This window comes from Nicotiana sylvestris, chromosome 8 (assembly GCF_000393655.2).
Source record: "Nicotiana sylvestris chromosome 8, ASM39365v2, whole genome shotgun sequence".
Lineage (NCBI taxonomy): Eukaryota > Viridiplantae > Streptophyta > Magnoliopsida > Solanales > Solanaceae > Nicotiana > Nicotiana sylvestris.
The window spans coordinates 43,606,345-43,669,582 of NC_091064.1; the positions used below are offsets into that span (position 1 = coordinate 43,606,345).

The 63,238-nt window shown below is 38.9% G+C and overlaps 2 protein-coding genes and 1 non-coding gene across 13 annotated transcripts; 1 reads left to right on the forward strand and 2 right to left on the reverse strand.

Moving 5' to 3' along the window:
• Positions 1-22,490: 22,490 nt before the first annotated feature.
• Positions 22,491-30,532, reverse strand: LOC138874961 (nucleolar protein 12-like). Its single transcript, XM_070153761.1, has 4 exons — positions 30,450-30,532; positions 25,034-25,112; positions 22,677-22,868; positions 22,491-22,601 (listed from the first exon to the last, which is right to left on the reverse strand). The coding sequence occupies exons 1-4, from the start codon at positions 30,530-30,532 to the stop codon at positions 22,491-22,493; spliced, it is 465 nt and encodes a 154-aa protein (XP_070009862.1).
• A 598-nt stretch (positions 30,533-31,130) lies between these two features.
• LOC104238634 (transcription termination factor MTERF4, chloroplastic-like) lies at positions 31,131-37,024 on the forward strand. Of its 11 annotated transcripts, none has more exons than XR_011401533.1 (4): positions 31,131-32,964; positions 33,231-34,752; positions 34,871-34,930; positions 36,655-37,024. XR_011401533.1 is itself a non-coding variant. In XM_009793050.2 (2 exons), exon 1 carries the CDS (start codon positions 31,479-31,481, stop codon positions 32,955-32,957), a length of 1,479 nt encoding a protein of 492 aa, XP_009791352.1. In that variant the 5' UTR covers positions 31,131-31,478; the 3' UTR covers positions 32,958-32,964; positions 33,231-35,103. The 11 variants fall into 11 exon arrangements, 1 of the variants encoding a protein (XP_009791352.1); XR_011401534.1 differs by having other exon boundaries at positions 36,658-37,024; XR_713932.2 differs by having other exon boundaries at positions 33,231-33,317; positions 34,226-34,930.
• A 10,088-nt stretch (positions 37,025-47,112) lies between these two features.
• On the reverse strand, positions 47,113-58,264 carry LOC104238633 (uncharacterized). The gene is made up of 2 exons (XR_011401553.1): positions 57,833-58,264; positions 47,113-47,832 (listed from the first exon to the last, which is right to left on the reverse strand). It is a non-coding gene; the product is annotated as an uncharacterized protein (transcript).
• Positions 58,265-63,238: the final 4,974 nt, after the last annotated feature.

A 63,238-nucleotide genomic window follows, 5' to 3' on the forward strand; every position in this document is an offset into this window, starting at 1 on the left:
ACTAAACCATTATAGATTTGTACCAATAGCATTTCCTCATTATTATTAGACATGTACTATATTGGAATATATAGTCCCTATATAAATGGTACCCATGTCATTTTGTAAAGGGACATGATGAATACTGAATATAATAGAATATTCTCTACTTTTCTTACCAAAACGTGCTCAACAATTACTCTATAGATTTATTGCTTGTTCATTTATTGTTCTTCATTTATTGCCCATTATTAACTACAAAAGGCTACCTTTGAGGCCTTCATTGTCATTGTTTCTTCATCGGTTGTTTATTGCTAACTACCTTAACTAAACCTGGAAGTCCATGTTCCAGCCAGCTCGAGGCTCAGTCTTGCGATAGCATTGGTTTGCATATCTTATTCTGGTTACTTATACTTAGCATTTATTGCCTAACAACTAGTATTGAAATAAATCACCTATTTTTAGAACCACAAAATCAAATATAATTGTTAACACCATTTTCAAGGTAAACAGTTTGGCGTCCACCGTGGGGCTAAAAATAACAGTGATTGTTTTGGTGCTAGTTGATAAGTAGGATTTTAACATGTTTTATACCCATACTTGCCTGCGCTTTGAGTGTAATTTGCTACAAAATAGTCCCAAAATGCTTACAGATTGCGCTTGATTGCAGGTTTGAGCTATAAAGTGACAAATCGTCAAAGATCGGCTCAAATCGGAGTGAAACCTGCTCAAGTGTCAAAGATCATTAAAGTAAGGACATTCAGAACTTCATGCGATCCGCACCATCATGTCATGCGGTCGCACCATAGGAGTTCAGAGACTGTGAAACTACAAGTCAAGCTCATGCGGCCGCGTCCCACTTCATGCGGCCCGCGTCTCACTCATGCGGCCGCACAATCTTGCTATGCGGTCGCGTCAAAAAAAGTTCAGAGAGTGTCATATTCTAGAAGCAAACCATGCCGCCACATCCCACTTCATGCGGCCCGCGTCCCTCTCCATGCAGCCGCACTCTATGGTCACGTGGTCCGCGTCCAAGAAGTTCATAGAAGCTGCCAAACTATTCATGCGGCCGCACAACAACTTTGTACGGTCCGCGTCAGTCTTCATGCGGCCGCATTCCATCTTTGTGCGGTCCGCATCACCATCTTCAGAGAGCAAGATTCAGAGGTCAAGCAACCCAGTGCGACCGCGTGCCAACTTTGTGCGGTCCGCACTAACCCCGCAGGGGCATTTTTGTCCAGTTTTTCCAGCCCACTATAAATAGAACATTTTACCATTTTTAGGGGAGTTTTTGTACATGTGATAGCTGCTGCACTCGTGAGACTTATGTTTTGGCCTATCTTGGGCATTTTTTAGCTTAGTTTCATCATAGATTATTGTAGTTTAACATTAGCAATTAATTAATATGGTTGTTTCATCTTCTAATTCTTCAGTTTCTTCTTTAATTATGTCTAGCTAAATCCATTAGCTAGGGTTGTGGCTCAACCCTAGTGTGGGTAATTAATGGGTGTTGCTTCTTAATGATATATTGATATTGGGTGTTTGTTATTTGGGTTAATTTTATGGTTTAATTAAGGATTGATGGTTGCAAACATTGATTCTAGCTTAGTGGGTCTTGACTCTTCTTGAGAAAGAGAGTCTATGATCCCAAAGTTGACCCAACAAGGAATTGGGGTGGACCCATGAGAAATGGTAGTCCCAATTAACGGGTTAAACCTCGAGAGAGTAATCACCCTACTTGAACCCTAGTTGCTTGGTCTAATTGGCCTACCCAATTGGTCTCGAGAGAGTCAATTGGGCAAAATCTCTCTCACTACCGAGAGGTGTGAGAGTGGGTATAGTTGTGAAACGGTTATAACAATGATCCCAACTCTGTCAATCGATTATTAGTAGTCTCTACCCGTTAGTTAACCACCTAGGTGATGCCACGGCCCTAGTGCCTTCCTCTATATTAATCACAACTTAGAACATACCCCTTTAGCATAAAATAGCCTAAATTTGTAGTTGATAATAGTAGTTATTAAACAAAAAACCCAAAAACTTTTAGAAGTACAATTAGGAGCAAGCGCGCATTCCTAGTCTGAACAAATACGCAACTCCATTCCAAGCTTCCTGTGGAAATTGACCCCGATACCACTATTCGGGTAAAAGTCTTGGCGCCCGCTCTTCCTACCGTTGTGTGAGGTTAAGTTTGATGCGATCATTTTTTGGCGTCGTTGCCGAGGAGCTTACGGTGTTGACTATTTGTGTAGCTAGTTTTGTGTTTTGCTTCTCTTTCCTTCTTGATTACTAATTTTGCTTGTGTCGATCAATCAGGTACAATGGCTCTTAATGCAAATGACCCTCTCGACAATGTGATAGCGGGGGAGTAGGTAGAGGATATAGAACAAGATGAGGTCTTACCTCAACTTCCACAGAGGGGCCGACATGTCAATATAAATGCAAATGAGAACAACAATATTCCAGACCCTCCTCGAGCACCATCGAGAGTAGCTCCCAGAGTTTTACCAAATCAAAGATACGCCAGTGTTATTGTTCCTCCCCGCATCCGGGCGGGGAACTTTCAAATCACAAATGTTATGCTGACCTTGCTCGAGCAGAGAGGTTATTTCACGGGTGCCTCTGATCAAAATGCCTACAAGCACTTGAAGGGGTTCGTGGATACATGTTGGGGTAGCAAGTAGACAAACGTGTCCGAGGATGCGTTGAGATTGAGGCTTTTCCCGTTTTCTCTTCGGGGTAAAGCATTGGATTGGTTAGAAAGGCTCCCCAATCATTCTATTACAACATGGGATGAATTAGCGGACAAATTTATTACCAAGTTCTTCTCTCCAAGTCATATGGCAGCTCTTTGGGATGAAATTCTAGCTTTCAAGCAAGAGCCGACGGAACCTTTGCATAAGATATGGGAAAGATATAGAACAATGGTGAAAGTGTGCCCTAATAACGATATTACCGAGGCTATGATTCAACAAACCTTTTATCGGGGCATCAACACCACAAATCAATGCATCGTGAACCAATTGGCCGAAGGGAACTTTATGAAACTTTCTTACCAAGAGGCATGTGATGTACTGGATGAAATGGCCGACACCTCTTCGGCATGGAAAAGCCGAGCAAACGTGCCCCAAGGTGACCCCACGGTCATCCATTTGTACAAGGAATTGCACGATCATGTCCAAGCTATTGCTGAGCTTACAACAACTATGAATCAATTGGCAAAGGCGCAATTGCAACAAGTCCAAAACCCGCGCCAAGTCAACGCAATGGAAGGTGTTTCTATGTTGAAAATAAGGCAAATAGGACAACAACCTCAAGGTAATTGTGAACAATATGACAACAACAATGATGGTGGTGGTTATTCAAATGAGTGTTATGATGATCAAAGCGAAGAAGTCCAATATGTCAACAACTATCAAGGGAATAGAGGTAACTCTTCAAATCAACAATGGCGTTTTCAAGGTAATTGGGGAAGTCAACAACAAGGCGGAGGCAATTGGAATAACAACAACCAAAACAACAATTGGGGTAATCAAGGCAACCAAGGAAATTGGCATGGTAGTAACAATAATTGGGGCAACAACAACAATCAAGGAGGGTGGAACAATAACGGGAACCAAGGCAACCGGGGGCAAGGTTTTCAAAGGCCCCCCATGTACCAACAACCGAACAATCCACCCCCTTTCCTTCTCAAGGTCCGAGTTCGTCCGAAAGCGAGATGGGGAGAATTGAAAGCATGTTCGAGCAAATGATGAAAAAGAACCAAGATTTCGAGGCCCAATTAGCTTCGTGTAACAAATCTATCCGGAACTTGGAAGTGCAATTAGGTCAAATCTCTCAGTCTTTAAATACTCGCCCAAAGGGTGCTCTACCAAGTGATACGGTAGTAAACCCCAAGGGTGGGCACAATAATCATGTGATGGCGGTGACAACGCGAAGTGGAAGAGGCGGTGATATGCATGCCTCAAGAGGAAACCAAGTTATGGTGGATGAAGATGAGTTACGAGAAAATGAAATTCCTTTGGTGGTTGAAGATGTAGTTGAACCAAGTGTGAGAGATGATGTGCGGATTGATGTTCATGAGGTTAAGGAGGAAACACAAGAGGCCGTGAACCCGTCTAGGGAACACGTGATTGATATGCCCGAGTCGGCGGTGCCCAAAGCCCAAGCACCCTTACCTCGACCTCCTCCGCCCTATCCTCAACGGTTGGCCAAGCAAAAGGGTGACAACCAATTTAAGAAATTCATTGAGATGATGAAGAGTTTGACTATCAACGTGCCTTTGGTGGAGGCACTCGAGCAAATGTCGGGGTACGCAAAGTTCATGAAAGAGTTGGTTACAAAAAAGAGATCAATGGAGTGTGAGACAATCAAGATGACCCATCAAGTGAGCGCAATTGTGCATTCTATGGCTCCGAAACTTGAGGACCCCGGTGCATTCACTATCCCATGTACCATTGGAAGTGCCGACTTTGCAAAAGCCCTTTGTGACTTGGGGGCAAGTATCAATTTAATGCCATATTCGGTCTTCAAGACCTTGGGAATCGGACAACCTCGTCCAACTTCTATGAGGCTTCAAATGGCGGACCGGTCAATGAAGCGGCCTTTGGGGATTTTTGATGATGTCCTTGTTCGTGTTGATAAGTTCATATTGCCGGCCGATTTCGTTATTTTGGATTGTGAGGTGGATTTTGAGGTGCCAATTATCCTTGGAAGACCTTTCCTAGCTACTGGGAAGGCTTTGGTAGATGTCGAGGTGGGAGAGTTGACCTTCCGAGTTGGTGATGAAAAAGTGGTGTTCCATGTGTGCAAATCTATGAGGCAACCGAATAGCACCGAGGTGTGCTCGTTTGTTGAAATTGTCACGGCGGTGATAGTGGATGACACAAGCACAATGGTGAATGTTGAGGACTCACTTGAAGCCGTGCTCTTGAACATGGATGTTGATGATGATGTTGGGAGAGTTGAATGTGTAAACGCTTTGCATGGTATGGGCTCGTATTCTTATGAGCCTAGGAAGTTTTCCTTGGATCTTGAGAATCGCAAAACTCCCCCAACCAAGCCATCTATTGAGGAGTCGCCAGTGTTGAAGTTGAAACCACTTCCTCCTCACCTCAGGTATGAATACTTGGGCCCTAATTTCACTTTGCGTGTTATTCTTTCGTCTTGCTTGACTAACGTGCAGGTTGACGCCACTTTGGCGGTTCTACAAAAGTGCAAGAGGGCGATCGGATGGACATTGGCGGATATTTGGGGCTTTTGCATGCTTAAGATCATATTGGAGGAGGATGCGAGGCCCTCACTTGAACACCAAAGGCGACTCAATGAAGCTATGCAAGAAGTGGTCAATAAGGAAGTTATCAAGTGGCTTGACGCCGGTGTGGTGTATCCTATTTCTGACAGCTCATGGACTTCTCCGATGCAATGCGTACTGAAGAAGGGCAGGATGACTGTGGTAACCAATGATAACAATGAGTTGATTCCTACTCGGACGGTGATGGGATGGAGAGTTTGTATGGACTATAGAAAGCTTAACAAGGTGACTCGAAAGTATCATTTCCCGTTGCCGTTCCTCGACCAAATGCTTGATCATCTTGCGGGTTGGTCATTCTATTGCTTTTTAGATGGGTATTCGGGGTACAATCAGATTCTCATCGCCCCAGAAAAACAGAAAAAGACGACCTTTACTTGTCCCTATGGCACAATCGCATTTTCGAGGATGCCGTTTGGATTGTGTAATGCCCCAGCGACCTTTCAACGATGTATGATGGCAATTTTCACCGACATGGTGGAAGATATATTGGAGGTCTTTATGGATGATTTTAGCATGGTGGGGAACTCCTTTGAAGAATTCTTGACAAATTTGGATCGTGTGTTGGCCCGATGTGAAGATACAAACCTAGTTCTCAATTGGGAAAAATGTCATTTTATGGTAGAAGAGGGTATTGTATTGGGTCATAAGATTTCGAAGAGAGGTATTGAAGTTGACAAAGCCAAGATTGAAGTCATTTCAAGGTTACCTCCCCTACTTCTGTCAAAGGGGTGAGGAGCTTTTTAGGGCACGCGGGTTTCTACCGAAGGTTCATCAAAGATTTCTCTAAGGTAGTTAACCCGTTGTGCAAGTTGTTAGAGAAGGAGGCCAAGTTTTTCTTTGATGAGAAATGCATGGAGGCGTTCGAGCTTCTAAAACACAAGTTGATAACTACCCCTATCATTACCGCACCCAATTGGAGCTTGCCATTTGAGCTCATGTGCGACGCTAGTGATGTTGCGGTAGGGGCAGTCTTGGGCCAAAGGATCAACAAGATGTTCCATCCGGTGTACTACTCAAGCAAGACGATGAATGAAGCTCAAAGAAACTATACAGTCACCGAGAAGGAGTTGCTAGCTATTGTGTTTTCCATGGAAAAGTTCCGACCATACCTTATGGGGGCCAAAGTGATTATCCATACCGATCATGCTGCCCTTAGGTATTTGATGACCAAGAAAGATTCAAAAGCAAGGTTGATGAGATGGGTGCTACTTCTTCAAGAGTTTGATCTAGAAATTGTGGACCGGAAAGGAAGTGAAAATCAAGTGGTGGACCACTTGTCCCGCTTGGAGGAAGAGGGGAGGCCTTCTGACGGCCTTGAGATCAATGATGCGTTCCCGGATAAACAACTCCTTGCGGTATCTATGCATGATATGTCGTGGTTTGCCGACGTGGCAAATTATCTTGTGACCGGTATAATCCCGTATGAGATCCCTTCTAACCAAAGGAAGAAGCTCAAGCGGGATAGTTTGGATTATTATTGGGATGAGCCATATTTGTTCAAGATTTGCACCGATGGTGTGATTCGCCGATGTGTCCCGGAAAAAGAACAATTAAGTATTTTGGAGGCTTGTCATTCCTCTCCCTATGGTGGCCATCATGGCGGGGTGAGGATGGCTTCTAAGGTGCTTAGTTGCGGTTTCTATTGGCCCTCCTTGTTTAAAGATGTCGGTGATTTTGTCAAGAGATGTGATGAATGCCAACGAGCCGGTGGGATTTCTAAAAAGGATGAGATGCCTCTCAACACAATTCTAGAGGTGGACATTTTTGATGTGTGGGGTATCGACTTTATGGGGGCGTTCGTGAGTTCTTGTGGGAACACCTATATCTTGGTAGCGGTTGATTATGTGTTGAAATGGGTCGAAGTCGTCGCTTTGCCCAACAATGAAGCTCGAAGTGTGGTGGTGTTCTTGAAAAAGAGTATCTTCACAAGGTTTGGCACTCCACGTGCTATCATTAGTGATGGTGGTTCTCATTTTTGCAACCGGGCTTTTGATTCATTGCTTGCCAAGTATGGCGTAAATCACAAGGTGACCACTCCTTATCATCCTCAAGCGAGTGTCCAAGTTGAGGTTTCCAACCGAGAGATCAAGAGTATTTTGTCCAAAACTGTCAATGCCAATAGGACTGATTGGTCAAAGAAACTAGATGATGCTCTTTGGGCCTATCGGACAGCTTACATGACCCCGATTGGTATGTATCCGTACCGGTTGGTGTTTGGAAAAGCTTGTCATCTTCCGGTAGAATTGGAGCATAAGGCAATGTGGTCCTTGAGAAAATTGAACTTAGAATGGGATATCGCTGCGAATCTTCGGTTGAGCAACTCAATGAGCTAGACTAGTTTAGATTTCATGCCTACTCCAGTGCATCCTTGTACAAGGACAAGAAGAAGTACCTTCACGATAAGTATGCCCGAGGGAAGGAATTCAAAGTTGGTGACATGGTTCTTCTTTTCAACTCCCGGTTGAGGTTATTCCCGGGAAAGCTTAAGTCTAAGTGGAGTGGTCCATTTAAAGTTGTTGGTGTAACCCCATTTGGAGATATTGATCTGAAAAACAAAAATGGTAAAGTTTTCCGGGTCAATGGGCATCATATCAAGCATTACTTGGGAAAGTTTGATGACACCCCCATGGTGGCACTCGTTCATTTGAAGTGACTTTGATGGTAACATGCGTCGTGCCGTGACGTTAAATCAGGCGCTTCTTGGGAGGCAACCCATGTCTTTTTTTTTCTTATTCTTTCTTTTTTGATTTCTGTTGTAGATTAGGATTTTTGAGCTAATGGTTTGTGAGATGTTGTAGGAATATTGATTGAACCAGTGCAAAACAACTGTGCAAAAAGTGCATAGTCTCTTAACAGTGACCGTGCGGCCGCAATCCCACTTTGTGCGGTCCGCACCAGCCAAAGAAAATATTGCCAAGTCTCTGAACTGTGTTCATGCGGCCACGTCCCACTTTGTGCGGCCCGCGTGGTTCTCATGCGGTGCAGCCCGTCTCATGCGGTCCGTGCGCCTTTGCTGCAGCTACATGTAAATGGTAAAGTCCCAGTGCGGCCCGCACCCCCTAATTATGCGGCCGCACTGGACGGTAAGTGATGGGCCCCACTATGTTTCCTATAAATAGACCATTAGGATCTTCATTAGAACTTTTCGCCAAAATTAACCCCTGAGCCCTAAAAGTTACTGTTCACATTCAGAGACCCCTCTTAGTGTTAATATCAAGAGCATTTCTTCGCTTTCCTGGTAACATATCTCTCACATTAGTCTTTACTTAGTATTAATTTAAACTTTACACATGTTCTCCTAGTCATAACTTCTTCGTTTTTCTTTTTTGTTCTTCGTTGTTTCATGATTAGGATAGTTTTATATTGTTCTTGTTGTTCTTTGAAATGATGGGCATGTTATAAATGAGTAGGGACAAAGTAGGATGCTAAAATGTGAAAGATTTGAGTTTTTTGTAACACCCTAATTGCCCTTGTAATTAAAGCCCAGTGCGGCCGCACCCCCTAATTATGCGGTCCGCATGCCTTTTATGCGGTCGCATCATTCTGCTACACGGTTCGCGTAAACCTTGAACCTAAAGGTTGATTATCCCAGCGCGGCCGCATGCCCAGTTTGTGCGGTCCGCGCCATGCCCCACGCGGCCGCATCCCATGTTTGCGCGGTCCGCGTGGGTGAGGTTCAGAAGGCACCAGTTTTTAATAGTATGGCCAATGCGGCCGCATGACCAGTTTGTGCGGACCGCGTTGGCCCCCGCGTGGTTGCACCCCCTGTTCATGCGGTCCGCATAGTTCCTAATCAGAGAGGGTTAATTTCCTAACTTGGTCAGTGCGGTCCGTATGCCTTGTTTGTGCGGTCCGCACTGCTATCATCTGTTCCCTATCTGTGTTTCTACTCTGTACTGAAACTCTGCAATTGCCTGAACTATCAATGTTAGAATTATTTGTGTGCAGAAAATGGTTAAACAACGAGGGCGTGGATCTAAACAACCCGGACGAGAAGGTGACCCCTCCCGGGGAGGTAAAGCAAAATTAAAGAAACTCACTCCCCAATCAAAACTAAAAACAAGAAAGCAGGTGGTGTGTGATGAGGAGCAGTCGGGGAGTAAGTACCTCCCCTCCCAGGATGTCTCAATTGATTCGGGGAAAGCCCCCGCAGGACCAGCTAAAGCTCCAACTGTTATACAACCTGAGTCGTCTGAGGGCTCAGAAGCAGGCAGTGCCAAATACTCCACCTCCCCCACAGCTTCAGAATCCGGGGAGGGTGCAAAAGGTAAAAACAAGAGTCATGAGGAGGTCCCGGACAGTGGGGTACTTAGAGTTGGGGGAATTGAAAGAACTAGAAACCCAGTTGTATGGCAGGATAGATTTGTCAGCGAGGTGGCCTTTCATAAATTCCGGTAAGTGTGGCCCAAGAAGAAGGTGATTCCAGAAAGAAGAGTAGTCACCCGGGATTTGTTACCCTACCTTCCCCGAGTCCATGAACAATTTCTTACTAGAGTGGGGTGGGATTTCTTTAAAGATGAGTTGGTCGATGCAAATGAACATATGGTGAAGGAATTCTACAACAATGTGGCCCACACAAAAGAAGGGTCAATTGCAACAAAAGTGCGGGATAAGAAGATAGTGTTCTCGGGGAAGGCATTGAACGAGTATTTGGGTTTCAATGACGAGGATGACTCTCTGTACAGAGAGAAGTTAGCGTTGAAAGAGGAAGCTCATCCTTGGGTGGCACAGTTCTTAGCTCAGTCGGGTATTGTTCCGGAGTGGATTCAGGTGGGGAAGAAAATACTGCGAAAGGACCTCAATTTTGAGGCGAGAGGATGGTTAACTTTTGTAAACAACAGGTTGGACCCTTCGTCCCATGACAAGACCATTCCAATCGCCCGAGCGGTTCTCATTGCATCCATCATGGCAGGTTTCCCCATCAATGTGGGGAATGTTATGTACAGTGTGATCACATCCATTGGCATTGATGCGGACAGAAACTACCCCTACCCGAACACCCTAACAATGTACTTTAAAGATGCAAAAGTGAAAAAATACCCTTTCGATGTTGGAGTCCGGCCAGTGTCCCCATTCTCATGGTTTAATATTTAGGGGCCGAACAACCCGAAGGGGGATAAGAAGGGAAAAGCATCCACCTCTGTCCCGACTGGCCAGTCTGAGGAGCCAGTTGTGGTAGAGGCTTCTATTGAGCCACCTACTCCTGCTGCCACTACTGTTCCAGACATCCCATCCTCCTCTACAGGTCCCAGTTTTTCAAGTGGCCCAGTGGTTCCCACATCCAAATCCAACCCTCTCATGGCCCAGCAATTAGCAAAGACATTGGCCAGTTTGAACAACTGGATGTCAGTCTCGACATCCAAGTTGTCCAATTTGGCTACCACAGTTGCAGCCCAATCTATTCCAGCCACCGTTGAGATTCCTCAGTCCATTGAGTAGACATTGAAGACACTCCTGGCCAACCAGAAGAAGATTTTGGCTACTCAGGCTGCCTTGACAAAGGCAGTTGATGCACAGGGCAAAGCTCTAAAGGAGCTTGCTAGAGAACACAAGAAGATGAGAAAATCTCGGGCATCTAAGGAAGAGGTGAAGGAGCTCTGAGCTGAGGTTGACAAGCTAAAGGCAGACCAGCTGCCTTTAGACTTGTTCTTTGATGAGTCAGCACCTCCACCAGCAGTAGTTGTACCGGAGCCACAGTAGGAAGAGGAGCCTAGGTACCCAAGGAAGAAGAGGAAGCTTCCTAGCACTGAGGGTGTTGTGATAGAGGTAGCACAGGTTCAGGAGGACACTTTCAGTGCCCCACCAGATGTTTGGCCGGTCCATGACCCGGCCCCTATCCCAGTAGCAGAGCAGCAGCAGGCCGGGGACCAGTCTGAGGTTCCCGCCAGTATAGAGGACCAGGGGACCACTGATCAGCCCATGACGACGGATCAGGCTTGAGGAGCTACTCTATATCTTTTCTCTGTTTATATGCTTATTTTGGTAGTTGGCATTGGGGACAATGCCAGCTTTTATTCGTGAGGGTGCGCCCTACTATTTTGTATTTTGATGGTTGATACATTTGAGATGACTGTACATATTTATTTGACTCTTAGCTTATGTTGCGAGTTGATAGTTGGCCTGTACATAACTTTTCATTCTAGTTACTTTTCTACTTTATGTACATATTCATTCCCCCCCCCCCGGTTGTATATTCTACTCCCCTATTGTACATATTCATTCGGTTTTTCTATTTTCGTTAAAATATTTTGTTTTTAGTTTCATAGCAGGATCGTAACCTTTTTGTTTTGTGTTGGCGTTTGCAATAAGCCCTTGGTTTTCTTAATGCCATGGTTCTTTCCAAGGGTAGAGTGTTGTGCGAACCGGGTGGCTCTTCCCAATGAGAGATAGCATGACAACCTTCTTAAGGGTTTGAGTCCGTTTTTTTTTTTTTGATTTTCAAGTTTTACAGTCGAAGGTACCTCAGGAAAAGCTTCACTTGGGCCTAACACATTTGCCTTTGATCCCATGGTCAAAGACATAATGTTGTGCTTAGGATGGTGAAAGTCGTGGCCTTGAGACTCTTGTGTTGACCAAACAGTCATCATGTGGTCGTATTGGACCATTGTGCGCTTGAATCATAACTAAGGTCGTTGTGGGCCTTCGACTCGATATCTTTAGCAATCTTTGAGAGTGTGTGGTAAAAATTCGATTTGCGAGTCCAAGTCCCGAGCCGATGGTCTAGAACTTGCCCCGATTGTTTGTTGAGGCGAAATCTTAGGTGAAATTTGACTTGAGAAGTGATTGTAGGCTCTCCTTGATCCAAAATGCTAAGATTGAACAATTCCATGACCTACCAATGAAATGATCCCTAGTTAACCCTTTTGAGCCTTGAACCTTCTTCTTTCAAGAACCAATGCTACAAGCCTATACCCGTTCTTAATGATACCCTCTCTTGGCACCCAAATCTTCCCTTGAGTAGATGGCAAATATCTAAGTTTGGGGGGAAACAAGAAAGGAAATAATGCGGTAAAAGGTACAAAAGCAAAAAGAAAAGAAAGGTAATAAGGTAAGAAAAAAAGAAAGAAAGAAAAGATAAGACAAAAAGAAAGACCTAATTGAATAAGGTCAAAAAGGGGATTCAAAGAAAACAAAAGTGAAAAAGAGTGTGGAAAAAGTAGAAAAAGGAGAAATGTGTTGAATTGCATAAGAAAGGGTGATAATGTGTCTCTCTAACCCCTTGAAAAAGAAGTGAATACTCAAATGAGTCAAGAAAGTGTGCCAAAATGAATCAAAGGAAGTGCTTAAGGGAAGATTGAACCCACTTGAATAAAAATATTTCATACCCTTACCCCAAAAGCCTTCACAATGACTCCACAAAAGACCTACATGATTTTGAGTTGAAGGGAACCTACATTAGTGGATACTTACATAAGGGGCAAGCATATGGTACTTAGAGCCGGACTTGTGGCCTCTTCCTTGAGAGAGATGAGTGAAAATCCATCAACCTCGGTTTGTGTGTCAATACTTTAAAAGGTGAGGTTCACTTAGGGAGAGTTGAGGATGTGTGAGTTTGGGTTCCACAATGGCCAAAGTAATTGAGAAAAGTTCTTTGATGAAATGTGTCAACTCTTGATGCTCTTGTGTCACACTCGATCCACAAGTTTTCAAAGTTTAAATGTGTCAATGATGCATTCGCATTAAGAACAATTGTTAGTTACAATTGATGCTTGTTGAGGTTACTTTAGGATAAGCTGAAATTGCTTGGATGTTGCCTTTGAGGGGTGGGTCTTGTTTTGTTTCCTTGAGGACAAGCAAAGGTTTAAGTTTGGGGTAGTTGATAAGTAGGATTTTAACATGTTTTATACCCATACTTGCCTGCGCTTTGAGTGTAATTTGCTACAAAATAGTCCCAAAATGCTTACAGATTACGCTTGATTGCAAGTTTGAGCTATAAAGTGACAAATCGTCAAAGATCGGCTCAAATCAGAGTGAAACCTGCTCAAGTGTCAAAGATCATTAAAGTATGGACATTCAGAACTTCATGCGGACCGCACCATCATGTCATGCGGCCGCACCATAGGAGTTCAGAGACTGTGAAACTACAAGTCAATCTCATGCGGTCGCGTCCTACTTCATGCGGCCCGCGTCTCACTCATGCGACCGCACAATCTTGCTATGCGGTCGCGTCAAAAAAAGTTCAGAGAGTGTCATATTCCAGAAGCAAACCACACAGCCGCATCCCACTTCATGCAGCCTGCGTCCCTCTCCATGCAGCCGCACTCTATGGTCACGCGGTCCGCGTCCAAGAAGTTCAGAGAAGCTGCCAAACTATTCATGCGGCCGCACAACAACTTTGTGCGGTCCACGTCAGTCTTCATGCAGCTGCATTCCATCTTTGTGCAGTCCGCATCACCATCTTCAGAGAGCAAGATTCAGAGGTCAAGCAACCCAGTGCGACCGCGTGCCAACTTTGTGCAGTTCGCACTAACCCCGCAGGGGCATTTTTGTCCAGTTTTTACAACCCACTATAAATAGAACATTTTACCATTTTTAGGGGAGTTTTTGTACATCTGATAGCTGCTGCACTCGTGAGACTTATGTTTTGGCCTATATTGGGCATTTTTAGCTTAGTTTCATCATAGATTACTGTAGTTTAACATTAGCAATTAATTAATATGGTTGTTTCATCTTCTATTTCTTCAGTTTCTTCTTTAATTAGGTCTAGCTAAATCCATTAGCTAGGGTTGTGGCTCAACCCTAGTGTGGGTAATTAATAGGGGTTGCTTCTTAATGATAGATTGATATTGGGTGTTTGTTATTTGGGTTAATTTTATGGTTTAATTAAGGATTGATGGTTGCAAACATTGATTCTAGCTTAGTGGGTCTTGACTCTTCTTGAGAAAAAGAGTCTATGATCCCAAAGTCAACCCAACAAGGAATTAGGGTGGACCCATGAGAAATGGTAGTCCCAATTAACGGGTTAAACCTCGAGAGAGTAATCACCCTACTTGAACCCTAGTTGCTTGGTCTAATTGGCCTACCCAATTGGTCTCGAGAGAGTCAATTGGGCAAAAATCGCTCTCACTACCGAGAGATGTGAGAGGGGGTATATTTGTGCAACGATTATAACATTGATCCCAACTCTGTCAATCTATTATTAGTAGTCTCTACCCGTTAGTTAACCACCTAGGTAATGCCACGACCCTAGTGCCTTCCTCTATATTAATCACAACTTAGAACATACCCCATTAGCATAAAATAACCTAAATTTGTAGTTGATAATAGTAGTTATTAAACAAAAATCCCAAAAACTTTTAGAAGTACAATTAGGATCAAGCACGCATTCCTAGTCTGAACAAATACGCAACTCCATTCCAAGCTCCCTGTGGAAATTGACCCCGATACCACTATTCGGGTAAAAGTCTTAGCACCCTCTCTCCCTACCGCTGTGTGAGGTTGAGTTTGCTGCGAGCACTAGTTCTCTGAAAACACAATTACACTTTTTCTTGCCCAAGAATCTCTGATTTCCGGTCAAAAAATGTCTAACTTAGCAAATGCACACAAAACAACGGTATTGGGCTTCATGGAGAGAACGGTGCGGACGTCGGTGTACCACCGCAAAACACAAGGGTGATGCCAGCACAAATACCCATCGACGTGAACTCACACAATGTTGTGCATGTCGATGTAAGCTCTCATACCAACGAAAGTGTGCGCGGGGAGGAAAGAGATGCTTTCAAGTCATTTTCGAGATGTTGCAAGAATAGCAAGTGACTATTGCTCAGCTGCAAAGTCAACAAAAACCTCCAAGCACAGCAGCACCGAAAACGGCTCCTCGAGTCGAGCAGGCACCAGAGAGATCGAGTAATAACGGGTCAGCAACGGACCCCGCTATTGTGAAGATGCTCGAGGACCTTACTAAAAGGATTGAATCAGGAGAAAAGAAGAAAGAGGCTAACGATAAAAAGGTGAAGACTTATAACTCAAGAGTCGATCAAATCCCAGGCGCACCCATGATTCTGAGGGCGTAGATTCAAAGAAGTTCATACAAAAACCATTCCCATCAAGTGCGGCTCCGAAGCCCATCCCGAAGAAATTCAGAATGCCCTATGTCTTGAAGTATAACGGGACCACGGACCCCAATGAGCACATTACCGCTTATACCTGTGTTGTGAAAGGGAATGACTTAAAGGATGACGAAATTGAGTTCGTCTTGTTGAAGAAATTTGGAGAAACACTGTCAAAGGGGGCTATGATGTGGTATCATAACCTACCCCCCAAATTCAATAGATTCATTTGCCATGTTGGCAGACTCTTTTGTGAGGGCACACGTTGGTGCCATCAAGGTCGCCACCAGGAAGTCTGATGTCTTCAAAATCAAACAGAGAGAAAACGAGATGCTAAGGGAATTTGTATCTCGCTTTCAGATGGAGCGAATGGAATTACCACCATTCTCCGATGACTGGGCAGTACAGGCCTTCACTCAAGGTTCGAACGAACGAAGCTCGGTAGCTTTGAAGCAGCTAAAACAAAATTTGATCGAATATCCCACTGTGACCTGGGCGGATATGCATAACAGGTATCAATCGAAGATCATGGTCGAAGACGACCAATTAGGATTGTAGACATGTGGTTTTTGACCATCCCCAAGATTTTTCATATTTTAGTACGTAAATATTTAATTTAGGCCTAATATAGCTATTTTAACTAATTTTTACTCTTTTACTTTATTTTATTACAAGAAAATAAAAATTACAAAAAAAAAGAGAGTTACATATTTTAGAGTATTAGTTTTATTTGTCATTTACAAAGAAAGAAAAGTTTCAAAAAAAATATTAAAATACAAAAGAAAAGGTTTTATTTAGTTTGGTACAATTTTTAAGTTAGAGGTTTGAGTGTAATAATTTTACCTTGCTTTTTATTTACTTAGTTAGTAGGAGTAGATTATTTTGCTTACTATTTATTATCAAGAAAAGAAAATACTACAAAAAAAAATTACACCTTTAGATATAAGATGTATTTCATTTGCAAAAGAAAAGAAAATTTACAAAAAATATATTTTTCCTCTACTTTGTAAAACTAGTAATGTTAAAACACTTCTTAGTAGTATTATAGTTAAAATATTAGTTTAGTATTTTTAATTTTGGTTTATCACTAAAAAGAAAAGGCAAATAAAGCCAATCAAAATGGTTGCAAAAGATTCCTTCATATCTATGCATAACTAATTTCGGACTCATGTGTAAGGGAATTCCCATTTTTCCTATCAGATCACGTTTTGGGGGTGTGGGGAATCTTTTCCTTTCTTTTCCTTTCTTTATAACACACACACACATTTTGATAAGGTAGAAAAAAAAACAGAATGGAGAGAGAGAGAGTGGGACCTGAAATAAAAATGGAAAAAAGAGAACGGGGGGACGACAATAGGCTGTTTTCCTATTTTTTTCTTCTACAACACACTCACACAGACACGGATATAGAGTGGAGGAGCTGGACGAAAAAGGGATCGAGGGGATAAGAAGCTTAGAACAAAATTTTAGAGAAGATTTTTTGAGCAGAAATTCTGAGAAAAGAAAAAAAAATCAAAAAATACATTTTCCTGTTAAGAATTCTTAGGACAAAATTTCAGAGAGTTTATTTTTAATAGGGAATTTCTTCTATTTTGTTTTTTTTTTGTTTTTTTTTTGGGTAAGTTTCCGCTGATACAAAAAAGGGTCAGGAAGTTTCAGTATTGTTTCGTATTTCAAAAATATAAAAAAATATTTTATTTCTTCTTCTAGGTTCCTATTTTGAGATGGAGATTTGTTCAAGCCAAGTTTAATTTGCCAGTCGAGGTTCGGGGTCCCGATTCCCATTGCTGAATTCATAGCTATTTTCTGAGAACTTGATTATTGTATCCGCACGTCTCATTTCTGGAACATTAAAATTGATTGAAGTTCTATACACTCAGTTCGATTTCAGTTCTACGGCTAGACTTGTCATTATATATTCTCGTTGATGTTCGAGGTGTCGATTTCAGTTTTGTTGGCTGGTTCAGTTTTTAATTTCAGGTTCCTTTTCTATCTTATTTTATTTTCTTTTCTTGTTCTTTGATGTTTGATTTAAAATATGATAAGAGTCATGGTAATCGGGTGTGAGATTTATTAGCACCTTTGGGTTCTTAACATTTGTTCTTAAAAGAATTGCATCTAAATGTTTGATTTGGGCTGAGTTTTGCTTTTTGAACAATGTTAGTTCTATGTTCTTGCCGTTTGATGTAGAAATAGTCGATAGGGACAAAATATTTGAATCTCACTGAATGTCGAATTAATCTGCCTCGTCTCGTTCAGTAGTGCTTGGATCTGTTGTTTGTGTTTTCTAGCTTTTGTTAATTCTTATATATATCTTAAGCCGGCGTGTATTCCGAATCATTCACGAGTAGTTGATTAGCATCCATGTTCTAAAGTTCATTTTCGAGTGTTCCAACTACTTTCTTTTGGGCGTTTCTCATCATGTTTGCCTCTTTTTCGTTCACGACGATTGCACGCAGAAATTGATTTTGTGTCATCCTTTTGAACATATCGATTGTTTTGTAAATAGTGACTGTAGTTTTTTTTAGTCTTCAACAATGATTGTAATTCACTAATTGGAAAAGTGTTCATTTTTATAAAAGTTATAGGATTTCTCTGTTGCTTCCTTGGATTTGTGAATTGTTTCTCCACACAGTCAATTTGGTCATAAGTTGTAAATCATAAGATGAGATAGGTGCATTGAGTTGGCACTATTTAAAAGCAGGTTGTGAATAAGCATGAATCTCATAGTTTGCTTTAGGCTCGTAATAAGATTATCACGGCAACAGGTACAGTTCCCGTGACGTAGTTGTGGTATTAAATTTCGAATTAGCTTTAAATATGAATATCTTTAATTCGTTTAGTTGAGTAAATTCGAGGTGTGTCGTGCCAAATAAAATCTCAAAACGCATGGCCCTCATTTAATTCATTTTGATCCTTAGAAATCGAGGCTGACATTTAGTTGAACTTCCCGTGGCCCTCGCAAAGTTGAAGTGCGTAGTTGCTTTAGGCGCGTTATTTTAAAAAATTAATTTCCTAAACTCGGGTGTGCATTTTATGTGACCCAAATCCAAATCTTAACAACGTTAAATAAAATATGTCGCGGATCTCGGGTGCATTTCATGTGTCATGGTTCAAGGCATGTTTTAAATAACGTTGAATCTTCCTAAAATAATTAAAAGCGGTTAATAAGTTAAAAATGCACCATAGGCTAAAACATGTATTAAAATCAGATAATAGGCCAACTATAATAGTTTAAGCGACTGTGCTAGAACCACGGAACCCGGGAATGCCTAACGCCTTCTCCCGGGTTAACAGAATTCCTTACTTAGAATTTCTGGTTCGCAGACTTCAAAAGGAAAGTCGAATTTCCTCTATTTGGGATTAAAAAAATAAATCGGTGACTTGGGACACCAGTTAAAATATTCCAAATGGCGACTCTAAAAAAAAATCGCATTTCGAATAATGGCACTTAAAGTGGAAAAACTCCCTTATACCCCCTTCCGAGGGTTTGGAAAAAGGAGGTGTGACAAGGATCCTCCTCGGGCTCAGTATATCCTAACAGGATCTTAACAAAGGAACAAAGGTTTACAGAAAGGGAGTCGAGACCAAACAAGGAAAGATACCAGTCGTATGTAGAAGATCGAAGAAACGCCCCAAGGCGTAATGCACCTCGATGAGATCAAAGGACAGATCGAGGTTAGAGTTCCCAGGGACTCATGAGTAAAGTTGGGTTTGAAAGGCACACTGGGCCGGTAGAGGCACCCCGGCTATCTGAGTACAATTTCAACGTCGATGTCTCGGACATTGTATCGGCCATAGGTAAAATCAAAGATACTAGGTGGCCAAAACCCGTACTGTCAGACCCTTCACAGAGGAACCCTAACTTGGTATGTAAATATCACGGCACTTACGGTCATAGGACCAAGGATTACAGATAGCTTCGAGAAGAGATAGCCCGACTGATCGGCGAAGGGCACCTTCGAGAATTCCTCAGCGACCGAGCTAAAAACCAGTTTTGGGAAAGAGAGGCGAACAGGAAGAGCGAACTAGAAGAACCACAGCACGACATCCACATGATCATTGGAGGGGTCGATGCCCCACATGGACCCGTTGTTAAGCGGATGAAAATATCCATCACCAGGGAAAAGCGAACTCAAAGTTACATACCAGAGGATGCTCTCACATTCAGCGAAGAGGACATCAAGACCTCGTCTCAGCATCATAATGACGCACTGGTAATTTTATTTCTTTTGAATAAATTTCAAATTAAATATGTGCTCGTGGATCCAGGTAGCTCGGCCAACCTAATCAGGTCGAGGGTGGTGGAGCAGCTCGGACTGCTCGACCAAATGGTACCCGCCTCTCGAATCCTCAATGGATTCAACATGGCGAGCGAGACAACGAAAGAGGAGATCATCCTCCCGGTCAACGTGGCAGGTACAATCCAAGATACCAAGTTTCATGTCATCGAAGGTGACATGAGATACAATGCCTTACTTGGAAGGCCGTGGATACACAGTATGAGGGCAGTGCCATCAACCCTTCATCAAATGATGAAATTTCCAACCAATGATGGAATAAAAGTAGTGTACGGGGAGCGGCATGCACAAAGAGAGATGTTCACGATGCACGACATGGCACCGGCATCGACACCCTCTACATCAAAAAATCCAAAAGACAAGCAAATAGTCAGGTAGCAACCACAACCGACATTCTCGGCTACATCCGAATGAGGGAATAAAGGATCGTGTCGTGCCCTCGGAGTAAGCAATTGAAACGTATCGAGGCTCGAACGCTATCATTGTTAAGGTATAACCCTCCCCCTTTTCATTTGTGTTAATGCTAACTTATTGCAGGTGTTAGATTGAGAGGAATTGAAGCGCCCTCCAGCTCGAAGACCTTGAGGTTTAAAGCACGCATTGCACTCTTTTTCCCTTAGATCGAGTTTTATCCCAAATGGATTTTACCAGTGAGGTTTTTTAATGAGGTAACACCTATATGCTACCTAAGGAGAACTCAACAAGTATTCAAGGCTTCTTCTCAATCAGCCTCAAATACTGGGGGGCATCCCCCTCGGAGGTTATCTTTTCAAAAATATCGAGTTACGCCTAAGGGGACCTCGATAGGAAAATATTGTATTGGGCCAAACGGTCGAATGAACCGTGTCCATGTAGAACAATCGAGCCTCCAAAGGCAAGAATATGTACACATATATCGAGTAATCAAAGAAACCTCTTTGCTTGTCAAAAACATTGTGCGCCTCAAATAAGTTTACTACTGTCACGCAAAACGGCTCAAGGGCCAAAAATCCTCGAACACTCGGGGACTGTCATCGATAGTCAGCTTGTCGAAGCCATCAAAAACTCGAGCACGTAAGACCTTAGTGAGGCAGCATCGAATCTGTAAGACCTCAACGAGGCGTGCCCAAAACTTATAAGACCTAAATAAGGCAATACTAAGCTTATAAGACCTCAACAAGGCATACTCAAACTTATGAAACCTCAATGAGGCAATACTGAGCTTATAAGACCTCAACAAGGCATACTCAAACTTATAAGACCTTAAAAAGGCATAACCCCGATATTAAGGCCAAGGCTATATATTCGAACTTGTAAGACCCCTAAAAAGGCATACCCTCGATATAGACGCCAAGGGCACCGCACATGGGGAATAAAGGCTACGGCCAAGTTAACGTGGCTCAGAGACGTCCGACGGCCGCCATAAAACTAAAGACCTTCAAATACTTCAAAAATACTTCGAAAAAAACTGGTTAATCAGGATACCCTCAACATAATCAAAGGAGCTTCGATAATATCAGCTCCAAACAATAAAAAGGCTTCGAAAACAATCAACCTTCGATGAAAAGGTTTCGATAACTCAGCCTTCAAGCGAACCTCCCGAGGTACTCAGCTATCGTCATATATCGACTCATAATCGAGGTTCTCATTTGAGCCGTCGAAGAGTCGGACGAACATAAAATATGCCAAGGCATAATCAAAACTTCAAAAGTCTTTAGCCAAAATGAGGGAAAACTATAGCCATATTAGAGGTCGCATCGACCCAATCTAAAAAGAGCCTAAGGGCCAATGCGTAAGAGCCCAAGAGCTAGCCTAAAGAGCCTAAGGGACAATGCGTAAGAGCCTAAAGGCAATGCGTAAGAGCCCAAGGGCCAATGCGTAAGAGCCCAAGGGCTAGACTAAAGAGCCTAAGGGCTAATGCGTAATAGCCTAAAGGCCAGCCTAAAGAGCCTAAGGGCCAATGCGTAAGAGCCTGAAGGCCAGCCCAAAGAGCCTAAGGGCCAATGTATAGGAGACTAAGGGCCAGCCTAAAGAGCCCAAGGGCCGATCTAAAGAGCCTAAGGGCCAATATGTTAAAAACTTGAGGGTCGATAGCCCCTGGTTGAAATTTGACTCGAGATTCGAACCTCGAACGGTCAACTGTAATCAATCACTCATCGAGCATGAAAACCTTAGGGGTTTATATCATAAGTCCGACACATCGGATTGGTTATCGGCAAGCATAAAAATTCATTCCAAAAAGGCAAAGAGAAGACAAGAAATAACGAAAAGCAAAGATCCTTATATATATGATAAAGTTTCACAAAGACATATTTGCAAGGCTCGCGCCTGGAGCCCTTACACAAAAAGGGAACAAATAAAAACCTAATCTACCGCCAGGGTCACTTGACCAGATGGAGCTCCCTTAGAAGTTTTGCCTTCAACGGCTTGGCCCTCGACCCTCGAAGCATCAACGACCTCCTCCCCCTCGGGGACTTCACCTTCATCATCCTCCAAGCCGCTGGCCGAACCACTGACTGAACCATCATCGGAAGAAAGCAGAGCTGTCGATTCCTCCTATAGGGCCTTCACCCTCTTGATCTCAGTAGACAAATCGATGCCCCCTGCATATATATCCTCGAGAGCCTGTCTCTGAGATCTCAATCGGGCATGCTCCAAGGCTCGGGTCAGTTCAAGCCTGGCCTTTTCAGATACCTTCTTGGCTCGAGCATTTGCAGTAGCAGTATCTTCTTAGTATGAGGATGTGAGTGCATCGGCTTTGGACTTAGCTGCAGATAGCTCAGCAACTGATTCTGTATGGAGATCTTTGTACTTACGACTTTCTCCCCTTTCCCCTTGGAGTTGATGTTCAACCAAGGTCAGCTTCTCTCAAAGAGTTTCTTTATCGGAGGACACTTCATCCATGCGTTGCTTCAGCCCAAGGATTTCAGTATATTCGACTTCAAGCTCCTCTCGCATTAGATCCTCTTTTTGCTTAAGCTGAAAGAATCAAATTAAGGTATTAAACGTTCAAATGAATAAAGCACAAAAGTAAGCCCACGAAGATCGTATTACCTTCTTATCAAGATCGGCTTGCTCTCGAGACGTCCTCTTCAAATGTGCTCGAAGGTCACCTAGCTCCCCCTCCTTTTGGGAATAAAGGGCCTTAAGCTCATTCAATTCAGAAGTGAGCTTCCTAAATTCGTCCTCACAATGAGCCAACTCAGCTTGTGACTTGGAAAAAGCTTGGTTGAAGAGCATCAAGGCCTAAAAATGTGGAGTAAAGGAGTTGGAAAAGGAAGAATCGAAACTCAAAATACAGTGGTCAAGTTAAGATTACCCGTTTTCGAAGCTTCTCGGCTTCTTCAAAGATCAATGAGGCATCGATATCGGTCCTTCCTCAACCCCAGCAAACTATCCTTCAAACATATCATTCTCTTTGGGGGCGCCCCCATGATGGGAGATTTCATATCTTGGGCATCCCATATTAAGCCAGGAGAGAATGATGGGCCCGGTGGAGGCTCATCTACATTGATCACCTCGAATGGTTCAATTGGGGCCCTCTCCCCCCTTCGAGGGGCTTTGTTATTGGTTTTTTCAGGTTCATCAACTAGGTTCCCTCGACACCCGATGTGTGTTGGTCATTGGTCAGCCCGGGGACTTCGTCTGAGTCCCCCTCAACAATTCCCTCAGCTCGGGTCGGGACCACCTTGGTAGCCTTCGTTCCAACAGCCTCTGGTTCAGCCACCTTCGGCTCAGTAGACTTCGAGGCAACAACGCTTCCTCTCCCCCTAAGTTCCAGCGGGCAGTCATTATTTTCTTCTCCCTCGGCATGAAGACTTTCGGCCGCTTCCCGAGTTAAGGCCACTGAATCGGCCTCGGGCTTTTAAACTTTAGCCTTTTTTGGCTTCGGGGACTCAGCTGGTGATTTCTTCTTTCTCTTTTTCTCCTTAGCAGGCTTCGGAGTATCTGCTTCCCCAGGCGGGGGTTCCCTCATCAAAACGGCCTCTCCAAGGCCTGTATAGGCACAAAGGATGAGAGTACTATCGAGAGATATCTTTTCTAAGGAGCTCAAGTATGGCAGAAATAAAAACTCACCATGGTTTTTGGCCTCCCAACGGGTCTTAGCCAGATCACACCATACGCGCTTAACATATGGGTAGGTAGAATCAAGTCATCAGACCCAGCCCGGGAGATCCTTGACAGCACCGGGGCACCACTCGACAACTGTATTATCGAAGGGAGTTAATTCAAAGGCAAGAAAAGATATCCGATTAGCGAAACATGTTTACTTATGATTCATATTCCATTTCTCAGGGAATGGCATTCTCACAGCAGGGATCAGGTTCGGGGTCCTAACTCGGACAAAGCAGCTTATCCACCCTTTAGTCACTTCAACCACTTATCACGATGCTGATGTCAGGACCCAGGCATCGGGAATCAGTTTGTCAGAAAATTATTATGAATAATCTATGAGTCGGGTTCGAGTAGACACTCGCTCAATTACTAAGCCTAGGGGCTATCCAAGTTCGAGCAAGTTATCACTCGGGGACTATTTATATAGCCTTAGGGCTATCTTTATTTCGAGTTCGAGCGAAAGCTCGCTCGGCTATTTAGCCCAAAGGCTACCCGAGTTCGAGCAAGTTCTCACTCGGGGACTATTTATAAAGCTTTAGGGCTATCTTCATTTCGAGTTCGAGCGAACTCTCGCTTGACTATTTAGCCCAAGGGCTACCCGAGTTCGAGTAAGTTCTCACTCGGGGACTATTTATAAAACCTCAGGGCTATCTTTATTTTGAGTTCGAGCGTACGCTCACTCGACTATTAAGCCCAAGGGTTGCCTGAGTTCGAGTAAGTTCTCACTCGGGGACTGTCTATAAAGCCTTTAGGGCTATCTTTGTTTCAAGTTCAAACAAATTTTCACTCAATTAGGGGCTACCCGAGTTTGAGCAAACTCTTGCTCGGGGACTATTTGTATAAGCCTAAGGGCTATCTTTATTTTCAGATGATCGAGCAAATGCCCACCTGGTTGCTAAGTCTAAAGGCTACTTGAGTTCGAGAAAATTCTCACTCGAGGACTATCGACGAAGCCTAAAAAGGCTAGCTTTATTTCAAAAATCAAGACCCAACTCTCACTTAACTCGGACTCAAAAGTCCCGGTGACCTAAGTTTGCATCAAATCAATCCATGCTTAGTCCGAGGGATAACAAAGAACTTTAAGAAGCATCATATTAATCAATTAAAAACCTACGGGTTTATTATGTGTTGGATCCAGTATTCGGACTAATCGTTAGAGTTATACACTTGGATTTTTCTCAAATTGAAGGCAAAATGAAGAAACTCTTATATTAATATAAGATGTTTACAAAGCCCGCGAGGGGCCCTTACACAGAAACGAAGAAGCAAAAAAAATAGCCAAAGGCCTCATCTACTTTCGAGGGAATGGCCTCAAGAGCAACAGCCTCGAGAACCTTTTCCTCGGGGACTTCATTTCGATCTTTAGAGCGTTGTCTTCAAGAACCTCCGTCGAAACAGCAATAGATGAAGAAAAAGCTATAGCCTATCAAAGAGCAAAAGCTTTTAAAGCCGGAAAAATTGTGGCCTGGTGAAAGACATGACGAGTGTGGGTCTCGTTAGCACTACTATTGTGAAGCTACTTCTTGCGACATTGCACCGGTGTGGGATGCAAAAGTTAATAGATAGTGCCAAAGCAAAAGGAATGAAGCGCCACACCAGGTTGAGTTAAGAGAAATAAGCAGCGGTATAAAGTCCACATACCTTCTGATATGGGAAGAATTTGATGCCCTCCTCTCATTGATTCGAGCCAACAATAACAACAACAACAACAACAATAACTCAGTATAATTCCACTTAAGGGGAAAGGCTTTGAAAAAGAGCCATGGCATAACTGAGAAGAGGATATAGAAAAGGGAAAGGGCTGAAGTTTGTTGAAGAAAGAATGAAATTTTGGTTCAAGTAATCCCTTATTTATAGAGAAATGGCGACGAAACTGACGGTGTATTCAATGTTTTTTGGGAAACGGACCGGCGGTGCATTCAATGCTTTTGAGGGAATGAACCGACGGAACGTTTCGATCACCCCAAACGTCTATGCCACGAGCATGACGTCATCATGAGAGGCCCGAGAAAATCGAGGTCAAAGTCGTTTCATATCATTCTATTTTAAGAAACGCGGGAACTATCTGTATACGGCCAAAATCGGAGAGTTCGACTTTGGGGCTACTGTGGCCCTCCACGCCTGACCTCGAGTAGCTCGAAGCAGAATTTGAAGTGTGACCCCGAGGTGCGTCGCCGAGGGAACATATCGACGGTTCACTATGGTAAATCTCGGAGCAGTACAAATCGATGATCGTCATGGAAAGGCGGAAAAGCTCCCAAGGACACATGGTTAGAGCTGACCAAGTCTGCAAGAATAGCACAAATCCGTACTGAACCATTATACAGCTGTACCAATAGCATTTCCTCGTTATTATTAGACATGTACTATATTGGAATTACCCCCTCCTATATAAAGGGGACCCTTGTCATTTTGTAAAGGGACATGATGAATATTGAATACAATAGAATTCTCTGCTTTTCTTACCAAAACATGCTCAACAATTACTCTATAGATTTATTACTTGTTCATTTATTGTTCTTCATTTATTGCCCATTATTAACCGCAAAAGGCTACCTTTGAGGCCTTCATTGTCATTGTTTCTTCATTAGTTGTTCATTGCTAACTGCCCTAACTAGACCTCGAAGCCCCTGTTCCAGCCAGCTCGAGGCTCAGTCTTGCGATAGCATTAGTTCGCATATCTTATTCTCTTTACTTATACTTAGCATCTATTGCCTAACAACTGGTATTGAAATAAATCACATATTTTTAGAACCACAAAATCAAATATAATTGTTAACACCATTTTCAAGGTAAACATTTCCCACTTTCTTGGATTATTTCAAACTTGCATTAATATAATAGCAAATTTTAATTAAACATAAATTCTGAAGGGCAATTTTGTCTATAACTAAGCTAATGCATGCATTAAAACTCATTGCATTGTTAATATCATGGTTTCTTATGCATTAGTTATGTATAACTAATGCTTGCATAACTAATGCATAGGTTCAAAAAGTGCACCAAACAAAATAGTATTATTAAGATACAAAGTTAATACATATATTATTTTATCTAATGCATCTTATCAAACGATCCATTAGTGTGTAAAGAGGTCCTTTCGCATAAAAGAATTGTTTAGCAAAATGTGCACTTTTGGCTAAAGAAACTACAACGGTAGAATTCTATTTAAATGCAAATCGTATTTTAAGTGCAATTTACACGTGTTCATCACAAATTGAGCAAATAGAGGGGTCGGAGATGCCTTTAGTAAATTTCGTTTATCAAATAAGATTTTTTTAATTGCTTTCGGAATTACTACAACGTCGTATTTTCCGGACTGCTAATATAACCAGGGAAAGTTCTTGTACCTATCTAATACTAGTCAGAGGTTGCCCGGACTGTGCTCGGGCCCAAGAACCATATTAATTTTTTATTTAACATAAAAAAAATTTGTTTACGGGTCATAAAACAAAGTATATGATGTTTAAATTCGACGATTTTTTTTGCTGCGGGTCCGTAATTACGTTACAAATCTAATAATTCAATTAAAAAAGAAATCGGAACTCATTTGTTGTGAAAGATCTATACTATTTGATTCAAGATATTTCAAAACTAAGAATACAAATTGATTACCTTTTAAGCTACATCAAAAGTCAAATCGAAATGAAACTAATTAAAAATATACATTGTGGATGTACTTTTTGTTGCCGCAAGTCTACCAGCTCCCTGATAGTTGTGTTCTTAGGAAGCAAAATATATCACTGTTTTTTTTTTATTATTCTAGCTTAATTATTCACGTCCTTAATGGTTTTTTATATTGTTAATCTTGTTTGACTATTGTGTGCTCATACTATTTCGTTGCCTGAATGTGTTACATGGTATCTTAACTGGTCAAAGTTGTGAGAACACTAATTGTGTAATGTGGGCAGTGGGGAATGGGGAAAGACTTAGCGCATTAGTGATTAAGTCACTTGGCATATACCTTGTTACTTCTCAGAAACCCCTATTATATTGATTTAGGCACTCAATTTTTTTGTCCTTGAGTGCATTATCGCTCTCGGTTCAAGTAGAGTTCTTACTTTAGAAATACCATGTGAAATTTTAGTTTTACCTTATTTGATTTTTGAGCTAGGTGACATTTTTCTTCTTGGGTGTTTGATCAATCTCGACTAAGTTGTATATTTGGATTGAGTCCATCTGTGTCTCTCATGTTTTTTTATTTGAATCATAAATAAATATGTAATCTTTTTTTATTCGGATGATCAAGTATTTTCTTAAAATTCAGTGATCATGAATAATCAAAGTTGTCTTACTTTTTTTCTTCTTGTAAATTCTCAATAATTACATAAAAAGTCAAACTTAACTATACTCTTAAATAAGGTAATTTGATCTGTAATTCAAATAGAGAGCTGGTTATTGAATGATAAATTAAATTGGGGCTCACATGGTCATGATAAACATCAAAAGGCTGCTAATGGAGCCCGCATTACAGTACATTTGTTGACATCAAATATGAAAAGGAGGCACTCAAGTGGGGCCCATAGGGACAAAGCAAGCCCACTACAACATTTAGTATATCATCATGAAAGCACAAAAATTTAAGAAATACCGAAAATACCATCATGAGCAAGCTAGCATGTTAATGGAGAGCTGCTTAACTTCCACTTATAGAATAAAAAATAAGTAGAATATATACAAGAGCGGCATAATAAATTTATATTTGAATTGAAATGGGTAGTAGGCTAGTAGCAGTCTTGGTCTCCAAATTTACCCATTTAACCCATTTGTGTCTTATGTGTACATGCTTATTCTGTGAAAATAGCACAGGCTAGCCAGTTTTCGGATTGATAATTGAAAAGTAACCAGCATTTGTCAAGTTATTGAAAATAGCAAGTATTATGCTGCAACACGGAAAGTCCCAGCATAATATACTGGAGATTTATGCATATGTGTATCAACTTCCAGCATATTATGCTGGAACTCCAATACACGGAAAGTTCCAACATAATATACTAGAGATTAAAGCACTTGTGTATGAACTTCCAGCATATTATGCTAGAACTCCAGCACACGAAATGTTCCAGCATAATATAAGATTGGAGCACCTGTTTATAAATTTTTAGCATATTAACTGTAACTATTTTTTAATTACCACTTGTAAATCTGGCTAAAATTCTCCTGCTTATTCTTGATCCGTTTGGAGAAGTCAAAGTCTTTATTTATCAAAGAATATAATCATAGGCTCTTTAATTTGTTGGTGACAGTCAGTAATACAAACTTGCCAATCAATATATATATATATATATATATATAACAACTCTTAAATATATTTTTTGAGATACAATTTCTAATTTCGCCTATAAATATATTTTTCTTGTACTGAAACCTAGCTACAAAGTTAGGGAATATGAGAAATATTAGTAGTTTAATTGGTTGACTACGTGAATTTTGATAACGTTGTTGAGAGTTCGATTCTTTCCCTAGCATATATTCCTCTCCGGTGGAGGGCCTCCACCATTTTCCGTATGTATAAATTTTTCTTTATGGAAAAAGTTAAAAAATCTATAAAAATGTATAATTGAGATTTATAAAGCGCACTTTATAAAACGCAAACGAGCTTTTGTTTTTCATGGTCAAAACAAATTTTTTATTCAATTAGAAGTAAGCATTTACAAACACGTCCTCATTGGGCACTAGACAGAATCAATGCTAATACTGATCTGCTAAGCTATCTTATGCTAATACTTCATAGCACTAAGAGCCCATTTGAATTAGGTGATTGTAAATAACTAATAAGCTTGAAATGCTGAAACTAATTTTTAAAATAAGTATTTACGTGTTTGGATGGAAGTGTTGAAACTGATAATAAGCAGTTGATGTGTTTGATTAAAAAGTGCTGATAAGCTATTCTTTTATTTAAATGACGAAAATACCCTTGAATTTTTTACAAAAGATTATAAATTAAATTTTTTTTTGTAAAAAAAAAAAATTAACAACAAATATAGAATGAAGAAAAGGTCAAGAAATTTATTTTAGGAAAAGTATTTTGTGAATTAGAAAGTATTATTAAGGATATAAGTTGAGGGTGATAAACTTAGGGAGAATTACGCTCCTTGTCGCTTGGCCCAATAGTCCATCAAAAAATGGCCCACGTTTGAAGCCCTTACCTGATATGGCCCAGGTTATACATAATCTGAAAATTATTTTTCACCAATAGCCTACCCTATTTTTTTCTTTTCTTCGTTCTTCTTCTTCCTCTTTCACGACTTTGCACCCCAAAGTTTCTCTACCATTATATATATTCTTCAATTCTCCTTCCAGATTCAAAATTGATAATCACTATTAAGATGAGAAGAAAAAATACCACTTAAGAGAATTATTATTTTTGGAGTCACCATTAAAGGTCATTCGAAGATTCAATTTCAGAAATTGAATTTTTCGATTTTGTTAGTTGTTTGGATTGGGTGTTGGCTCAATTGATTGGGATCGTCAAGGGGAGTTCAAAACTCAAATTTGAAGTGATTTGGAGCAGATTTGAGGTAGATTTGAGTTGAGTTTCAGAAGATGCCCAAAGAAGAAGAAGAACCAATGAAGCTCCATTAATAGGATTCATTTGTATAATAGTGTATAATATTGTATAAGTAATGTATAATAGTGTATAAACACCTCTTATACATTATTTTATACAAGGCTGATACATTATTTACAGGTGTTTGGTGGATTTCTCACATTTCTTCTTCTTCTTCTTCTTCTTCTTCTTCTTCTTCTTCTTCTTCTTCTTCTTCTTCTTCTTCTGCTACACCTATATACATGGTGTATCACTAACATTTTCACTACTGTGCTTATACATTTTTATATATACATTTTTATACACTTTTATACAACTATATATATAATATACCTCTTTGTATAAAAATGTATAAGCATCTCTGGCGAATTTTTTGTACGATTTTCAATTGCAATTCTTGATTAAGACTATTCCAAATTTTCACTAAATGACTTCAAACTTTGTATATAGTCTACTTAGACTAATTTTAATAAGTTCAAATAATACACACTCCAAATTTCTCATAAAATCATATTCAAAAACTAACAAGATTAGCATTAAAGAAGATGAAATTTTAGATTTCTCGCGTCTGTTTGTGAATTTTTGTAGTTGTGATAAGTATGTAGAAACTTGAGGAAAAAGGAGAATGGAAATATTTCACGCTTGAAGATATAGAGAATAAAAGAACTGGAAAAAAAATTCAGATCTAAGCTTATTGATATTTGACTATACATTTATAAATTTATAAGTGGGCTAAAATAATGCAAGGTCAATGGAGTCCATGTTATTGACCTACAAGCACTTTAACTATTTACCAAACATATAAATAAAGGATAAGGTGCTTGTGAGCTTTGACTATAAGCTCAAGCCACCAAACTCTTGGAAGGGATCAGTTATAGGTAATAGCAGAAGAGTGCTACTATCAAATTGCTTTATACAAAGGTGTCTTTGGCCTCAACGTTACGCATATGAACCGCAGTTTGCAGATGGATTGTTTTGTAACGCGACGCATTTTGGGGAAAAAGTTCCGCCTAAAGAGTGAACTCGTCGTCTTTTACATGCTCAAATCCCTCTATTCCCTTTGAAGCTATGGAAGCGAGCTTCTTTCATTCTTGAATAAAGGTAAATCTTTAATCCCCTCTACATCCATTCCTATTTTTTTTTCTTTTTTCTGTAACAGTTTCAACCTCAAATATTTAGGATTCTCTAAAATGAGTTCAATTTTCAGAAGAAAAGATACATTCTTGAAGCTAATTCTTGGAAAAACCTACCAAAACCCTCAAAAAATATTTATTCATCTTCCTACGTCTATAAATCAGAGGCCCTTTTCAACCCAGTCGCCAAAAAAATTCCCTGAGTATGAAATGCCTTCAGTGACATGGGGAATATTGCAAAAGAATAAAGAAAAACTTGTCTCAAGAGTTATAATTTCTGACTATTTAAAAAGTATAGGCATAGTCACTAATGAATTAGAGGATCAAGAATTGCCATCTACAGTTGAAATCATGCGTGAACGTGTCGAATTTCTGCAGAATATTGGTTTAACAATTGATGATATCAATGAGTATCCCTTAATGCTTGGATATAGTGTGAGGAAAAATGTAATCCCTGTTTTGACATATTTAGAAAAAATAGGGATTCAAAGGTCAAGTCTTGGTGAATTTGTTAAACGTTATCCACAATGTTTGAATGCTAGTGTTGTAGTGGAGCTCGTTCCGGTTGTCAATTTTTTACGGGGGCTTGATGTCGAGAAGCTTGATATTGGATATGTTTTAATGAAATACCCAGAGTTGTTAGGGTTTAAGCTCGAGGGAACGATGAGTACTTCAGTAGCTTACTTGGTCAGTATAGGGGTTAATCCGAGGGATATAGGGCCAATGGTAACACAATATCCATATTTATTGGGGATGAGAGTTGGGACCATGATTAAACCGTTTGTGGACTATTTGCTTTCGTTGGGTTTGCCGAAGAAAATTTTAGCAAGGATGCTCGAGAAACGGGCGTATCTGCTTGGATATGATCTTGAACAGACAGTGAAAGTGAATGTAAATTGCTTGCTTAGTTTTGGAATTAGGAGGGAAGCTCTGCCTTCTGTTATTGCACAATATCCGCAAATTCTTGGTTTGCCTTTGAAGGCTAAGCTGTCATCACAACAGTATTTCTTTAAGTTGAAGCTCAAGATTGATACTGATGGGTTTGCTCGTGTAATTGAGAGGATGCCGCAAATTGTTAGCCTTCAACAGCATGCTATATTGAAACCTGTAGAGTTCCTTCTTGGGCGGGGTTTTTCAGCTGATGATGTGGCTAAGATGATTATAAAATGTCCTCAGTTAGTTACTGTACAAGTTGGCTTCATGAAAAATGGCTATTACTTTTTCAAGAGTGATATGGGCAGGCCAATGGAAGAACTTGTGGACTTTCCGGACTATTTCACTTATAGTTTAGAATTAAGAATCAAGCCGAGGTACCAGAGGTTGCAAAGCAAGGGAATCAAATGTTCTTTGGCTTGGTTTCTCAACTGCAGTGACCAAAGATTTGAAGAGAGATTGTATGGTGATTATATAGTGCCTGAAAGTTCCGGTCCATCATTTTGTATGGGTGGGAAGTTAGAAATGGCAGGCAGTGATAATGTATCAGAAGAGGAGGAAAGTGATGATGATTCACTTTATAGACGCACTGTCTCTTTGTAGGAACTTTGTAAGTGAATTGGGCATAAATTATGGTATCTTTCAATATTAGTTGAAGTCTTCAATAATTTTCTCTTTTTTTACTGCCTCTCTGACTTATTATATATATCCCCCACACAGCATTTTTAACTTCTATTGCTATCAATTTCTCCAATGGAGTAGATTTTAACTGCTTGTGTTTGTTTCTTTCTCAAGTTCAGTATTTTGGACCATCTTTAGAAGAGTAAAATGTAGGAAGTCTTTTGCTTATCATATTGGTGAATGTCTTTGTTTCAGGCTTAAAATCATTGACAAATAACAGCTTATGATGTTTGCTTAACATCCTAGCCTTTTAACCTGAACTGAGATATTTTCTAGCTCCATGTAAGGAAACTTCTCTTATCTTTTATACATGTTAGATTTTCGCCTTCCTACATTATACTCTTCTACATATTGGTATATTGTCCAGTCTCATATGAGAACAATGATCTTTCAGAGCTATTAAGTAGACTATGCTCTTTAATTTCTGTTTCAGATTTAAAGTTGTTGAAAAATCACAGTTGTGATGTTTGCTTAGCTTACTAGCTTTTTAATTCCTGAATTGAGAAATTATGTAGCTCGAACAGGGTACTTTCTGTCAATTGAAGGCAAAAATGTTATCAAATGTGTGATAATGCTTTAGAAATCTGCAAATCGAAAATTAGCAACTACGTGGGCTTGGGTTCTACAAGCTGGTGAGAGCAATTATAATTACTTCGAGCCGTTCTGTGTGAATTATACTTTGTAGATGGTGTTCCTGCCATTGACTAATAGCTCTCACCCTTTGGTGATATGCTATTTCTATCATGCTAACTTGCAGCTCACTCATGCATTAATTTTCATTGTATTAGGCTTGTCAATAGGAAGGAGTACCTCCTGTTTATTCGAGTGGACCGTGTAGGGCCCAATCATAGTCACAATTACAAAAAAGAAGCCCCATGGTCGCAAACCCCTAGAAGGCAGGAAATTCTTCAGTATCTTGTATTTCGCATGATTGATAAAATAATAGAGTAGTTAGTACGACCAAGTTGAGCCATATTCTGTGGTCTTATTTTGAAGTTTTGTGCTCCCGTGTCCTAGTAGAACACATCTTCTAGTTGAAATCATTCAGATGCGAAGTATTAAAATGTGGTGAAATAGAATTGAGCGTGCAAAAAGCTGAATTATTCCTATCTATTTTGGTGTTTATTATCTACTATAGTACTAAATTTACTGTTGGTTGCAATTTTTTCTTTTATTGCTCTATATTGCAGCAGATCTGGAGTGATCAATGTTGCAAATGGAAGTTGATGGCTTTGCAGTTATGTTATTCCTTTCTATGATAACAGTGTAGGTTAGGTGTTTTTTTCAACTATGAACTTGAAACTTTTCAGGGAGAAGTGTCTTCTCTAAGCTGTGAATTTATCTTACCGGCCATGTTTGTGAAGCAATACACCAGCTACATCCATGTCTGCTGAGGAAAAAATGATTACATATAATTTTTATTTTTTGTCTCTTTCTATCCACAGGCCTGGTGATGTGTCTTTCAACAAAATATCACTAGGGTACAGCTTTTGTCTTTTGACTGGATATCTTATTATCCAAGATTCCAAGTTTTTACACACTGACATTGCAATAAGTAGCAGTATTCTCTTCCAATGGTATGATGCATGTATCCTCCACGTTTGTCTCGTAGCCCCATTTGACTTGGAAACCTGAGTCTTGCATCCTCGAAATGCTTCATTAGTTCTACATATTTCCATTTGTAAGCATCCACCTCCCTGCCCCGGCTGGTAATAAGGTCAGTAATTTGATCACAGCAAGTTTCAAGTGAAGTTTAGCAGTTTGTAATTGTGAGCTGTGTACTTTTTACTGCTTTAGCTTCTGTTCTTTTCTTCCTTAATGCCCACATTAAGCAGGCAGGAAAAAGACTTGATAGAAGGCTGCATGAGTGGTCAGAAGTCGGTGGTATTGGCAAGGTACTTAACTTTGTGAATTCTTTATAGGGGCATGACAGGTGATAGTTTTTTTTTTAATCTTGTGATGGCAACAAAGTGGGGTTATTTTGATCTTCAGTATTGTATCCATTTTTCTTATTTACCGGCCTCCATGTATCTAGCTTTATCAGCAAATGAATATGTTGAATGTGTGATATGAAACTTCCAAAAATTAGTTGAAGAAAAAGTTCCAGAGGGTAGGTTCCGTTTCAAAAACCCCGAACATGCCTCTCCTTGGCTTCCTAACTGCTACCTGCTCATCCTCTTTCTCCAACCCCTCTCCTCTCCTTCTTTCACCCAACTCAACTCAAATTTAAGGTCATCCTATTCCACCTGTTCTGTTGTAGTTGCTACATCTCTCCATACTGAGAGAGAGAGAGGTTTTCTTGTTCCTTCTGCTGTTCTGCCAGTTGATGAAACACTTATTACTCAACCCAAGCAGTTAAGCAGATAGGAAGGAGAAAAAGAAAGCTTTTGCAAATTTGACTCACTCATAATCTACAAGAAAATAATGAAGAAAGATAGATATTTCTAGCTTGTATCTTTTTAAAAGGGATTTTTTTTCATACCTATACATTATTTGAAACTTTATTATCCTTAATGTCCATATTTAGTTAATTACCCGGCATAACCAAGTTTTATTTACAAAATATATACAATCCACCTTAAAAGGCTCCCAAATCCATTATTTGTGCCTTCAATCAAGGTATTTACTTACACGCTTTTCCTTTTTTCTCTCCTCTCTTCCCTCTTCTCTCCATATTGAACTTATATTTAGGGATTTAGAGAATCTAATACCTCAGATCTCGAGTATCATGAAAATACTCAAAGAATAACGCTGTTTTTTTTGTTTTTTTTATTTTTGTTTTTATGTGATCTTTGGCATTATTTTCTCAGGCATTATTTTTGGTTTACTACCCAGTTAAAGTTAAGAAGTTCAAATCAAATCCCATACCGAACAAAACATATATAGATCTTAAAACTGATTACAGAATTATTAACAAGTATATTACTTTCGGATCATCGGATCATGAACTAAGTAGTAATCTAATTTTAACAGATCACTACACTTACTGTTGAGCCACAGAGGTAGATATCACATAAAGGAAGAAAAGATCATTCGTGTTGCAACAGAGTTTGATATATAATATACACTAGTGGGATTGTGTCGTTCTTAATTCTTAAAAGAAATGGGATATCTAATCAATGCTTAATGACTAAATGCAGTTTCTTACACATGTGAGTTAAATTAGTTTTGACCAATTTTCGAACTTACTTACTCTTACTTGTCGTATGTTATAAATAATGTCTCAGCCCTCAGGCAATAAAATAAGAAAAAAATAGATTGAAACTTTTGGATTTTCTGCTAGTACTATAATTTATCCACCTAGTACTCAAGTTACCTTCGACGGATGCCACAATAACAAGAATAACAAGTAACTAAACAAGATTTAGTTTCCATTGTTTGTAACCGACTCGAAGCTTCCAATTCAATCCTTTCCTTACTATTATTGAGACAGAATAGGACATAAAGTATAAGGACAATCCAGAACACTCACTAAATTTATCAGATATCATAATGAAGTATGAAGCATTTGGATTGATCATAGAACAGAAAACAGAGGGAAAATTATCAACAATTCTAGTTCAACATATTTTTGGATTATACAATTCTACAACTAATTATATATTATTGTATGTGGCAGAAGGCCTAATTTCTTGCTATCAAGTCACTTCGGAAGAATATCTCGAGACCCCGAGGACGTGGAGTTGCGACCGAGTCCCCTCTCTCGGGGCTCGTCGAGGCCCGACCCAAAGAAGACGAAGATCGAGGCTAGAGTAAAAAGGGAAATTTCCAAGGCACGCGGCTAAGTCTGACAGAGCCGACCTAACCAGAGCCTGTGTCGAGGCGTCACGTCTAGCCGTCCCATCTCCATGCTTTTATAATTAATGTATGTTGTACTATAAACCGGATTCCCTTCCTATATAAAGGGAATCCACACCACTTTGTAAGGGGCTGTTGTTGCTTTAACCATTCTACACAAGATAAATAATATCTCTCTCTTTTCTCTCTAACTTACTTGCTCGAGGCTACTCTTTCCATTTTTTTCTTTCATACTTGTTCTTCATTTATTGTTCGATATTGGCCATTAAGAGCCTTGTTTAATTATTTCTTAACTGTTATCCCCTTCCCGGCTACCCTCGATAGCTCGAGCTCGAGCCGGATATAGACCGCAAGGCCTTTCATCGACCAGTTCGAAGCCCGGATAGCAAGCCCTTCAGTTTGATCATTGCCTCGTTTTAACTCGTATTTCACCATTAAACTTCATACACCCAGTATCAACTGCTCTAACAACTAGCATAAAAATAGATCACATATTTTTAGAGTCTCATTTACAAATTTAATTGTTGTTACCATTTTCACGGTAAACAATTATACAACTTATCTACAACTTTCACACATTATTTCTACTCAGTTAAATACAACTACAATAACATACAACTTAAACACAAATTTTATACAAAATTTATACAATATGTCTTTTGTATATTTTGTATCTGATTTATACATAGTAAAAATAAATTTCATACAACTAATTATATATTATACAAAATATCTACAACTTATCTGCAATTTTCATACATTATTTCTACTTAGTTATATACAACTACAATATCATACAACTTAAATATAATTTTTATACAATATTGTTCAACTTTCATACAATAGTTAAATAATATATATATATATATATATATATATATATATATATATATATATATATATATATATATATATATATATGTAATAACATAATACAATTTTTCTACAATTTTATTACAATTTCGTAAATATAATGTATATCATGTCTTCTTCTTCGAGTTTCAATCTGAAATTCAGCTATAATCATGTCTAATCTTCACCAAAACTCCCTCAAAATTGAGATATAAACTCCAAACCATATCCCCAATTGTTTGCAACAACACTCAATCCAAACAAAGAATGGTTTTTGAAAACTCAAATTCGAATTCAAAGTTTCAAAGCTTTTTAATGGTTGTCAATGGTGGAATTGCTGCTTTTTTTCCCTTTGCTTTACATTACTGAAATTAGGGATTGAGAGATAGAGAGAGACGTAGAGAGAATTCTCAATTCTTTGCAACAATACCCAATTCAATCAAATAATATTTTTTGAAAATCGAAATTCGAATTCAACGCTTCAAAGCTTTTTAATGGTTGTCAATGGTAGAATTGTTGCTCTCTTGTACAAGATACGTGGGGGAAAGGAGGAGGGGTGGGATGTGGAGAGAGAAACGTGAGGAGAGTGGGATTTGTACGTTCCTTTAATATAGGAATTGATTAATTATCCTTAAATCCTAAAAATGTACATAATTAGTAATTTTGTATATAGGAGGCAATTAAAGTGAAACTTGAGTAGGTATGGTAATAAAGTTTCCAATAGTGTATAGGTATGTAAAAATCCCTGTTAAAAATGCTTGACTTTGCGGTCTAACCTTCCAACTTTTTTCATTTTTCTTTTTCCTGTTTTGAATTAGGGCATGAATAAATAGGAAAAGAAAAGATAAAACACGAAAATAATTTTGATGTGAAATCTTACACTTTAAATTGGTATAGAGTAAATATGTAACCATTAAACCAATAAACACAAACTCCTATATTAAATATGTCAACATTATTTTTTCTATATGTATAATTGCGATATTAAGGCCAACTTGCGCGTACATCGATTGATTCTACAGGATACCTAGTACTTTACATAAGTATAAGTATTGAGGTAACTTTGTCCACCGTAAATTGAATTGATGGGAAAAAATTACCTAGTACTTTACTTTTATTGAAATTTAAACATGAGAATTCATGATACTTATCCCCGGTACATTAACTAATGGGCCCCGCCCTTGCACGCACATATCAACGTTATTGATTGCAGACCTTTGAATCACTTTTGGCTGATATCTTGAGTTGTTTTGTCAATGGCATGGATTCAAGTTCCAATATTGAAAGATGGTTTCAAATGCTTGATAATATTGAAATTTCCTTACCTTGGGCTACCTGCTACTTTTTACTCGCGGTCGTGGGGTAAAAATTGTACTTGGTCGCCCCATTTAAATTATACCCATTTTTTTAAAAAGTTTTAACTTGTACTCACTTTTTAAACAACTTCAGCCCCCTTTCTCCTCCTTCTTCTCCTCCTTCGTTTTCTTCTTCTTTCTTCTGTTGCTATTGATGCTGCTATGAAACTTCAGTTCATGGGATGATTGCCATAAATATGTTTATCAGATTATTTAAAAATAAATTATAAATAATTACGTAAGTTAGTAGACAATAATTTGTGAATATTTCCACGTACGTAAGTTAGTAGACAATGATAATTCTGTTCTTCACGTTTATTGTTTCCAAAATTTATGATTTAGATACTTTTGGCAATCTGATTATTTATCTAGTATGTTAGAAAGCTTTTTCAAAAACTTAAGCTTATATGGTGCTGAAATTTTTACAAATGAATTAAATAACTTCAGCATCTTCTGTTGAACTTTTTGAAAAGGCTTTATGACAAAACTAATGAATCTAGGACAAAAAAACTCCAGCTTTTAGTGCTGAAGTTTTTAAAAATGAACTAAATAACTTCAGCATCTTCTACTAAAATTTTTGAAAAAGCTTATTCAGGACAAAAAAACTTCAGCTTATTTAGTGCTTAAGTTTTTATAAATGAACTAAATAACTTCAGCATCTTCTGCTGAAGTTTTTGACAAAGCTAATGAATCTAGGAAAAAAATTCAACTTATTTAGTGCAATACAAACAAAAACTTCAGCAAATAGAGAACAAAACTTCAGCTATTATGCTTAAGTTCAGCAATTACAAACAAAAATTTCAGCAAATAGAGAACAAAACTTCGGCACACTTGCTACTTCAGGCCCGTCTACTTGAATGCTGAAGTTTTGCGTGATTGTCTTTGCTGCTTCAGCCCCGTATGCTGAAGTTACGCGAAAAAGTGAGTACGTTGCAATTTTTTTTGCAAAGCGGGCACAAGTTAATACATGACCCCAAAAGCGGGTATAGATGCAAATGCCCTGGCGGTGGGCCCTCTCACATCCCTTGAATCTTGCGCCTAAAAGCAAAAACAGAAAAACTTTCTCTCATTATCATCAAAAGTTGTAGTAAAATGGATAAATTTTACCCTTAATTAATTGACTTTAAAAATGAAAAAAAATCATTGCAAAAAGAACATCCTCTTTAGTGAGTCTGATACCGTGCAAATCTAAATTAATTGGATCCCAATACGAATACTAACCACCGGATGATAAACCAAAAAAAGAAAAAGGGTCTTCTGTCACATTTGGATAAGTTGCAAAAAAAGATTTTGAAAGTAAAATTTTGTAAAAATAAGATTAAAAGAAAAGGCAGTTTGATAGTGGTAGGGTTTGAGATTTTATGAGTTGGAGATGTTGAAGCATTCGACATTTTATGAACAAGGGTTGTGGTAGAGTAATAAGTACTCCTTTATCCTTAATTGAAGATCTTGGGTTGGAGTCTTGGGTATGGAATCGCGAATTTGAATTTAGTCAGCCCCCAATATTCGCCTTCCTGGCACGAATCTGAATTTAGTAAGCTCCAATACAAATGCTAGACACCGGATCAAAAAACCAAAAAAAATAAATAGCATTTTAATACAAAAAATAATTGCGCTATTTTTTATTTATTTATAATTGTGGGTGTTATGGTTAGGTGAGTGGTTATAAGTTTCTTTAGGTAATTCCGAGGGTTTGATTTATAATTTATTTTTGGACTTAAAAAGTTCGGTGGGAGGCAATTTTTTTAGGGTTCTTCAAGGAAAACTTTGGGGGGTAAGGAATCTCAACTCGGTTTTGGTTAATTTACATGAATCTATTGATAATTTCTTCATTTATTAGTGTTTTGGAGTTGGAAATTGGGGGAAGATGGTAGAAACTTCTTAGACTAAATTATTGAGTTTTGAAAGGAGAATTGAGGTCGGATTTGAATAATTCTTATATGGTTGGACTCGATATCGAATGGGTGTCTGGATTATATAATTTTGGTCGGGTTCTGAGACGCGGGCCCGGATTGACTTTTTAATTCTTCGCAAAAATCATAATTTCATTGTTTGAATTAGTTTCTTATAGTTATATTTATAGTATGAAATTGTTTTGGCTAGATTCAAGCCGTTCGGAGTTGGATACTTAAGTAAAAGGCCTTCTAATTGATTGAGTTAGCGGGATTTGAGGTAAGTGACTTGCCTAACCTTGTGTGGGAGAATTACCCCTTTGGATTGGTGTTGCTTGTGATAATTGTGATGTGTGGAAGCCGTGTACGCAAGGTGACGAGTGTGTACATGGGCTAAATGTAAAAATTATCGGTTTTAGCTATGTAGTTTTCTTTCATGCCTTAATTGAGTTATCTTAACATATTATAGTCATCATTTCTAGTCTATTCTCGCATGTCTGCTTGTCTTATCTGTTACTTGCTAATTGTCCTACATGTTTAGTTGAAGTTCTTGTTTCCTTTATTCTGTATTCCTTATTTAACTGTTGAACTCCTTACTTGAAGTTGCTACTCTTAAATTATCTTGTTGTTGAAGTTGGTATTGAGTTACAAAGGTCGTGATTCCTATTGAGACAAAGTGTTAAGTTGTGAAATATCATTCTATTGAGTTATTCACTTCCGGTTGTTATTATTGAGACTTTGTGTACATTGTGATTGAGTCGTGGGCTTCTTATTGTGAAATTCTGTTATTGTTTGGTTTCTGGCAAGTCGTGATATTTGGCACTTGAGGTACGATTTGTGATACACTGTGATATTGATACACATGCGGTGATATAAGATTTTGAGTTTAAAACGTATGCAGTGAGATAAGGTGGACTTGATGCACGTGGCTAGTAGGGAAACTACTAGAAGTCAAGCGGTGTGATAAGGTGGGCTAAAACGCGAGATGCTATTGCGGGAAAATAATTTTTAAAACTAAATGTTAAGGCTCCCGCGGTGATATAAGGAGAAATTGTGATTTATTCTTGTGATTTGAGACTATGAGACGGTACCTTGGTAGTGAGTCTTGTTAGAAATCCTCCATTTTTGCACTTGTATTTGGTTGTTGCTTCCTTAGCATATTAATATCTGTTTTTCTCCGTGTTACACTACTTGCTTAGTTCCGTTTAACTAACCTTGATATGCAAATTGTTGTTTCAATTTCATTACTATCGTTATTACACCGCCTTATATTGTTTAGTCTTTTATTTATTCCAGTAGGTCCTTGACCTGACCTCGTCACTACTCTACCGAGGTTAGGTTTGACACTTACTGGGTACCGTTGTGTTGTACTCATGATACTCTTTTGCAAATCTTTTTGTGCAGATCCAGGTACATCTTACTAGTTCAGGCATCAATGATTTGAGTTCGAGCGTGGAGACTTCAACGTATATCTGCCAGCGTCCGCAGGCCTTAGAGTTCCCTTCTATCTTGATTTCCTTATTTCGTTTCCCTATTATAGACAATAATATATATGATTATTCAGTACTATTATTTAGAGCTTATGACTTATATTTCACCAGATTTTGGGAGTTGTACATATTAAGTTGCATATTTTATTTTATATAATTATTGAAGTTTTGAGACTTTTAATTATTACTCCAGTTATTTCACATGATTGTTAGGCTTACCTAATCTTAGAGACTGGGTAGGGATGTGCATTTGGATTGGAATTTGCATAAAAAGATATTGAATTTTTGTCCAATTACTAGTCACAAAGGTCAAGATTTAGCTAGTGGTGTTGCTAAGTGTTTACTTGAATGGGGAGTGGATAAAGTATTTACTGTGACAGTTGATAATGCAAATTCTAACGATGTCATGGTTAAAGAATTATCCCAACAATTTACTAGATGGAACACTAACTTGATGGAAGGTAAGCATGTTCATGTTAGATGTATGGCTCACATCAATAATCTAGTTGTTCAAGATGGGTTGAGAGTAGGGAGTGTGTCTGTGGAACGAATAAGACAAGCTATTAGGTACATTAGACAATCTCCTGCAAGATGGAAGAAGTTTAAAGAATGTTGTGATCTCGATAAGATAACTTCTAAAAAATCATTGTGCTTGGATGTTCCTACTAGGTGGAACTCCACATATTTGATGTTGAAGGTTGCTACAGTTTATGAGGAAGCCTCTACAAAATATTGTAATATTGATTATGGTTTGATGTCATGTATTTCTAACTGTATTTGTGAGGATGGGCAGCTTGCAGATCCACTTTTAAGTACTGATTGGGATAGTGTAAGACGTACTGTGAAGTTTCTTGAAATATTTTATGAACTCACCTTGAAGGTATCAGGTACACTTTATTACGTCTAATGTGCACTTTCTTGAGATATGTGTTGTTGGTTATTCTTTGAAAGAGTTGATGCAAAGTGAAGATGCTACCTTGAAAGAAATGGCAAAGAATATGAAGTAGAAGTTTGATAAGTATTGGGGGGATCCATAAAAGATGAACAAAATAATTTTTATTTCATGTGTGTTCGATCCACGCCACAAGTTTCAATCTCTTTCGTTTGCTCTTGCTGCTATGTTTGGAGAAACAATAGGTGTGAAAATACAAATTGAGGTAAAGACATACATGAAATCTTTGTTCAATGTGTATGCAAAGAAGAATGGTGATTCTGGTTCATCTCCATCTTCTCCATCTTCCGGTTCATATCCATCTTCTCCATCTTTCCCTGGTTCATGTCCATCTTCTCCAACTTCATCTACTTCTTCATCATCACTTTCAAAATTCATGCTAGATTTAAAGAAGCATAAGAAGGGTGAAGGAATTGATTCTAAAATAGAGTTAGATAAATATTTGGGTGAATATGTTGAGGAAGACTTTGAAAATTTTAACATTCTGGGGTGGTGGAAGTTGAATTCACCCAGATTTCCCACTCTTGCTGAGATGGCACGTGATGTGCTAGCCATTCCAATTTCTAGTGTTGCCTCAGAATCAACCTTTAGTACCAGTGGACGCATACTTGATCCATTTAGGAGTTCATTGACTCCTAGATTGGTTCAAGCTCTTGTGTGTGTCCAAGATTGGCTTCGAAACGAATCAACAACTCCGGTTAAAATTGAAGAAGATTTAGATAATCTTGAACAACTTGAAGCGGGTAAGACTATCTTATTTCTTGTATTACTTTACTTGTGTTCAATGCATACTTATGTTATATTTTTTTTAGATTATTTTAAAACAAATTTATTCTATTACTATCTTATTCTATAGACTTTATTAATACCGGAAGAGAGCCTTGCATCGTCGACATATAGAAGGTAGGAGTTCACCCAGATTTCCTACTGTGCCTTTATCAATTTTCTGTTGTGATGAGTGATGACTTCTTTTTCTTCTGCTTTTATCAATGTTCTGTTGTACAATTGTAGTGTCTTTGAAGTTTGAAGACTTCATTACTATGTTGAGTATGTTCTGCCCAGTTTTGTGAGCAGTATGTTCTGACTATGTTGAGAAATGTTCTGCCCAGTATGTTCTGACTATGTTGAGTATGATTAGAGAGGATAATTAGGCTGCTGCATTAGGCTGTTGCGTGGATAATTAGGCTGATGCATTACCAAGTCATCAATGGTGAATTTTTAAACATTTGTGTCGTGATGTTCTGTCAACAACCACATCGACTAAATCTTAAATTTTCTTAGAATCTACAGACAGTTAACAACTACTATCAAAGTTTTACCCAGCTTAACATGATACACATTTACTTAGGGCTGTGCATGGAAATTGCTTGTACCACTGTTTCTCTCATTTACTTAGGGCTGTGATTTACCGATCCTCTCATTTTTGACAAGTGCAGTGTTGCAGAACTTGAAAGCGTGCCAGGAATCAGGATTGAGTGCGATGGCCATAGAAGTTGGAACTTGGAACTCTTTTGTGTAATCTATTAAGGAATTCTGGTTGAGGATTTTAGTTCATTAGACATCTATTTGAGATTTCAGTTAATTTTGTTTTGTTATGAAGATTGTGTTTTGTTTATGTAATGGATTCTATCACAAGAATTAGGATTTGCAGCTTTCCTTTTCTTCTGTGGATTAGGACTGATGTTCATGGAGATGAACTATGTTGAACTCTTGAATTATTAACGACCTTCTCTTGAACTGGACAATGAAACAATTTCTGTCGGAGTTGAGAATTCAAGCAACCTATTCGATCTTAAGTATCTTGAGAAGCTGAATTTGGCTTATAATCACTTAGACGCTGTTCAAATACCAATAGAAATTTATAAACTCAAAAACTCAACCTACCTTAATTTTTCATATGCTGGTTTTGACGGGCAAATTCCAATGGAGTTGTCAAGATTGACACAGTTAGTATTTCTTGACCTTTCTTATAATTATTTCTTGAAGCTTGAGAGCCCGGATCTGAAAACACTGGTTGGAAGCCTAACAAATCTTGAAGAACTTTATCTTGACGACGTAAATATTTAGTACAATCCGATCCGAATATCCAATCACCAAATCGATCCGAACTTTAAAATCCGATCCAATTCGATATAGTTCGGATTGGATTTGGATTGCATTTTGTGGAATCCGAAATCCGAAATTTCAATCCAAAATGTACTAAATCCGATCCGATCTGATCCATGCATAGCCCTAAAACTAGGTGCCGTCACGATATGTTACGTAGGAAAATTTGGGTTGTGACAAGTTATTAAGCCTACCAGACAGCCCCTTAAAGTTGACACTAAATTCCACTTAGACACCTTAACCAAGGCTTGTTCCTGTTGACCACTTGAACTCCATATAAAATATGCCTATTAAACACAAATTTGATAATTCCAAACCAATACTATTGCGTGCATCTCACTCTCTTTTAAAATGGAAGACCAAACCAAAAAAAAAAAATTACATGTCAGCAAAAATAAATAGACAATATTAAAAATAATCTGATAAAAGAAAGAAAGAGAAAAACGGAGTTAATGGCTGGGAATACCGTCACTGTCACTGACATAATATGCTATCAACCAACTTTAGCTACAACACAAATCTAAATTGAAAGCTTTTTTGTATTCTAAGGGCCCGTTTGGCTTAGCTGATTTAGAGTAGCATTAAGTGCTGAAAAGCACTCTTAAGTACTGAAGATGATTTAAAAAATAAGTAATTATGTACTTGAATAAAAATGCTAAAATTAATAATAAACAGCTGAAGAACTGGATATATGAAGAATTTTATTTTAAAAAGAAATATTTTAGGGATATAATAGTAATTATTTCGGTCAAACCTAAAGTGCTTATAAGCTGAAATTTGATAAGTTGGGGAGACCAGCTTATTTATAAACACTTTAACTTATAAGCACTTTTAATTTTATAAAACGTAGTAAATAAACCAAAAAGTGCTTATAAGTCAGTTTGACTAGCCAAACAACTTCTAAGTCTTGATGAATGCCATCCTATAGTAGGTCAGCATTACCTTGTCAATTAATCCTTCATTTGCTTCGATTCTTCTTCTTTTTTAATATTTTTTTTACCTAGATTAAAGTATGGTTTTGGTGGTGGGCGTCCAAATCTGATAAAGGGGAGGAGGTGGCAGTGATAATGGTCAAATTTGATAAAGAAGAAGGCAGTGGTGGTGGTGATCGGACTTGAAGGAGGAGGAGGTGGTGGTGATGTAGAAGCGCCGAATCTGAAGAAGAAGAAAATATTGGTGGATATGGTGGCCTACAGTCGGAACTGGAGAAGACCGTGGAGGAGATAGTGGTGATATTGGTGGTCGGATTTGAAGGAGAAAGAGGTGATGATGATGGTGGCAGCAGCCAAATCTGAAAGAGGAAGAGGAGCTGGTGATTATGGTTGGTGGCCGCCCATATGAAAAAAAGAAAGTAATTGAAAAATATTTAGAAAAAAGGTAATTGGCGGAGATCACTTTTACGGCCAACACCTATGCATTTTCCAGTGAACAATATACAAGATGCCTCTAAAATGTGACAAACACTGTGCTATTACATAATAGCAAAATGTGTTTAATAGGCGCATTTTGTATAAAGCTTAGGTGTTCAATAGGAACAAGCCTCAGTTGAAGTGCCCAAGTGAAATTTGGTGTCAAGTTTAACGGGCTGTATATGTATTTGGCCTAAATAATAATAGATGTATTCACAAGTCATTAACACAACTTTCACTTCCCAACATCAATAAGTAAATACATAGTGATAATAGATGCTTTCACATGTCATAAGAACTAGGCTCTGCAGCTGGAATGAATTGATCACAGTCAAAAGGAAAGCACAACATTTGCACAGACGCCGTATATGATTTAAACAAAGCTACAAAACACGATCGGGCACCAAATAACAGCTACACTTGGGAAACAAAAAGGACACTCCAGGTGAGTGACTTTTGACAAAGTTCTGCAGTTCAAACTTGAGAAAAAATGCACCAAATCTAAATACAAAGAAAATCAAAAGCTTGGTGAAGCACTTGTGTGCTTGATTTTGGTTTAGGTTGATTATAACAGAAGAGTTTATTGGGTAGAGTCCATGTGGAACACTGCAAATTCAAGTTAAATCCAGTTCTTCATGTGTAACATACAACATGTTGCAAAGGAAGTGTTTTACACAGCTGGATGAGCAATTTAGCCCTTGAGTTCAACTTTAGCGTCTGGTGACTCTTCGTAGGAAATTGAGATCAGCTCAGAGTATTTATCATCTCCATCAGCATTTAGCGCTTTAACAACATTCTCAGTGTGGCAGTTTCCAGGTCTAGGTCGAACAGAAAGATCCTTTTCTGGTTCAGAATAAGAAATGGCAATTAGTGACTCCCTAGTCACTTCCTCAGAAATTTCCTTTCTAAATTCCTTCTTATCCATATAATGACTATCTTCTTCCTGTATGTATTACATAATTGAATTAGAATATAAAGGAAAATAAATTCTAAAATATGAACAAAGTAAAGCGTGTTTATCAACAGTGGTGATTACTATAATCAAGACTCTGAGAACTTATAGAGTTTAGCTGCAAACAAGTTCCTTCTTTATAATTGGCACTTTCTTTTAGCATACCACTTCCACTTTCATTCTGAACATGATCTAAACCAAAAAGGTTCTGACTCAAAATCCGAGCAAAAATAAACTAGACATAACATGAGATAGTCCCCAAGGAAAAAATGAACGTTTGCCTATTAATACTTTTGGCCAATGGAGATTCCTCTAAGCCATAGTTTCTGTAACAAGAAAAATATCAAACAATTCAGCAATGTGTTGACAATCACAGACTTACATATAATAAACACGATTAACATTGAAAGCATAGCATAAACTGCATCATCGTTCAATCTCGCATCATCGTTCAATCTCGCATCAACGTTCAATCTCGATGAAGGAGGGACAACTATAAAACCATGTTTCAGTGATAAGTTTGTGGGGCAAATGTCCTGCCTACCTTTCTCTACCTTCTTTATTTTCAAACGAAAGATTTATCGAAGTTTAACTTCTGCAAACCGGTTAACTAGGTTTCAGAACTCCATATGTGCATACAGTTACAACTTGGAAGACATAAATTTACATATTTAGGTTCTACATCATGCCCCCAGTTGACATTCAATCTCTTTCTTTTTTTGGTATACAAGCTAACGTAACAACAACAACAACAACCCAGTGGGATCCCACAAGTGGGGTCTGGGGAGGATAGTGTGTACAAAGACCTTACCCCTACCCTGAGAAGGTAGAGAGGCTGTTTCCGATAGATCCTCGGCTCCGGAAAAAAGAAATGTATACAAGCTAATGTCTTTTACTAAAACAGTTTGTTTTATTCCGCTGTCCACGAACAGGTGGGCTACTACAACAGCAGCAAAAGTTTGGATAGAAATATGAAGCTAGAGGCCCCAAATTTGGCTATATCATTAAGTCTCTTAAAGATTAAAGATATAAGAGGGAGTACATCAGTTTGGAACACATGAGGAGTGTGTTTCCACTTTCCACATATAAAACCATGCTTCAAAGAATCAATCAAACTGTCCAAAGTAAAGAAAGCAAAGAACTAAATCAGCTGATTAATATTTGCTTTGCCGTTTCAAACCAAGAATTTCCAGCATCCGGAGTACCATATCTCCCCCCCCCCAAATTGATCAAACACGCAGAAGCTCAATTAAAAGCATCATATACTTACCTTCTAAGTTGTGTTTGAGGCTAAATTGTCTTTCTCTTATACAGTATAAATATTATTGATAATTTGGGGAAAATCCCGAATACAAGAGGTATTCCAAATTAGAGAAACAAATGTTCCAACCTGACGCTTACGTATATAAATAACCACACATGCAGTTTTAGGTGTCCATAAACTATACCTTTCTCAAAGAAAAGGTGAACAAAACTAGAGTTTATATATCAATATCTAGTGAAACACATAGAGAAAGAATGCTTCTCATGATCCTCCGTATCAATGAACTTTGGCTTTTCTCCTGGCTAACTGGTGCTACTTATGTGAGGAGGATCAAGAATCAGTTCAACATCTTTTTCTGCACAGTAGAATTTCAAGACAATGTTGGGACCTTTTTCTGAGTATATGTGGTATTTCTTGGGCAGGTTAAGGGGCCAACTCGAGTGCTGGCAAGGGCAGAGGATTCAGAAAAGGTTGTAGCAGATTTGGAATACCTAATGCATATGCATATTTTGGATCTTATGGCTGGAGAGGAATAGAGCTTGTTTTTAAGGACCAAGAGACTATATTTCTAGAATTAAGAACAAATGTTTGCAGAATCTTTTCTTATGGTGTAAGGGTAGTCTTATTGGTAGCATAAATAAGTAAATGGATTTATTGAACTTGCTAGGGGGCAGACGGTAGTTGTAATCTTTATGTTCTTTATGCTCTGATCTGCTTTCCCTTTGTTATTGTACTACTTGTACCATCTTGGTACCTTCTATCAATAAAACATTTACAATTTCAAAAAAAAAAAAAATTGGCTTTTCAACTATCGTGACCAATACAAGTTGATAAACAAAGATTCCCATCCGTTTGAAAACCTCAATTCAGGAGTCGGAAAATGCATTAACAGCCACATTAGTTGCAACATCCTGAAACAACTACTTCATGTGGGTATAATGAGGGAATAGCATCCCAGCTACTTAGAACACATAGCTAGAGTGCATACTAAAGAATAGTAGGCAAGCATAAGACTAGATCTAATAACTTCTTGTGATAAAGCTAGCAAATATTCCAACGTAACATCATAAGTGCTTAGAAGAAATTGGGGGAATGCCATACCGAAGTCAAGAATAAGACTAAACCAATTTGGAGTGTGGGAGCATTCACCAAATATACAATCTTGCTGTTAGAGCCAAAATATTGGACAGAAGAGGGGCAGGTGAAGTCTTTTACAATTTAAAGCTGCAAAACGAACAACCCCCTCAACTTAAAAGTTCCCCTGCAACTGAACGGACCTTTCCTTCACATAGATCACTATGACAACCCTATGGGCTATGGCTAAGCTTGCTAAACACATCCAAAAGCTTAATAGAACAATAGAGTATGTTGCTCGGAACCTTCAAAAATACTGCCGGGTATTGTTGGACTTTAAGCCATTGGGCTTTAAAAGAGAAGAAGTGTGAATTGAAAATGGAGGGAAATAAAATGGAGGGAAAATGAAAATTTGAAGAAGTGAACTTTTGTCATGCAATGAGGGACAATCACATTTATGTGCTTATATATAGATTCACTTCTTAAAGCTCTTAAAAGGAGTTGAAGAGAATGAACCCTCGCGCTGTCATCGTCGCTCGCTCGGCTCGGCTTCGGCTTCGGCTTTGGATTTGGATTTGTCAAATGATCGATAAGATTATTTTTGGACAAAATTTATTTAATTATTTAATAATTAATTAAATGCCAAATCACTGTTGAACGTTCAGAGGGCCTCGCTGGCCACGGTTCTACCGCGACCGCGGCAGTCAGATTCAGAGAGGCTCTCTGGCCGCGTATTTTCTGAAAAGGCACATCTTCTAATATTTGCCTATAAATTCTGAGGCAAGGCTGCATCTTCTATATACAAAAAACACTCTAGAACTTCTTTCTTTCTGAATATACTGCATCCTAATTCGCAGTCTCTCCCTCTCAAATTCGTAAGTGTGATTTTGCTCCGTTCTTTGAGTTCGTTGGTATCGCAGTTTGTATTGCCACTGTTGCAGGAAGGTTTATTCCGTTTTATCCTGGGAGGATTTAATCCATTACCTTGGCAACGTGTGAGGGGGTTAAAATTCCTTAAGGAAGCACAAGAAAATTGTGGACTCGGAATATTTCTGATTCTTTACTATTTTATATATTTCTTTATTCTTCTAACAGTTTTCTGATTTTTGTTTCAACTCAATATCGTTCACAAGCTTAAGGAATTTTAAATTTACTAACGTTTCTGTGTTGATTATTAAACTGTTTTCTTTATACTTTGTTGGAGACTAAAGCCTTGTTGCTTTCTACTCCTATAATTGTTTCTGTCCGGTTTAAAGTACATAAAAACTTTGCCGGAATAATAAACGTACGGGTTTGAAGTATATAAAAACTTCACCATTGTTACGTGTTGTATGGTTGGTTTGGTATTCAGTTTGAAGATATCAAAAACTTCACTGATTAACAAGTTCTGTATTGTTTTCAACTTTACAGAAATATGACGAATGAAAACCAAACTAATGGAAGTGTTGCGGGAACGGTTGCTGCTGTTACAAGCCGTTCTACTCCTGCTCATGCTATGGCACCGGCAGAAAAACCCGGAAAGTTTTCCGGGATTGACTTCAAACATTGGCAAATGAAGATGCTCTTCTATCTTACTACGTTGAGTTTGCAACGTTTCATCAAGGAGGATCCTCCGGTCATGGCTGATAATACTCCGGATGATGAACGACTTGTTGTAACTGAAGCATGAAAACATTCTGATTTCTTGTGCAAAAACTACATATTGAGTTGTTTGGAAGATGGCTTGTACAATGTCTATAGTGTCATGGAAACTTCAAAAGCATTATGGAATGCACTTGAGAAGAAGTACAAGACTGAGGATGCCGGACTTAAGAAGTTCGTGGCTGCAAGGTTTTTGGATTTCAAGATGATTGACACTAGGTCCGTCATAACTCAAGTCCAAGAATTACAAGTCATTGTGCATGACCTCCTTGCTGAAGGTATGACCCGAATCAATAATTTTATTAATAAGATTTATCTTATTATTAATTATGAATTTGTTATTGAAGGTATGGTCATAAATGAGGCCTTTCAAGTCGCTGCTTTCATTGAAAAGTTACCTCCGTTGTGGAAGGATTTTAAGAACTATCTTAAACACAAGCGGAAGGAGATGACACTAGAAGACTTGATTGTTCGTCTGAGGATAGAAGAAGACAACAAAAATGCTGAAAAGAAGTCACGTGGAAACTCGACAATAATGGGGGCAAACGTTGTTGAGGAGGCGCCACAAAATAAGAAGAGGAAGAAGGCTTCCGGACCAAAGAATTACCAAGCAGGAAAAAGTTCAAGGGTAATTGCCACAACTGTGGAAGATCTGGGCATAAGGCCGTGGATTGTCGTGCGCCCAAGAATGATAAGAAGAAAAAGAATCAAGCTAACATGGTTGAAGATGAAATGGAGGACTTATGTGCCATGTTGTCTGAATGCAATTTGGTAGGAAATCCAAAAGAATGGTGGATAGATTCTGGAGCCACCCGCCATGTTTGTGCTAACAAGGAGTTATTTTCTTCTTATGCCCCCGCAGGACCCGACGAGACAATCTTCATGGGAAATTCATCTACGGCCAAAATTGAAGGAGTTGGCAAGATTGCGTTGAAGATGACGTCGGGAAAAATAGTGACTCTAAATCAAGTCCTCCATGTTCCAGAAATTCGCAAGAATCTTGTGTCTACCTCACTTCTTGTCAAGAATGGATTCAAATGTATTTTTGTTTCTAATAGTGTTGTACTTAGTAAGAACGATGTATATGTAGGAAAAGGTTACCTAAATGAGGGCCTTTTTAAGCTAAATGTAATAGCAGTTCCTATCAATAAAGTGAATGTTTCTTCTTACTTACTTGAGTCAAACACTTTATGGCATTCGCGTTTAGGTCACGTAAACTTCAAAACATTGCGGAAGATGATAAATCTAGAAGTATTGCCAAAATTTGATTGCATTAATTCCAAATGTCAAATATGTGTGGAATCAAAGTATGCTAAGCATCCTTATAAGTCCGTTGAAAGGAATTCAAGTCCTTTAGACTTAATTCACACAGATATTTGCGACATGAAGTCAACACCATCTCGCGGTGGGAAAAAGTATTTTATTACTTTTATTGACGATAGCACGAGATACTGCTATGTTTATTTACTTAATAGTAAAGATGAGGCAATTGATGCTTTCAAGCAATACAAGAGTGAAGTTGAAACGCAACTAAACAAAAAGATCAAAATGATAAGAAGTGATAGGGGTGGCGAATATGAATCTCCTTTTGAAGAAATTTGTTTGGAATTTGGCATTATTCACCAAACAACTGCCCCTTACTCTCCACAATCTAATGGAATGGCGGAGAGGAAGAATCGAACATTGAAGGAGATGATGAATGCATTGCTAATAAGTTCTGGCTTACCACAAAACTTGTGGGGGGAAGCTATACTTACAGCTAACCGGATAATCAACCGTGTACCTCATAGTAAAACACAGTCCATTCCTTATGAAAAGTGGAAAGGAAGGAAGCCTAGCTTGAAATACTTCAAAGTGTGGGGGTGTTTAGCTAAGGTACAAGTTCCTAAACCTAAAAGGGTTAAGATAGGTCCAAAAACGGTTGATTGTGTGTTTATTGGATATGTAACCAATAGCAAGGCATATCGTTTTCTGGTTCATAAATCAGAAAATCCTGAGATTCACATTAATACAATAATAGAATCAGATAATGCTGAATTCTTTGAAACTATTTATCCGTATAAAAAGGAAAGTGAAGTGACCTGCCAAAAGTCAAAACGACCTCGGGAGGAAATAACAGATGGTATGCCTAATGAAGAAAATCCAAGAAGAAGTAAACGTCAAAGGATATCTACTTCATTCGGTCCAGATTTTCTGACTTTTCTGTTAGAAAATGAGCCTCGTACCTTCAAGGAAGCAATGTCTTCCTCAGAAGCACAATATTGGAAAGAAGCTGTCAATAGTGAAATAGAATCCATATTGAGCAACCATACCTGGGAATTGGTTGATCTTCCTCCAGGTAACAAAACATTGGGTTCTAAATGGATTTTCAAGAAGAAAATGAAGGACGATGGTACTATTGACAAATACAAGGCAAGACTTGTTGTCAAAGGATTTAGACAACGAGAAGGTCTTGACTATTTTGACACATACTCGTCGGTAACAAGAATTACATCTATTCGGATGCTAATAGCGTTAGCCGCCTTGTATGATCTTCAAATCCATCAAATCGATGTAAAAACAGCCTTCTTAAATGGTGATCTTGAGGAAGAAATTTACATGAACCAACCTGAGGGGTTTGTGGTTCCGGGAAAAGAAAAGAAGGTGTGTAGACTTGTTAAGTCTCTTTATGGACTAAAACAAGCACCCAAGCAATGACATGCGAAATTTGACCAAACAATGTTGTCAAATGGTTTTAAGATTAATGAATGTGATAAATGTGTTTACATTAAGAACGTTCCAAATCATATAGTCATTGTTTGCTTATATGTTGATGATATGCTAATAATGAGCAAAGACATTGCCGACATTCAAGCTACTAAGCGTATGCTTGCTAGTAAGTTTGATATGAAAGACTTAGGAGTTGCCGATGTAATTCTAGGAATTAAAATCCAGAGGACTCCTCAAGGTCTAGCTTTGTCTCAATCACATTACGTGAAAATGGTACTTGAAAAATTCAAACACTTGGAATTTAGAAGTGCAAGGACTCCAATTGACTTAAACCATCATCTTATGAAGAATAAAGGCGAAAGTACGTCTCAATTGGAGTATGCTCGTGTGTTGGGAAGTCTAATGTACATCATGAACTGTACACGACCCGATATAGCTTGTGCAATAAGTAAACTTAGTCGATTCACAAGTAATCCCAACAAGCATCACTGGGTGGCTATGAAACGAGTTCTGGGATATTTGGAGTATACCCAAGACTACGCTTTGCACTACAATAAATATCCTGCGGTTATTGAAGGATATAGTGATGCTAATTGGATAACCGGCTCATCAGAAACAAAGTCCACAAGTGGATATGTGTTTACTGTTGGTGGAGGAGCAGTATCTTGGAAGTCTTCCAAACAGACATGTATTGCTCGCTCTACAATGGAATCAGAGTTTATAGCATTGGATAAAGCCGGTGAAGAAGCTGAATGGCTTCGGAATTTTTTAGAAGACATTCCGTTCTGGCCAAAACCTTTGGCTCCTATTTGCATACATTGCGATAGTGAGGCTGCAATAGGACGGGCAGGGAGCGTTATGTATAACGGAAAGTCTCGTCATATACGACGAAGACATAATACCGTTAGACAACTACTTTCTAGTGGAATTATCACTATTGATTATGTAAGATCAAAGGATAATGTTGCGGATCCACTTACAAAAGGCTTAACTAGAGAGGGAGTTGAGAAATCATCTAAGGGAATGGGACTATGGCCGAGGACAAGTCAACATGGCGGTAACTCTACCTAGAATTTTGGTTGTTCCGAGATCTAGGTTCAAGGAGCTCAAACAAAGTTATGATTGGCCGGTTCAACATTGTCAAAATAAAACTTTGGTCCATTCTCGTGATGAAGACAATGTTCAGTAACAAGGATAGAACTTTACACGTTCTTTAATGATTACCTAAGTTTGATGAGGTATTTATCAAATAGTGTCAATCTAAAGGATTACACGTTTAGGAATCACCTATGTAAGTGTGAAGTAGAAGCCGCTTCAATGAGAATTCTGTAAGGCCAATTCTCTACGCACTTATGAAACCAGGCGGTGTTCATGGCTAAAACGAACACAACAATGAGAACCAAAAGACGGTTAAGGGTTGGTTGTGTGACATATGGCTGTCTAGGTATACACTAAAGTTCGACGGTTCAAAGATATCAAATCTACCGATTGACCGAGTATATCCGACATATGTTCACTACGGAAAGTTCAAAGGGAAACCTACTTATCCAGATGCAATTAATCCTTACTTGCAAAATCACATAGCTTTCATCTATGATCTTTCTTGATACAGCCATTCCCATTCATGTGGGGGATTGTTGGACTTTAAGCCATTGGGCTTTAAAAGAGAAGAAGTGTGAATTGGAAATGGAGGGAAATAAAATGGAAGGGAAAATGAAAATTTGAAGAAGTGAACTTTTGTCTTGCACTTTGTCCCTCATTGGTGAGGGACAATCACATTTATGTGCTTATATATAGATTCACTTCTTAAAGCTCTTAAAAGGAGTTGAAGAGAATGAACCCTCGCGCCGTCGTCGTCGCTCGCTCGGCTCGGCTTCGGCTTCGGCTTCGGCTTCGGCTTCGGCTTCGGCTTTGGGTTTGGATTTGGATTTGTCAAATGATCGATCGATAAGATTATTTTTGGACAAAATTTATTTAATTATTTAATAATTAATTAAATGCCAAATCACTGCTGAACGTTCAGAGGGCCTCGCTGGCCGCGGTTCTACCGCGACCGCGGCAGTCAGATTCAGAGAGGCTCTCTGGCCGCGATCGCGGTAGAACCGCGACAGGCCGCGTATTTTCTGAAAAGGCACCTTTCCAGACACATCTTCTGATATTTGCCTATAAATTCTGAGGCAAGGCTGCATCTTCTATATACGAAAAACACTCTAGAACTTCTTTCTTTCTGAATATACTGCATCCTAATTCGCAGTCTCTCTCTCAAATTCGTAAGTGTGATTTTGCTCCGTTCTTTGAGTTCGTTGGTATCCTGCAGTTTGTATTGCCACTGTTGCAGGAAGGTTTATTCCGTTTTATCCTGGGAGGATTTAATCCATTACCTTGGCAACGTGTGAGGGGGTTAAAATTCCTTAAGGACGCACAAGAAAATTGTGGACTCGGAATATTTCTGATTCTTTACTATTTTATATATTTCTTTATTCTTCTAACAATTTTCTGATTTTTGTTTCAACTCAGTATCGTTCACAGGTATGTCTTAGATCCTCCAAAAGTTATGCATTTTTGGAGGATATGACACAGGTGCGGCAGCATTTTTTGAGGATCCGAGCAACAAAGACAATAGACAAATTATCCTCCATTAAAGCGACAAATTCTTCTCAAAAGAATTAGTCACAAGAACTACCAATCTAAAAGCAACAACAACTACTACTAGTTGGGGTGGTCAATATGAATCCTAAATATACATTTCTCTCAATTTTCACCCACCACTCTGAAGAAAGTACAAGTAATTCTCAAACTGGGAAATGCCTTTCAGAGCTCTGTACACTTACAATACAACCATTATGCCTCATTTTCATCCTATTCCTATCTTTCAAGTACAACTATCTTTCATTTCCGGGACTATATAACATAATTTCGTTAACTCATCATTTATATCCATTCTATACCTTTACATTTGCGACATTCTCAGTAAAATTAGGTAGAAGCCCTTTTGTATCTTAGCCATTAAGTAAACTTACAATGTAACTTTCTTTTGTAGTCTCATATTTCTATATTTAAACATAATTTAATTTAAAAATTCTCATTTTGCTCGTAACCGCTATACCATTACAAAAATCTTTATTTCTCAAATTTCGACCCAGTACAGTGCAGCTAAAAAGGGAACCCTTAAACCCCACAAAAACCCATCGTTCAAATTGAAATTCCCAAAATACATCCTCTTGTATATCAGTATTTCTAACAGAAACTCACATTTCGTATAATGAGATAATTAAAGAGAGAGAAGAGAAAAGGGGATTTTACCGAATGCGAATTCTTGAAGGTGCTTTCGGTCAGCGTTCGGCTCTTTCGTCAACACAATCATATCTTCTTTCCTTTTATAATAAAAAATTGGCAACGATAATACGAGCTGGAAACACGCAAGCAATACATCTTACGAGCTGGAAACGATAATAAAAATTTGTCTTAAGAGCTAAGCTTTTTTGTCGTCACCCCCACAAGTGGCTATTGGTGTAGGTTCTATTTTTATCGGCACTTTCCTCCCAATTATTTTCAACTCTCAATGTTTTTAAAAATATTTTTCTTCATCAATTTGCTTATTAAAAAGTATAATAATTCCTAAAGGCAGGGTGGAAAACGTGTAGAACAACATTTAAGAGTTGTCTCGAATTCCACTTGATTTGACTCGGCTCAATTGAACTTAGGTGTGAATGTGATTTAGCTCAATTGAGACAACAAATTAGGTTCGACCTGATTTGGCTTCACTTGATATCTGGACCTTACTAACAACTTGAACTTTATTCGTTTAAAACATTTTTTATCAACCGTTCTTTCCCTCCCCTTTTTCATACCTTGACATCACCACAACAACAACAACAACAACCCAGTGTAATCTCACAAGTGGGGTCTGGGGAGGGTAATATGTACGCAAACCTTACCTCTACCCCGATTGCACCATGGAGATTAGTTATCATTACATTGTGTATATTAACAAACATATAGGGTTTCTATAAACACAACCAAAGACGTGATTGTTTCGATATTGGCCTTTAGTTAACTTTTTTAAGCTCGATTCATTAGCTAGTTAATTGTAGTATCTGTTAACTACGCTACGTTAAAAAACAGAAAACCAGAGAAACAAAGAAACATTTAATTCCAATTCCACAAGTTGTTTGTATGTTCTTAAGAAATTTAATCCCCTCACTATTGCCCAATTATGATGAGAAAAGTTATATAATGCATAATATTATATAATTAAGTCCTCCCATGAACATAATACTTATTCTATGATAAAGGCACTACGAATCATAGAACTTCGGCGAACGCAAATAACGGAGCAAATTACACTTGATACTTACTTTTTGCTTGAAAAATAATGCAGAAATACAGAGAAGAAAAGGGAAGAACATCTGGGAAATTCGCGAATTTCAATTTAAAAATTACCATTGGAATTAATTAACGCGAATTTTACTTTTCAAATTTCGTGCGTATAATTTTAGGAAAAAGGAAATTAAATAAATTTGGTCCAAAATATTAATCAATCAATCAGATCATCCGAAGTCGAAGCCTAAGTCGACCGGCGGCGGCGACGACGACGACGGCAAGAGGCTTGCTCGCTTCTCAACTTTTTAAGGGTTAGATGAAGTGCTTCTCTATATAAGCACAAGGATTTTTTTTCTCCATTTTCCTATGAGGGATAAATTGCCTTAGTAAAAAAATATTTTAAACTTTTCGTTTCCTCCATTTTCCATTCATATCTCTTTTATTTACTAAATAAAACCCAACAATATCATGGTATTGTCACGACCCGAATTTTCCACCTTTGGGACCATGATAGCGCCTAACATTGTACTCGCTAGGCAAGCAAACGTTACAGAATATTACACATTTTTCCTTTATCCTTTTATAATTAAAATTTAACAAAACGAAATCAGCGAAAATAAATCTGTCTCGAAGAAAGTAAAACATAAATGAAGTAAAGATAGGAGGGGACACCAGGGCCTGCGGACGCCTGTAAGACTAGCTTAGGTCTCCTGAATGCAGTATCAACAACCGACCTCTCGATCAGCCACTACCAGCTCCAAAATCTGCACAGAAAGTGCAAAGTGCAGTATCTATACAACCAACCCCATATACTGGTAAGTGCCGAGCCTAACCTCGACGAAGTAGTGATGAGGCTACGACAAAGCATAATAATATATAACCTGCAAGAGTTTATACTAAGACATAAAGGAATTGCGGGACGAATATAATAGTAAATAAATACGGAACCCAGGCTTTCTACCAAGACTCAACTATAACCAATCCTTAAGAGAGTTACAATACCATAATAATGAATCTCAGCAGAAAAAAATACACAAATAACACTTGATGCGGCGCGCATCCCGATCCCACCATATAATCAATAACGGTATAAATATTCACCCTTATTGCTCCTTGTTGCGGCGTGCAACCTGATCCCACCAGTCTACACTTATTACTCCTCAATATATCACCCTTATTGCTCCTGTTGTGGTCTGTAACTCGATCTCACCTATCCACCCTTATTACTCCTTGTTGCGGCGCGCAACCCGATCCCACCAGACAAATACATTCACCTTTATTCCTCCTGTTGCGGCGTGCAACCCGATCCCACATATCAGTACCAATCACAAAATAAGAACAAGTGTTTCACAGTTTAGCTCAAACCCTCCACAATATTTATACCTCAAATCATAACCACGGGAGACCTATACAATTATGAAACTTCAACAACTAACACTACACAGCGAGACCAACCAAGGTGTACCATGAAGCACCAACAAACCAACTTCAACCAACAAGGTAATAAAATGAAACTACGAAACAATTAATGCTTTAGTAGAGAAAACAACAGTTAACATGAAGCAATTAGACATGGAAACATTTATGATCAAGTAGCAATTAAGATAGAAAATAATATATTAGGAAACGAGGAAGGAAACATGCTAAAATGATAATTTGGTGGCGCATCGGTACTCGTCACCACACCTATACGCCACACACGTGGAATTTCACATAGCAATTAAGTCGGGGATCCTTAATTCCTCAAGTCAAAGTTAGACCAAACACTTACCTCGAGCCAACAGGTATTTTCAAAGCTCAATTACCGCTTTACCTCTCGATTCCACCTCAAATCCACTCGTATCTATTCATAATTAACTTAATAACATCAATTAAAGCTAAAAAATCAATTTCAATGCATAATTATAGATTTTCCAATATTTTTCCCCAAAAGTCAAAAATTGACCTTGTGCCCGCTTGGTCAAAATCCGAAATTCGGACCAAAATTCGATTATCCATTCACGCCGAGCCCGGATATACAATTGGTTTTGGAATCCGATCTCAAGTTGAGGTCTAAATCCCCAAATTTCGAAATTCCTAAGTTCTACCCAAAAACACCCAATTCCACCATGAAAAATCCTAGATTCTAGGATGAAATTTTGTAAAAAGATGAAATAGATTGAAAGAAATGAGTTAAGAATCATTTACCTATGATTTGGGGAAGAACTTGCCCTAGGAAAATCGCCGCTTGAAGTTTAGGTTTTGAAAAATGGGAAAATGAATGAAAAATCCCGTCTAAGACCCCTTTTACTCAACTATAGATGTCGCAATTGCGACCTGAGCTTCGCAAATATGAAGAACCATCGCAAATGCGAAGTTCCCCACACTTCTGTTGCCTTCGCAATTGCAAATGTAATGATCGCAATTGCGATCAGGAACCTCCGCAAATGCAACAAAAAGATCGCATTTGCGATCACACTCCTTCCCTGACTCTCTTCGCAATTGCGAAGATATATTCGCATTTGCAAACTCTGCTGGCCCAGTCCTTCTTCGCAATTGCGATAAAGACCTCGCAATTGCCATGCTTGGTTTGCTCGCATTTGCGAAGCTTGATCTCGCAATTGCGAGATCAGAGGCCTGCAACACAACTGAAGCATACCGGTTGGTTTTCTATATTCCAATTCACTCCGTAGCCTATCCAAAACTTATCCGAGCTCTCGGGGCTCCAAACCAAACATGAACACAAGTCTTTAAATATCATACGAACTTTCTCGCACGATCAAATCGCTAAAATAATACCTAGAACTACGAATTCAATACCAAAACACATGAAATTTTCAAGATAGTTTCAAAACTTCTATTTTCTTAACCAAAGGTCCGAATAACATCAAATCACTTCCAATTTTTACCAAATTTCACAGATAAGGTTTAAATATCATAACGAACCTGTACTAGGCTCCGAAACCAAAATACAGGCCCGATACCAACGAGATCAAATCTTTTGAATTATTGCATTTTTAGTCTTATCAATTTTTTTCAAAAATTCATTTCTCGCGCTAGAGACCTCGAAATTCGATTCTAGTCATACGCCCAGGTCCCATATTTTACTACGGACCCTCCGAGACCATCAGAACACAAGTACGGGTCCGTTTACCCAAAACAATGACCGAAGTCAACTAAAATTAACTTTTAAAGGCAAAAAAAAGTATTATTTTCTAAAATTTTCACATAAAGGCTTTCTGAAATCGTGCCCGGACTGCGCATACAAATCGAGGAGAGATAAAATGAGGTTTTCAAGGCCTTGAAACACGGAATCGGATTCTAAAACAGAAGATGACCTTTTGGGTCATCACATTCTCCACCTCTAAAACAACCGTTCATCCTCGAACGGACATAGAAAAGTACCTGAGTTGGTGAAAAGATGGGGATATCTACTCCGCATATCTAATTCAGACTCCTAGGAAGCTGCCTCAACAGGCTGACCTCTCCACTGCATACGAACCGAAGGGTAACTCTTCGATCTCAACTGACGAACCTGTCGGTTTAGAATAGCTACCGGCTCCTCCTCGTAGGTCAAATCCTTGTCCAACTTGAAAGTGCTGAAATCTAACACGTGGGATGAATCGTCGTGATGCTTTCGAAGCATGGACACATGAAACACTGGATGCACAACTGATAATCCTGGCGGCAACGCAAGTCTGTAAGCCACCTCTCCCACTCGATCAAGGATCTCAACATATCCGATGAACCTAGGGCGTAGCTTGCCCTTCTTCCCAAATCTCATCACGCCCTTCATGGGCGACACTCGAAGAAACACTTGCTCTCCGACCATAAATGCCACATCACGAACCTTACGGTTGGCATAACTCTTCTGCCTGGAATTAGCTATACGAAGTCTATCCTGAATGATCTTAACCTTATCCAAGACATCCTTTACTAAATCTATACCCAACAATCGAGCCTCCCCCAACTCAAACCACCCGACTGGAGATCGACACTGCCTATCAGATAACGCCTCATAAGGAGCCATCTGGATGCTCGACTGATAGCTATTGTTGTAGGCAAACTCTGCTAATAGCAAAACTGATCCCAATAACCTCCAAAGTCAATGACACAGGCGCAGAGCATATCCTCCAAAATTTGAATAGTACGCTCGGACTGAGCGTCTGCCTGAGGATGAAATGTTGTGCTCAACTCGACCTGCATACCAAACTCACGCTGCACTACCCTCCTGAAATGCTAGGTAAACTGCGTACCCCGGTCAAAAATGATAGACACGGGCATACCATGAAGATGAACGATCTCACAGATATAGATCTCTGCCAACCGCTCCGAAGAATAGGAAACTGCCACAGGAATAAAATGCACTGACTTAGTTAGCCTATCCACAATAACCCACATTGCATC

Excerpts from the sequence above, each read along its gene's own strand:
- LOC104238634 (XM_009793050.2), top strand. The coding sequence starts at position 31,479 with ATGAGTTCAATTTTCAGAAGAAAAGATACATTCTTGAAGCTAATTCTT.
- LOC138874961 (XM_070153761.1), bottom strand. The coding sequence starts at position 30,532 with ATGTATATAGGTGTAGCAGAAGAAGAAGAAGAAGAAGAAGAAGAAGAA. Across the intron at positions 22,869-25,033 it reads TTGAGGCCATTCCCTCGAAA|GCCTTGATGCTCTTCAACCA; the intron begins GTAGATGAGGCC and ends CCACATTTTTAG. Across the intron at positions 22,602-22,676 it reads AAGCCGATCTTGATAAGAAG|CTTAAGCAAAAAGAGGATCT; the intron begins GTAATACGATCT and ends TGATTCTTTCAG.